This window comes from Lycium barbarum, chromosome 8, assembly GCF_019175385.1.
Source record: "Lycium barbarum isolate Lr01 chromosome 8, ASM1917538v2, whole genome shotgun sequence".
Taxonomy (NCBI): Eukaryota; Viridiplantae; Streptophyta; class Magnoliopsida; order Solanales; family Solanaceae; genus Lycium; species Lycium barbarum.
In genome coordinates this window covers 53,543,601-53,615,689 of record NC_083344.1, presented here as the reverse complement: position 1 = coordinate 53,615,689, position 72,089 = coordinate 53,543,601, and positions in this window count along the sequence as shown.

The following is a 72,089-nucleotide window of genomic DNA, read 5'->3' as shown; positions in this document are numbered from 1 at the left end:
AGAATATGGGAAAAGTAGTATAACCAAAGGAAGTGCCACCCAATTTTCCCTAGAAATAGTGAACCGGTCTTATAGACGATTCACTAATGTTAATGCGATTCCTTTCGAAGGTTGAAAACACGAGCATTGAAGGAGGACGAGCAAGCGATAGCTTAGTTAAACGACAAAGGTATGTGAGGCTGGACCCTTCTTTCTAATGGCATGAATCTCATAGCATAATTTTCCCTCCTCTTCATGGGTTCCTATATTCCGGAAAGCTAAAAGCCTACATCTATGAATGGTAACATAAGATAAGAAATATGATATGAGGATCCTAAAATGGCATGATGATATTTATTGCTCACACTCACCTTATATGTTACTTCCTTCAAGGTGAGGCAGGATGTCAATACTAGCTCCATAATGAAAACGGGGGATCACGACTTTGCGTCACCCCGATAAAGTAAAGTTATTCATAAGCCTTATGCGTGTATTATGATAAGTATGTTACGATGAGCATGTATGATGATGATATAACACCGCGCCTAGTTGGCCGGGCACTCACCGCTAAGGCGGGCAGCTATACGATACACCATGGCCAAATGGCATGGGCAGACACCACTAGTGGGCGGCATGAGATGACACCCCGGACGCGGGAGGCTTGGACGCAGGCTCATGTTATGATTATCACACAGATCCGATATGGACGGGCAGTTTATACATTATGCATATATGATATGATGATGAGCATGAGTAAGACAGTATGACTTATTTTTCTTATACTTGACAATTAGATTTTGATGTTCCATATTAGTATCTTCTTTACATCATTGTCCTATTTCCTTGTTTATGCCTCTCATACTCAGTACAATATTCGTACTGACGTCTGTTTTCTTTGGACGCTGTGATCATGCCCACAGGTAGACAGGGAGGAGAGCTCGACCCAGACCAGCAGTAGCCGTCAGCTGATTGAAAGCACTCCTTTGTTCGGAGGTGTTTATGACGATTCATTTGTGTACATTCATGTATATGTATTTTTGGGCATGACGGGGTCCTGTCCCGTCCTTATGCTTAGCACTCCAATAGAGGCTCGTAGATGCGCAGTGTGGGTTAGATGGTCTCACGAGGTACTATTATATGTATATATTATTTTGATGGCCGAGAGGCAAATGTATTTAAAAAGTATTTATGTTTCCATATAAAATATTATTTTCCTACAATTTGAGTATAAAGTTCATAAAAGACCATTAAATGAGCAAGATAAGTAGTAGCACGAGCGGTGCTCGGTGGCTAGCCCCGGGTACCCGTCATGGCCCCTAGCTGGGTCGTGACAAAAGTGGTATTAGAGCAGTTCGTCCTAGGAAGTGCCTACGAGCCGTGTCTAGCAGAGTCTTGTTTATGGTGTGATGCGCGCCACATCAATAAACAAGAGGCTACAGAGCATTTAGGAAAAATGACCATTCTTCTTCTCATGAGATCGTGCGATAGAGCCATGTTTAAGACTTTATCCTCCCTAATAGTGTGTTGTGATTTCAGAATGCCGCCAAAGGGAAAGGCTACAGCTGCCCAGAACGGCAAGACTACGACAAAGAGGCGGGTAGAAAGAGAGCCTCTGATGAACATAGAAGAAGGAAAATCACACAATGAGGCCTTGTCTAATACCTCTTCTACCCTGCCTAATGTGGCAGAGCAAGGAGGAGCTCCAGCTCAAATCCCTCCTCCAATTACTTCGGGACAACAAATGACTGAGGCCATTAATTTATTGACGCAATTGGTTGCCGCCCAGGCGCAACGACAAAGTGCGAGCTCAAGTGATCGGGCAGCAAGTACCAAAGCCCGTGATTTCATGAGTCTAAATCCTCTGGATTTTTTCGGGTCAAAGCCGGATGAAGACCCGCAAGGTTTCATAGATGAGGTACTGAGGACATTGAAGATTGTCCATGCCTCTGAAACTGAATCCGTGGAGTTAGCATCTTATAGACTCCGGGATGTGGCTGTTTTATGGTACAACATCTGGGTATTATCAAGAGGAGAGAATGTGCCTCCTCTGGTTTGGCAGGAATTCGTGGATGCATTTATTCGTCACTATTTACCACCTGAGGTCCGCCGAGCTAGAGTGGACAGGTTTCTAAATCTGAGGCAAGGAAATATGAGTGCCCGGGAGTATAGCATGCAATTTAATTCTTTGGCTAGATATGCCCTAGCTATTGTGGCCGACATGGGAGATCGGGTACATAGATTTGTAAGTGGCCTAGGGCCACATTTATTCAGAGATTGATTAACGGCTTCCTTGCAAGAGGGGATGGATATTTCGCGAATACAGGCCCATGCTCAGAATTTAGAGGGGCGACAACAACCACCAAGAAGTGACCGCGATAGTGAAAGAAGGCAAGGCAAGAGGGCTAGATCTATGGGAGCAGGCAGTGGTTATAGAGGGGGATCAAGGCAGACATATTCTGGTTACTCAGACCAGTCAGTGACCAGTGCACCTCCCCGATTTACAGGTAGGAGATTTGATTGCTCCTTCCGTTCAGGACAGGGCCAGAGTTCGAGGGCCTCAGATTCCCAGTTCAGGGAAGATTGTAGCCAGAGGAGACCCCAGTACCGCGATGCAGCCAGTGCGGTAGATTGCATTCCGGACAGTACCGCCAAGGTTCGAACGCTTGCTATACTTGCGGCCAAGTTGGGTACATGATGAGAGATTGCCCATCGATGAGTGGTAGAGTTGGAGTTCAGCCCACAAGTTCGGCAGCTGGTTCTTCCTCAGCACGCCCGGTAGGAAAGACTCCCCAGATGTCAGCAAGCTGAGGTAGAGGCAGAGTGGCAGCATCTACTTCAGGTGCCACTCAGCCCCGTGTATATGCTTTAGCCGGATGGCAAGATCTCGAGTCCTCCCCGGATGTGGTTACAGGTATATTATCTATATTCTCCCGTGATGTGTACGCATTGATAGATCCCGGTTCTACTTTTTCTTATATTACTCCATATGTTGCTGGTTGTATTGGGGTGAAGCCTGAGTCAATTAAACCTTTTGAGGTACTCACTCCGATTGGTGATCCCGTGATAGCAAGGCAAGTGTACAAAAATTGTGTCGTTGTGATATGTGATCGTCAGACCAAAGCTGATTTTGTTGAGCTGAAAATGGTAGATTTCGATGTAATCATGGGTATGGATTGGTTGGCCTAGTGTTATGCAAATGTTGATTGCCTCACAAAAGTGGTTCGATTTGAATTTCCGGGAGAGCCCATACTTAAATGGAAGGGTAATGCAACATCTCCAAAGGGTAGGTTTATTTCCTACCTTAAGGCAAGGACGATGATAGCCAAGGGTTATATTTATCATTTAGTTCGGGTTCATGACACCGAGTCAAAGCCACCAACTTTCAATCAGTTCTGGTCGGGAATGAATTCCCAGATGTGTTTCCAGACGAACTTCCAGGTCTTCCTCCAGAGAGAGAGATTGACTTCGCCATTGATGTGTTGCCGGACACCGAGTCTATATCTATTCCTCCTTATCGAATGGCTCCGGCAGAATTAAAAGAGCTAAAGTCAGAGTTGAAAGACTTGCTTGAAAAGGGGTTTATTAGGCCCAGTTCATCACCGTGGGGAGCACCGGTCTTGTTTGTAAGAAAGAATGACGGATCTCTACGAATGTGTATCGACTACAGGCAATTGAATAAAGTGACGATAAAGAACAAGTATCCTCTTCCAGGGATTGATGACTTATTCGATCAATTGCAAGGTGCTAAGTGGTTTTCAAAAATAGATTTGAGGTCGGGCTACCATCAGGTGAGAGTTAGAGAAGCGGATATTCCCAAGACGGCCTTCAGAACGAGATATGGCCACTATGAATTCCGAGTGATGTCGTTTGGGCTGACTAATGCTCCGGCCGTGTTTATGGATTTGATGAACAACGTATTCAGGCCTCTCTTGGATTTATTTGTGATAGTGTTTATTGATGATATTCTGGTGTATTATCGCACGGAATCGGAATATGCTGATCATTTGCGAATTGTTCTTGGCATTTTTCGAGCTCGAGAAATGTATACAAAATTTTCAAAGTGCGAGTTCTGGCTAAATTCTGTGACATTTTTTGGGCCATGTTATCTCAGATGATGGCATTCGAGTCGACACTCAGAAAATTGAAGTTGTGAAGACATGGCCAAGGCCTACGACGCCTACAGAAGTTCATAGTTTTCTGGGTTTGGAAGGATACTATAGAAGATTCGTAGAGGGCTTCTCATTTATTTTGGCCCCATTGACGAAGCTAACCCAGAAGTCAGCAAAATTTTAGTGGAATGATGCTTATGAACGCAGCTTCCAAGAGTTGAAAGACAGGTTGACCTCAGCTCCGATCTTAACATTTCCAGAAGGGTCAGATGGCTATGTGGTGTATTGTGACGCTTCCGGTGTCGAATTAGGGTGCGTATTGATGGACCATGGTAAAGTTATTGCATATGCTTTGAGACAATTACGGAAACATGAAAGGAATTATCCGACTCATGATCTCGAATTGGCTGCGGTTATTCATGCCTTAAAAATATAGAGGCATTATTTGTATGGTGTGCATGTTGATATCTATACGGATCACAAGAGTCTTCAGTATATTTTCAAGCAGAAAGAGTTAAACCTATGGCAACTATTAAAAGATTTTGATGTGAACATTTTGTACCACCCCGGAAAAGCGAATGTAGTAGCCGATGCGCTTAGCCGCCGATCAATGGGCAGTCTATGTGAAGTCCCTCCGAAAAAGAAAGAAATGGTTTGTGAGCTCCGCCAACTAGCTATTCTTGGGGTACGTGTAATAGATTCGGGTAATGTGGGGATTAGTATTAGCAATCCCACAACTTCATCCTTGAACATAGAAGTGAAAGAGCGACAATATGAAGACTCCCAATTGTGCCATTACAGAGACCTATCTAATGAAAAGGAGAAGTCTCCATTTGAAGTTTCTATTGATGGGATTCTTAGGTACCGAGGCAGATTATGTGTGCCGAATGTAGCAGAAATGCGCCGACGAATTCTAGACGAAGCACATTGTTCTCGGTATTCTATTCATCGAGGTGCAACTTGTCACGACCCATCCCCGTAGGCCGTGATTGGTTCCCGTACTGGACACCCGTACCTGAACCTGTTAAATATAACCAAACTGAAACTACGATAATACGGAAACTTATAAAGGAACTCCAAAGTTCGTAACATTGTCACACACATATATATATATATATATATATATATATATATATATATATATATATATATATATATATATTTCCAGATCAACTGTCTCCTGAGGAGTCACAACTAATCATATCATGAAATAATACGCAAGCCGACAAGGCTGCCATCACATATCAATATCATATGCAAGCCGACAAGGCTGCCACTATAGACGAACATCATACCACAGCACATCGTATAGACACAGCCGAACGGAACACATACACAACCCACACATATGTCTACAGACCGCTAAGAGTACGAATAGCGAAATATGACGGGACAGGGCCCCGTCGTACCCCTGGATAACATATATATATATATATATATATATATATATCCTACGATTCAAACCAAAATTCTAGACTCCGGAACAACAGAGCTCTCCATGACAGGGGAAAGGGAGTCCTAAGCTGGCCGATCACCAAAGCGAATATCTGCACCTGCGGGCATGAAACGCAGCCCCCCGAAGAAAGGGGGTCAGTACGGAATATGTACTCAGCATGTAAAGCATGAAAAACAATAAACAGGATCACAACTGAAACAAGAGTATAGAAAATAGGTACAATGTCCAGAATACCAAAACACTTGTCTTTGAAACATAAATCATGCATGTCAATATCATATATCATACATATATATATATACCGTACCCGGCCCTCTAGTGAGGGACTCGGTGAATAAAGTTATCATATGCCCTTCTGGCCGCCATAACATGTCATCATATCATCATATCATCATATATATGTATATATACTGTACCCGGCCGTCTATTGATGGACTCGGTGAATAATGCAGTGAAACTATGCACGATAACATACCCGGCCCGGGACTCGGTGAAAGACATATTGAGGCATGCATGAGCAGAGTAGTGAGAAACTATATACAATTTAAAAAACATTTTCAAAGACTCAATAGAATGATCAACACAAATTACCATTTGAAAATCAGGAAAATAGTCGTATTAAATACCTTTCGAATGTCACTCGGAACATATCAAACATCCCTTGAATGTCATCATAAGTATATCATAAAGCCTTAAGGATCATAGTCATATGTCACTATAGTATGAAACACCTTATAGAAGTCCAGTCACTAGTTATCATAGAGTTCCTAAGAATAGGAACGGATATATATCGACTATTAACCAACGTACAGAAAACTGAAGAGGGATGCTCAATCACTTGAGAAGTGTAACATCAAGAAGTGAATAAGAATCATAAATATCACTCAAAGATTATGAATGGAATTACCCCAAAGTTCATATCATTCATCACTTAAATCTAAGACATGCCAAAAGAAAGAAGGGACATCTTCACATACCTGTTAGCGACTATTCGTGAATCCTTTTCGCCTCGTCGCTCTTTTAGCCTATTTATATAAAAGTAATGTTATCGTTAGTAACTATATTTTCTATTTCACAAATTTATAGCCCGTTTCTTATAGAACCTATATTTCAAATTATATATATTCTCGTTTAGGGTTTTCTATTATCTAAAGACTTAACGAAAATCGGGCAGCACTTCCCCTATATATTCGCCCATCCCGAGTTTCCAAATGCTCTCCTGTTGACACAGAAATACCAACAACAACATATGGACATAATCATATCTTCAATTCTTTCAATTCAACAAGAATAACAACATGTTCATACCAACACAACTTCAACCTTAACTTTCTAATTCTTTCCATTCCTTCACTATTTAATCCATGACAACAACAACAACTATAATGCAACTTAAAATTAATTTACCACGCCTAATTAGAACAGCCCCTTACACGGCTCAATTTACAATTCAACACCCACATCTACAACTTCTCATATTCATCATACATCAACAAGTTTATACAAGCTTAAATTGTTTCCAAAATGTGTATAAAAAAAGATCAAATCTTACCTTAATCAACTTGACTTCAAGGATCAATTCACGTTGCAATTCTTGAATGTGTATAACACTTTGCAATTCCAATTTATCCTCCTCACCCTCTCAATTCTCGGCCAAAATCTCCATGGCCGAGAGCTTCATAGTGTGTTCCCTATTTTTTTTGTTCTTGGTTGATTAATTGATGAAGAAAATGGCTTATGAGTCATATAGCAACTATTTATATGACCCCCTAGGCTCTACACGTGTCCCCCCTAGGTGTCATCTAGTTGATGACTTTTTTTTAAAAATTAAAATCGGGTGGGGCCCACTCATATACTTAACTTTAATTAATTTAATTAATTACTAATTCCCACTTAATAATCTAATCACAATTAATTAATTCCTAATCTCCAATAATAATATTTTTACACTAAATAAAATTTATAAACAATTTATGTAATAATTAAAGTTGAAAATTAAAGGTTTCTATTTCTTGTCCGAAAATAATTCTGCCTTTACCTTGAGTCGGTTTGCTTGCGAATAATCCCACGTATAAATATACGGGGTATAACACAACTAAAATGTATCATGATCTCAAGATGATGTATTGGTTCGATGGCATGAAGTGAGACGTAGCGGAATTTGTAGCACAGTGCCCAAATTGCCAACAAGTAAAAGTTGAACATCAGAAGCCAGGAGGCTTATTGCAAGCAATGGAAATCCCTACTTGGAAATGGGAAGTGATCAACATGGATTTTATTGTAGGATTACCCCGTTCTCGAGGCAAGTATGATTCGATATGGGTGATTTTGGACAGGCTCACAAAAGTAGCCCATTTTCTTCCAGTTAGAACCACGTACACAACAGAAGACTATGCGGAGTTGTATCTCAAGGAAATTGTGCGACTTCATGGTATACCATTATCTATTATAATAGATAGAGGAGCACAGTTTACAGCCAAGTTTTGGAAGTCCTTCCAAGAAGGAGCCACTCAAGTGAAGCTTAGCACGACATTTCATCCGCAGACTGACGGACAGGCCGAGCGTACTATTCAGACCTTGAAAGATATGCTACGAGCATGTGTGATATATTTCGGTGGAAGTTGGGATGATCATTTACCGCTAATCGAATTTGCGTACAATAATAGTTACTATTCCAACATTCAAATGGCTCATTTTGAAGCTTTATATGGAAGGAAATGTAGATCCCCAATCGGATGGTTTGAAATAGGAGAAGCACAATTAATAGGCCCCGAATTGATTCAACAAGCGGTGGAAAAAGTTAAGGTGATCCGATATCGATTCTTGACAGCCCAAAGCCGTCAAAAGTCTTATGCAGACAACCACCGACGAGACTTGGAATTCCAGGTTGACGATTGGGTATTTTTGAAAGTATCGCCAATGAAAGGGGTGATGAGATTTGGTCAGAAAGGGAAACTAAGCCCTAGATACATTGGACCCTATAGAGTTATCAGCAAGGTTGGTCATGTAGCCTATGAATTGGACTTGCCTTCGGAGCTTGAATTAGTCCACCCAGTTTTCCACGTTTCGATGCTCCGTAAGTGTATTGGAGATCCTACAAAGATTGTCTCGATAGATGATGTACAAGTAATAGAAAAGCTAACCTATGAAGAAGTACCTATTTCTATTCTCGACAGGCAAGTGCGAAAACTCCGAAACAAAGAGGTGGTTTCAGTTAAAGTCTTATGGCGAAACAATAACCGGAAAGAAATGACTTGGGAAGAAGAAGAGAGTATGAAGTCTAAGTATCCGCATTTATTTCGACCCCCATAGGAGATTCAAGATGAAACGCCAACGATATGAGGTACGTATGCTTATTTTTCATGCTTTTGGTCGTGTGTGGCCATAGATATGTCGATGTTGTAATGTAGCCCTGTGAGACGATGATATTATGGGATGTTGTGACAGGTTGGTAGTGCCAAATTACAGGGAAAATGTTATATCCCGTATTTTTGTACATTGGGCTAGTCGCGATAAGTTAAGGACAAGACTATTTTTGGATACGAGGTAGAGACTTGTAACCTCCGATTTTGTTTTAATGCACAAGTTGCTTATAAAATTTATTTGGTATAGAAATATTAATAGAGATTAAAGATTAATTAACCATGATTAGATTATTAAGTGGGATTAAAAACTTAATTACTTCACTAATTGGCCATTAGTGGTCGTGTGGGCCCCACCCATGGCATGGCCAAATTTGATTAGCTCAAGCCATGAGTGGGACATGTGTCCAACACTTAGGCATCATATAAATATTAAATTGATGACTAAGAGAGCCATTTATCATCTTCAACCAAAATAGAAAAACCTAGAGATAGAAAGAGAGGCTCTCGGCCATGGATGAGCTTGGTAAGCTCACAAGTTCTTGATCCAAAATAATTTTCCAAGGTGTTCTAGCTAAATTGGAAGGGAAATTGTGACGTGAAAGTGTTCATTAAGGCAACAAGAACAAGTATTATTTCAATTCACAAATCCTAGCCAAGTTGAGAAGTCAAGTGTTAAGGTAAGGTTAATCTTCTTTTACATGTATTAAGGGTGGTTTAAACGTGTTGTAGTTTGTAGAAATAGATGAAATTCGTGGAATTATGTGTGTTGGTATTGAGGCCGTGTAGGGGCTGTTTTGTGTAGGAAATGGTGAACAAATTTTACTAAGTATTTGGTTGTTGTTGTTATGACTTTTATGATGAGAATAAAGGTATTTAGTGGTTCAGGTTGGAGTTGTAATTGTTTGTGGGCTGTTGTAGAAGTTAATATGGTGTTAATATAGTTTCTTGCGTTTATGTCAATAATGTTGTTAACGTGTGGTTGTTGGTATAGTTCATGAATTTGAATGAACAAAATGTGTTGTTGTTGTTCTTGCTAAGCTTGGAAGATCAATGGTAATTAATATTATATGTTGTATTGTATGTTGGATGGGATGTTTTGGAATGTTGTACGGACTGTCCGGAGCGTTCTCGAGTCTTGTTTGAATAGTCTCGGGTTAGTACTTGAACGTATGATTGTTGATGTTGGCTTGGTTGTATGTTGCTGGTTTGAATATAAGGGAAACGTCGTCTAATTATCTAGAAAGTAGTTACTAATATTAGAATACGTTTTGAATCTCCCCGTAGCTTAACTGTAGTTCTTGACGTCTTAATATAGGTTGAAATACTATTGGGCAGCGTATACGTGCTGTGTTGCGAGTAAACGCTAAAGGTATGTAAAGCTGTCCCTTCTTTCTTTTGGCATGTCCTAGATGTAAGTAATGTACGATATAAGCTTTGGGGTAATTCTATTCACAAGTTTCCAAGCATGATTTATGATTCTTATTCACTTCTTGATGTTAGAACTCTCAGGATAGTCAAGCTATTGCCCTCGAGTCTTTTATATGATTGGCTAGTAAATGATGTATAAAAGTTCCTATTCTTAAAGGATTCTATAATGAATAATGTCCTTAACTTTCATAAGCTGTCTCGTATTGATTTGATACATGTCTATGATCCCTGAGACTTTCCTTAATATAGTTCTTAATGACATTTAGAGAGAACTTAATATGGTTGTTTTACTGATACTCGAGAGCAGATTAGTCTACTTATCTATTGAGTCTCAAAAGATGATTTATGTGCATATGGTTACTTACTACTCTACTCGTGCATACTGTTGTTACATCTTTCACCGAGTCCCTGGCCGGGTATGTTATCGTGCACAGTGTCCCTGCATTATTCACCGAGTCCCTTACCAAAGGGCCGGGTACGATATATGATGATATGATGATATGATATATAATTATGGCACCGAGTCCCATGATGGGCCGGGTACGGTATACGTGTACATGACTTTATTCACCGAGTCCCTTACTAGCGGGCCGGGTACGGTATATGTATATGATGATATGACTATGACACCGAGTCCCAAAATGGGCCGGGTACGGTATATCATAATGATATGCATGATTTTGTTTCATAAGGCACAGGTACAGTGACTTCTTGATTATTATACTTATCTCCTGGAATCTCTACTTCAGTTATGATCTTTCTTATGGTATTTCATGCTTTATATACTCAGTATCCCTTGAACGTCATTATGAATTATGTCGAAAGGAACTTTAGGAATCATAGACACGTATCGAGACAATATGAAATAACTTACGGAAATCAAGAACATTAACCACCCTAGTGTCTCTAAGAATAGGAGCTTATACATTCGTCGTTTGTTCATTTCATGTAAATCATGCCAAAACGAAAGAAGGGTTAGCTTTACATACCTTGTCGCTTCTCAAGTTAACCATAACATAGGTCTCGGGTTTCACCAATCTACAAACAATACCAAATATGCCAATAATCAAATTAGGATACTTTTTCAAACAAATCCTTAATTACTTAGAAATCTAACGATATTCGGGTAGTATCTTCTTACTTAAAAACTTAATAATCCTTATGATTCCAATTTATCCAAAATATCAATCACAATACCAACAACGATATCAACAAACACATATCCAAATAGAATTATGTCCATTTCTTAAATCACCTCCAAAACAGCCCAATATACATTCCTACACCGATGCTTGTATACACTTCTTTATTTTCGTATATACATAGTATAATAACAACTACAACCAATCCGACAATATTCCAGCACACCAAACAATTTATAACAACCACCGAACTGTCCACATGATAGCAATAACAATTTATCCGATTCCCCGCAATTAATTTCGTAGTTCCCGTCTCTCCATTTAACTGTGACCTGGACGAATTTAAATATATCTAATAGAGGAGAATTCTTACCTCATATGCCAAGAAATAATCTTCTTCCACCTTATTTTACTTCGAAGAAATCTCCGATTTGCTATCATTCGAAGCAAACCAACGTGGCATAACCTCTATATCGTTCTTCATGATTTTACTTCAGCACAAAAGAATTTTTTTCCTACCTTCATCGTGGCTACAAGTTCCTCGTAAGAAATATTTTTGTTTAGATGAGACTAAAATATACGTATGGACCCTTTTTTTTGGTTGCTGCATAGTATGAGATATGTATATATATATCTCACTTATAATTGAGGTAGGAATTTTACTCCAATGAATTGACCACGGGTCCGTCCCACTTAATTAGTACCTCCACTTGCCTTCCTAATAATCCACCGATATCCATGATAAGTATGAGTCATATTTTTGCTGCCACTTTTCCCATGAACCCACGTGGACTTTTGTCCACATGCCACTAATCCACTTATCCCTTGATTTATTATTTTGTCCCACTCCAGTTCAACATTTAACCACTTACTCACATGAATAATTTTTTATCTCAATTCACTTAAATAGTAATCATTTTTAATATACTTTAAATAGTCATTATTGTAATCATGTGTTATAGCATTAGTCCATGGCTTCTTTTTCCATACATGAAATATTATTCTCAATCACCGTGGTCACACTTGTTAAGTCTTAAATTATTTCGGGACCTCAAACTCTTTGTACACCGAGCTCTCGATTTTCATCCTTGAATATGATCGAATTCTCCGGGCTCGGGTAATTTTGCTCATATTGGACAATTAAATTTTTCTAGTCCAAAAATACGGGATATTATAGCTTGGACCGTATTTCATCAAATAAACTTCGAACCTCGACAAAACTTATTTTCTTAGATTTGTTTAACTTCAATTATTTATAACACATGTATACCATCACTACAACCACCCATAAGCTTGGGAGCATAACCTCGTTTTCGTTACTAATATCATTTAACTCGCACGCTTTCCAACACATGAAAATACGGGATGTAACATCCTCCCCCCCTTTTAGAACATTCGTCCTCGAATGTTAAACTAGTCCTGTACTTCCAATACTTCCTTAAATGTTCCTTTATTGAATTATGTCGTTCACATGCCTCTTTTGTTGGTCGATTCCCTTCAATTTATTATAACGCATTCCAGCTCTCTAAGGTTAATTCCCGTAATATTTCTTCTTGCTCTTGCCTCTCGAGGTGATAATTCCACGTTGTTGCCTTTACTCTCCTCTTCATTTTGCAGCTGGTTGTCGGTTGTATTGTGAGCTCTTCCGCTGAAATCTTACTCTCTCCCTGGTGCACTTAGTCTTAACTCGACTCTTACTTCTTCTATAGTTACTCCTTTAAGATGTATCGCTCACTTCACCTTACCCCTTAATATTTAAATGAGATTTTATAACGCGCAGACATCCTTCGTCGATTTATTAGACTTTACAATCCTTGTAGTATTTCATGCCTCTGGTAACCTGTAGACCCTTCGCAGATTCTTACGAATAAAACGAATTTTTCCAAGGTGTTACATTATTTTACTTCAATAACCTTACATTGCTCTGCTATTCCAGCCCGTCTTCTGGAATCTTCGGCATTATGTATCGCTTCTCGACATTCACTGTCAATTTACTTTTTTTTGCTCTTATCTCGATCTTTAGAGTTGGCTATCAAGTAGCGTTGGGGCTCCGTCATATAATAACTTTACATAGCTGCTCTGTGGTCTGTCTATTATTAACTGGTATAATTCTGAAAGAGTTTTTGATTTTGACCTGTAAATTCACTGTCATCCAGTAACCAGCTTGTTCAGATCGTCTCGCTTAAACTATTTCGCAATTTCCCTTAATCCAACTTGTGACACTTTAGGCATAGTATCTCGTGTCATTTCTTTATTTTTAATTCAAACCCTTCTATTGCTTCTTTACTGAGATTTTGCTCTTAATTCTCCTATCACGCATCAGAATATGCGTAAGTGCTCAAATGAGCCCAGTAGATATCTTAGCGTCGTCTCAGTAGTCTTCATGCTTTACCTTGCCTTCTCCTCTTTTATCTTACAATCGATATCGGGATAAAATCTTTGGCTCAACCATGGCCATGTCCTACTTGCCCTTAGTATGAATTCTATCTTGGTAATTTGGCTTAAACCATCTTTACATCTTTCCATAATACGCCCGAAATATTGTAACCACATTGTTATTACTGCATCCTTACTCTTCTTATCAAGTACTCACTCGGTCTTATTCTTAGCATACAAATATTCATAGGTTGTATAACTATTCTTGTACAACTTGTATTGAGTACATCCAACCTTAGTCGTAGTCTTTCCTTCTCCTGGTTCATTCTGCTTTACATATTTCATCCGTACTAAAACGCGCTCGTAGTCTATCTTGTCATACTCCTTTCGCTTCCTTTATCCACCCCTTTGATTTTCTCATATCCTACTATTGGAGATTTTCTATCCCTTCTCTTTGCTACTTATAAGTCGCAATATCATTAGCGCACAACTCTACTGCCAAATCTTAGCCTCTAATCTAGTATAGCATTTCTCTTCGTACTCTTTCTTTTTATAAGACCCATTTTCTAGTGTATTATCATTCAAGGTCTTTACAAATAATCCTTAGCACTGTCTCAAATACCATTCTGATTTCTATCCATTTATTGCTGGCTTTCAGATCTTACTAACTTGTTTCCGCAAGGGATCTCAGTTGAAGTTTAAGCATCCATATCAAATATATTGCAGTGTCAATTGTTTCCATCTTACACTTGCTTTTCTCACACCCGCTTCCCCCCTTTAGGATGTAATTATACCATTATCTGTTTATATTCCGCTCTAAGTCCCTATTTCCAATCTCAAATTCATTTGATCTTTTGTTTTCCAACTCCCTTGGTATGTTGTACCATATCCATATATTCTCTTTATAATTTATGATTTTGATTATCCACGTACGAAACCTTAACAAAATCGTGCAGCGACGAGAACCTTTCTACATGGAGTATAAAACCTCATCTGACCATCTGTACTCGAGTAATTGCAACCCATGTAGCAACTCATCCAAGGCCACACTCTACTTACTCCAATCAGTAATTAATTAGTACTTATAGTCGTTCCAAATTCTCAATTAGGTAACACTTATATTCCGATGATAAGTGTCCAAAGTTCTCTTATAATATTATCTTTACCCCAAACTATACATAATCAGAAAGCACACTATACAAGCAGCTTTTCCATGTCCCTCGATACATTTCCTTCCACTCCATACTGTCCCATGATTTTATGCTCCTCCTCAATAGTTATTGTGCCCCAAGTCGTTAGATGGTAGTGGTCTCTTTCCTCTCCTTGTAAAGCTTAGAACCCTTTACCAGCAATAGCCACCTTCTATAATCGCTTAATTCGTATACCCTTCTGAACCATCCAGTCGTGAAGCTAGTCATGAAGATGTACAGGGTACATGAACTCCTGGACACCGCTCTTGGACTTCAGTTTTTGTGTTACAATGCCCGTCTGTCATAGTCCATCGCTGATTGCCCCAGGGTATAGAAGTACTGTGGTCATATGAGCTTACCTTAGACCAAGTGTTTCTACTCTCATCCTTTTCTTATAGTCAATTTCAAGCCTTATCCTTGGTGTCGACTTTATTGTTTCCAACTTGACAATTCCTTTATCTTAGACTTTTCTTGCACTATAGTTATAAATCCTTTGTCATGATCGTCACCTTGATTAACCCCTACGGTAATAATTTCATAACAACATGACTAATTCAACACGAATACACCATAGTCCATCATCTACAACAATACAATTACTTAGTTATAACTACACCTTTAAGTTTGTAGCTATATATTTTCCATTTATTTTACACTCGTACTCAGTTAATTATGTCTATCTTGGGTGCTTCCTTTAATATTCCTTTACCATTTCCCCAGTCTATGTCCATCCTTTATTCTGTACACGAGGAATCTCATGCTACCTCTGTACCTTTTAGAAAACACTACTTCTGCATAATCCCTTTCTCATTTTCAAAACGTATTCTGTTCATCCCTATTTGACCTTATCATCCTAGTCATTTTCTCGCACTCATTCTACTTCGTTGCTCATCTTTTAGTAGTTTGGTCTTTCATAATTCCGTCACTTATATTACTCGTGTTCTCGGCTATACGTGTCATAACCCGTTATTACACTGTTATCTCGCTTTCTTCTTATTCCCTTCTTTCAATTACTCCATCTTTTCTTGTGCTCGCTATCATTTCTGTTACCACATAATCTTTATTCTGAAATTTTCCATACATAACTTTATAAGTCTTTCTTATTCGTTCTACAACTCGCTTTTCCGTTTCACACTTGCCTTTGTACTCTAATCACATAGATCACGTCATATCTTTTAGTCACTTCCTCACTAGGCTTTACTCATTTTCATAACAATCCTTATTATATTCGCATTATATCCTGTTTGTAATGAATCTTATAATGTAGCGCTTCGTAACCTTATTCAGGATTCTTACTATGGTTTAACTACCCTCTGTGGAGTAGGTGTACTTAACCTTTTACCCTTTCGAGTCAATCTTATCCTTAATACCTCACAAGTTGCCAAATCAATACATCATATTAGACACAATTCTTCTTCCTCTATACTCTTGTCTCAATCATATTATTACTTCTTTTAACTATAAACTCGTCGTAATTTATCCCTGTTTATCAATTCAATTGATACCTCAATGTAACACTCTATTAAAATTTGCTAGCCTTTTCTAAATCATCTCTTATTATCACAAGCACTTTCGAATTATCCTAGCATTTCTTTTTACCATATCGACATCGACCTCATAATTACTATTACTTATCAATTCAACAGTTAACTTTATTTCTCGAAGTCAGACTTGCAACTTGGTCAAATCCTATCATTACTGTTGACATGACCTTTCAAGACGTATTACGAACTTATATCTCATTCTTTTTTTATTCCTAGGAAAATTTTGGCAGAGTTTCCTCTGTAGTTCTTACTACCCCATAAGCTGCACGCAGGAAATACCAACAGTGCCTCATAGGGCCAACATATATATGTATATATTATATCGTATCATAGCCGCACAGGGCTCCCCATATATTATAACAATATGAAAATGATGAACTTACCTCGTATGTCCAACTCGAACTGTACCTGTTACACTTTCCCTTTCAATCTTTAACTGCAGGTTTCAATCATAACTGCAACATTCATACCGTATCTGACATGTACCCTGCTTACCTATCTTTTTACTGATTCGTTCAGCTTCTTCTGTTCACACCTTATAACTGAACTTATCAACAATATATATACATTCAATCCATTTTCTTACTATACTTCAATAACTTACCTTGATGATGGCTAGTTTGCCATTCTATATATACTATTTCTGATAACGTAACCTCGATGAAATATCTTACCTCTGTAACTCCCAGTAGCATTATTTACCTTCTCTTGTCGACACCATTCTCCTGCTGAAATCAAAGGTCAGTATATAAGGGATATCATTTCCTATCTCTTGGCTCTATCGCACGATCTAGAGTAAGAAGGAAAGGTAACATCCTAAATGTCCTGTAGTTTCCTGTTTATAGATGTGGTGCACAACACACCGATAAACAAGACTCTACTAGACACGGTCTGTAGATACTCCGAGGATGAACCGCTCTGATACCACTTTTGTCACGACCCAACCCCATGGGCCTTGACTAGTGCCCAAACTGGACACTCGTATACATACCTGTTAAATATAATCACATTGAAACTACGACAATATGGAAATTTGCAAGAGCAAGCTATAGACTGAAAATGCCGTATATCATAATAAACCTGTTTCCTGAGGAGTCACAGCTAACCAATACATTGCACGATATGCAAGCCGACAAGGCTGCCACTATATACTGATACGATACCCAAGCTGACAAGGCTGCCACTACAGACGAACATATCCATAATAAATCACATAGACACAGCTGAACAAAACTTATACACAACCCACACATATGTCTACAGACCTCTAAGAGTATCGATAGGGAAATATGACGGGACAGGGCCCCGCCGTACCCCTGGATAAACATATATATATATATATATCAAAAGATCTGTACCAAAATTCTAGGCTCCGGAACAATGGAGCTATCCAAGACAGCTGAGTGGAAATCCTAAGCTGGAGGATCACCAAATCGAGTATCTGTACCTGCGGGCATGAAACGCCCCCTAGAAGAAAGGGGGTTAGTACGAGATATGTACTGAATATATAAAGCATGAAATACAATAAAGAGGATCATGACTGAAATAGAGGTTACATGAGACAAGTATGACATTCGAGATACCAATACACTTGCCTTATGAAATGTAAATCATGCATATCAATATCATATATCATACCCAGCCCATTATGGGACTCGGAGAACAAAGTCATCACATACCATCCATGGCGCCATAATCACATCATCATATCATCACATCATCATATCCTGGCCCGGGAATTCTCCTCTATTAGATATATTTAAACTCGGTGAAACTGTGCACGAAAACATACCCTTGCCCGGGACTCGGTGAAAGATATAATAACAGTATGCACGAGCAGAGTAATGATTAACCATATGCAAATCAAATCATCATCTGAGACTCGATAGAATAGGTAGAATGAACTAACACTTGAGTATCAATGGAGACAGTCATATCAAGTATCCCTCGAACGTCATTATGAATTAGGTCGAAAGGAACTTCAGGAATCATAGACAAGTATCGAGACAATATGAAATAACTTATGGAAATCAAGAACATTAGCCACCCTAGTGTCTCTAAGAATAGGAGCTTATACATTCGTCGTTTGTTCATTTCATGTAAATCATGCCAAAACGAAAGAAGGGTTAGCTTTACATACCTTGTCGCTTCTCAAGTTAACCATACCTTAGGTCTCGGGTTTCACCAATCTACAAACAATACCAAATATGCCAATAATAAAATTAGGATACTTTTTCAAACAAATCCTTAATTACTTAGAAATCTAACGATATTCGGGTAGTATCTTCCTTAAAACCTTAATAATCCTTATGATTCCAATTTATCCAAAATATCAATCACAATACAAATAACGATATCAACAAACACATATCCAAATAGAATCAAGTCCATTTCTTAAATCACCTCCAAAACAGCCCAATATACATTCCTACACCGATGCTTGTATACACTTCTTTATTTTCGTATATACATAGTATAATAACAACTAAAACCAATACCACAATATTCCAGCACACCAAACAATTTATAACAACCACCGAACTGTCCACATGATAACAATAACAATTTATCCGATTCCCCGCAATTAATTTCATAGTTCCCGTCTCTCCATTTAACTGTGACCTGGACGAATTTAAATATATCTAATAGAGGAGAATTCTTACCTCATATGCCAAGAAATAATCTTCTTCCACCTTATTTTACTTCGAAGAAATCTCCATTTTGCTATCATTCGGAGCAAACCAACGTGGCATAACCTCAATATCGTTCCTCATGATTTTACTTCAGTACAAAAGAATTTTTTTCCTACCTTCATCGTGGCTACAAGTTCCTCGTAAGAAATATTTTTGTTTAGATGAGACTAAAATATACGTATGGACCCTTTTTTTGGTTGTTGCATAGTATGAGATATGTATATGCATCTCACTTATAATTGAGGTAGGAATTTTACTCCAATGAATTGACCACGGGTCCGTCCCACTTAATTAGTACCTCCACTTGCCTTCCTAATATCCCACCTATATCCATGATAACTATGAGTCATTTTTTTGCTGCCACTTTTCCCATGAACCCACGTGGACTTTTGTCCACATGCCAATAATCCACTTATCCCTTGATTTATTATTTTGTCCCACTCCAATTCAACATTTAACCACTTACTCACATGAATAATTTTTTATCTCAATTTACTTTAATAGTAATCATTTTTAATATACTTTAAATACTCATTATTATAATCATGTGTTATAGCATTAATCCATGGCCTCTTTTTCCATACATGAAATATTATTCTCAATCACCGTGGTCACACTTGTTAAGTCTTAAATTATTTCGGGACCTCAAACTCTTTGTACACTGAGCTCTCGATTTTCATCCTTGAATATGATCGAATTCTTCGGGCTCGGGTAATTTTTCTCATATTGGACAATTAAATTTTTCTAGTCCAAAAATACGGGATATTATAGCTTGGACAGTATTTCATCAAATAAACTTTGAACCTCGACAAAACTTATTTTCTTAGATTTGTTTAACTTCAAATATTTATAACGCATCTGTACCATCACTACAACCACCCATAAGCTTGGGAGGATAACCTCGTTTTCGTTACTAATATCATTTAACTCGCACGCTTTCCAACACATGAAAATACGGGATGTAACACCCACTTTCTAATGTCATATCATTCAAGACTTTTATAAACGATTCTCAGCACTGTCTCAAATGCCATCCTGACTTCTATCCATTTATTGCTAGCTTTCAGTTCTTACTAACTTGTTTCTGTTATGTCCCGTATTTTCGTATAACGGGAAATCAAGAAATAAATAAGACTTGTGTGTGTTGAGGAAATAATTTGATTCAAGTTGCTATGCTCATGTTGATTATGGAATCATTGATGTCAAGACCTCGGGGAAGGCCGAGGGTAAATTTGGAATTTTAGAAATTAGTTCCGGGAATTACCAAAACGGGACGTTTAGTGAATTGGGCCAAGAAAAATGCAACACAAAAATTGAGGCCCAAAACATGGAAGTGGCCGGCCAAGAGGCAAGCCCAAGCCACTTTTAAAGAGTCATGTGCTATGCACATGACTCCTATTTGGATATATATCAAGTATACTTGAGAATTTTCAAGATAAACACAAAGCAATTGAAGAACACCAAGCAAAAGGTGCTCTCGGCCGAAGGAGAGAAAAAGGAAAAAAAAAAAAAATTCTTGGCTTTGTTTCTAATCCAAACACCTAGTCTCTTTTGGAATGATTGATGAGTTCGAGGTGCTCTTCGTTGTGGTACAATTAGTTTGACGAAAGGGCGACGTTTGCGGCGAATCGGAATCTTAAGAAAAAGGTAAGATCTTTATGTTTTAATGCTATGAAATGGATACATATGTGTTAGTGATTGAATTGGCATGAAGATTTTGGAATGGTGTTGTGTTTGTGCATGGCGTGTGTGTGCAAAAAGAGTGTGTTTGGCCGTGGGTTTTATAAGGTTTAAGACATAAGAATTTGATCTTATTTAGCTTGAATGATGTGTTGTTGTGGTCATTATGTTGTAAAGGATTGATTAAGGAATTGAGTTGGTGTTAGAAAATAATTTCGGACGTTATCGGAAAGTGTATACCTTTGGTATATTTGTGTATATCATAGTATATATATGATACTAAAGACTTTAAATATGATTTATGGTTGATGATAATGAGTTTGGAATGAAACGACGCAAGTTAGAACGTTCGTCGTAACTTTTGGTGTTTTGAATGAAAATTGGAAAGTAGTGAACTTTGGGGAGGTTTGTATGTGGTTTGGAACTTGTTTGTTATGTAATGGAATAATCTTGAATGAATGAATACAATAATGTGGATATGAGTTGAAATTGTGAAGTTTGGAAATAGGATTACCAACTTATGGAATAAGGTGCAATTGTGAAGTTAGTGTGTTTGATTGTGATTCGTATTGTGTATTGATGTTTGGGCTGTTGATGTTGTTATATTTTGAGCCGAGCTAAGTCTCGGGGGTGTTAGATTTATAGGAGAAGTGCTGCCGAAATTTCGGTAGCCAAATATAGCCCAAAGACTAAAATGTTAATTCTCATGAATAGTAACTGGTAAAAGTGACCATTTGCAGTTTCTGGACGAAACGGGAATTGCGATTTGAGGAGCGTAAGGCGCCAACCAGGTATGTAAAGCCTACCTATCATTCTTTTGGCATGTCCTAGACATACTAGGTTAAGATCGGCCCCTCGGGAATAACCCTGCTCTTGGAAATCGAAGTTCAAGTTTGAGCACTATTCATTCAGCGCGATTGAACCCTTTTTGTCGCATTTGGTTAAAAGAATGTTCGTACCTCCATAACTTGTGCTGTTGTGTCCGAAACTCCTCGAAACTTCCGTAGATGGCTCTATGGAGCCGAAAGTCTGTGATTTGTGTCCGCCGCCTCAATTTGACCCGAGGTGGGCCCGCGAGCCCCGAGGCTCCCCTTATTCGGTTTGTTTGATTCATTTGTGTCCGTTATGATCCGCAACCGTCTGTTTAGGACCCAAGGATGTGTTTGAAACTTTCTATGCCATTAATGTACGTTCTGTACTTTGAATGATGTGAGATTTTCGGAAAATGACTTATGAACAGTTTTCTTGCGAATTTGGCAGTTTGGAACTTCGTAACTTTTATACGCATACTTTGATCAGTCTGATTCCTACTCCGATCCTTCGGGCGTCAGTATATACCTCTACGTAAACTATATGTTAAGTCCGACAAATTATTTTTGATATGCATATGATTTCTGCACTACTCTGTTCGTGCTGCCTGCTATGACTTCGTTCGTCGGTACCCGGGCCGACTTTGTGATCGTGCGCACTATAATATATTCGGGAGTTATGATGTGTTACGGTTTCCGAGGCCTCGCCATAGGGCCGGTTACCGTTTATGGAGTTATGATGTGATATGGCATTTGATACGTTCTGATGATATGATGTGTGTGTGATATGATGTGTCTGGAGACTGTACGGAGATTTGAAAACTTCTGGAGTTATGATGTGTTGTGGCACCAGCGTCGGGGGGTGACCACGTTCCTAAACCCTATACATGATTTGATTTGCATTTGTACGTTCGCCTCCCGCACAGGTTTGCTTGTTTGCGATGTCGGTGCGTTTGTTCTTTCTGACTCCAGCTGTGTTTGTGATTTCTGTACCTTCTGCTTTACATACTCAGTACTTCTTCCGTACTGACCCCCGTTTCTTCGGGGGCTGTGTTTCATGCCCGCAGGTACAGAAGCTCGTTTGGGTGGTCCTCCAGTTTAGGCTACTCATTCTGCTGTGTTGGAGAGCTCCCCTTTGATCCGGAGCCTACTTTTGGTACATATCTCTTGTTGTGTCTGTATTCTGTATATTTGGATGAGTGGGTACGGCGGGGCCCTGTCCCGTCCTACGTTCTTATGTTCTGTTTTGTCTAGAGCCCTGTAGTCAGATTTGTGGGTCGTGGGTCCGGTGTGTTTGCATGTGAGTCTGTTTTACGATCTTAAGTGGCCCGTACGCTACTATGGCCAAGTCGGCCTCTGAGTTTGTATGTATGTGTATGCATTTGGGGGCGATGTGCATTCCGCCACCCTTCTGATGTGTGTGTGTGAAATTTGGCGATGTACATTCCGCCTTCCTTCTGATTGTGATTTGTCTGATCTGTACGGGCGACTGCTTAGAATAAGTGTTCGGTAGATATCTGATTGTGACGTTGAGTTCGAATAACGTATGCTGAGTTCGGTTGAGTTTGAATTGCAATGATCTGGGTGTGAGTTCGTTTGGGGTGTCCCAGAAGGGCACCAGTCGCGGCCCACGGGGCTGGGTCGTGACAAAAGTGGTATCAGAGCGGTTTGTCCTCGGAATGTCTACAGGCCGTGTCTAGTGGAGTCTTGTTTATCGATGTGTTGTGCACCACATCTATAAACAGGAAGCTACAGGACATCTAGGATGTTGTGTTACCCTTTCTTTGGAATCTTAGATCGTGCGATAAAGCTATACTGTTAGGATGGTTCCTCCCAACGAATTGCTGTGTTCACAGCAAGGCTCCGAAAAGAGTGTTAGCGTCAGTATTTTGGGAAATTATTTCTGACCCTCTCCGTGCAGGTGATTGTAGGTTGGTGAAGGATGAAGAGGACGGCTTCCGACGATGAGGATGGGGGTGCCAAGAAGGCCCCCAGGCTGTCACCGGGGCCGAGTAGGTAGGGCCCCAGTTACTCGATCGAGACGGATCCTTCGGAGGATTCCCCGGAGGATAGCTACGATACGGATCCGTCGGAGGACCCCTCTACGACTCCTCCAGAGCCCCCGATTCCTGGGGCGGAGGATCCCGTGGAGGATGGCTACGACACAGATATCTCAGAGGATCTGGCGATGACCCCTCCGGAGCTTCTTACCTCCGCGGAGGAGGATAGTGATGAGGCAGGCCTATCGGAGCATTCTTCTGGGATGACTCAGGAGGAGATTTTCAAATATGCGCCAGCTCTTATCGTTAGGGAGAACCCTGATAGCCCAGCCACCTCGGAGAGTGCTATGGATTTCTCCGGTTCTTGGCCCGGGTCGTCAGTGAGCCGGGATTTGTCTGATCGTCCGTATCCCTCCGATTCAGATGCGGGTGATAATGGAGACCGGATAGGCAGGGAGCAGACAGACGTGGATGATAGTGGACATACCTCTCACGGCAGCTCCCCAGGTCAGATCCGATATTGATTATTTATAAGTGTATGAGTTTTTAGAATTTTCTATATGTGTATGATATTCGCAAAACGTTGTCCTATGAAGACGATGGAAATTTAAAGGAATTAGAGACCGGGTGACCCAAGGCAAGGGCGACTAAATATCCCCACCGTCCGAGTGATGTTGGAAATCCTGGATGAAGGTAAACAGGAAAACGCCTCCGATGCCGTTCGAGTTGGGCACGTGTGGTAAGTGTCGACGATGTTATAATTCCTATTTGAAGTCATCAGCCCTGTGTGGCTGCGTTACGACGTGATATGATGTGTATGTGTGTACATATGTGTTGGCCCTGTGAGGCGTGGTTGGTATTTCTGGTGTACAGGTTTCGGATAGTAAGAAATACAGAGGAAACTCTGCCCAAATTTTTCCAGAAATATAGAAGTAAATATGTAGACTAAGTACAAAAGGCCCCGCGATACTTATCGGGCTTTAGTTTTCTTCTGTCGGTGGCCAGAGAACACCTTACGGTGGCATTTCTATCGGATCACATCGACTATTTGGAGGCTTAAATTCGTGGGTTAGTTGTGATCATATGTATATGTGTATGAAAGTGAATGTTGGAAATTCAGAAAGGCGACAAGGTAATGGTACGGCTTAGCCGAGAGTGGGACCCGCTACGAAAAATTTCCGAAAGATTTGCTAAGACCCCGTTTGGCCTAAAATTGCGTGACAAAGGTCGTGCAGGGCAATTGATGGGATTATATCAGCCCTAACGCATCAGAATGCGTGAAAGTTTCGGGGTTAAGCGTGCTCAAGCCAGAGCAATTCTGGGATGGGTGACCCCCTGGGAAGTAACGCAAAAGTTTGCACAAGTGTAAGTATGATTAACGTAAATGGGAATTTGGGGTAACCAAAGGTGAATAGAATGTGTGGAGAATAATTAGTGCCCTTTCGAGAGTCGCGCGGAACGAGGCGGACTAAATGGGCGAAAAGGAAAGGATACAACACCTCTTGGGAAATTGAACGAATTTGAATAACAGCCAGGGATGTTCGCCGGTAAGGTATGAGTAAACGTGTGTAGGTGTATATGTATGTGTATGTCTGTGTATGATTCTCATTTGGTGCCTAGGAGGGCTAAGAGCTGAGCCGGCGACTAATGTTGTGATAAAGAAAAGATAAGCAGTGTGAGTAATTGGAAATTTGAAGGAATCGATACGTAAGACGCAAGGTAAATTGTGTGACGACTTGGTGAATGAGTTTGCAAATCAAGGGGCATTCTCATGAATTATTGGAGCTTTAATATGAATGATTTGATTCTAAATTGACATCCCATCTGTGGTGCTTCTGCACTTCTGATTCCGATGAGGCTCTACCTAGTACACCTCTGTACTTCTGCGCTCGACTAGGTTCCCGTCCGATGAACCTTTTGTACGCTTTGATTCCGAATCCGTTTCTGTCTGGCGCACCTCTGTGGGTCTGACTCTGGATATAAATCCGTCTGATATGCTTCGATGCGTTTGATTTTGACCGCGTGTGTGTTTGATACCCTTTGGTTTGTCTGATCACGATTCGGTATGAAACCACTTTGTATGTTTGCTTCTGAATTCGGGTTTGTTCGATATGATTCCGTACGACTGGCTTTGATTGTGAATCTGTTTGGTATATCTTAGTGTGTCTGATTCTACCTACGAATTCGTTTGATACGCCTTTGTACGTCTGACTCCGATCTCAGATGTGTCTGATATGCTTCCGTACCTTTGATGTTGACTACGAATCCGACCGCCATAGTTGAGTATGTCTGCCTCCGATTATGAATCCGTCCGGTTTTAGTTCTGAATCTATTTGGCATGAAGTTTCTGATATGAAGTAAAGTGAGATTACGACGATGTGGTAAGGAAACTCAGGAGTGTGAAAAGAAGATGATATTGACGATGATGTCTGGAAAGTGTCCGTCCCTTACAAGAATATAGTGTAGAGTTCGGTGATTACGTAGAGTCTCAGTTCGGTAATATACTGAGACAAGTTCCTCTGTACTCTTGTCTCAGTCATACTATTACTTCTTTTAACTATAAACTCATCGTAATTTATCCCTGCTTATCAATTCAATCGGTACCTTAATATAACATTCTATTAAGATTTGCCGGCCTTTTCTAAATCATCTCTTAGTATCACAAGCCCTTTCCAAATTCTTTTTACCATATCAATAACAACCTCATAATTACCAATTACTATCAATTCAGCAGCTAACTTATTTCTCAAGGTCAACCGTACTCGCAACTTAGTCAAACCCTATCATTACTATTGACATGACCTTTCAAGACATATTACGAACCCATATCATCTCTTTTTATTCCTAGGAAAAGTTTGGCAGAGTTTCCTCTGTATTTCTTACTATCCTAAAACCTGCACGCAGGAAATACCAACAATGCCTCACAGGGCAAACTTATATATGTATATAGCATATCATAGCCACACAGGGCTTCCAATACCAACAACAGTATGAAAATGATGAACTTACCTCGTATGTCCAACTCAAACTGTACCTGTTATACTTTTCTGTTTACTTTCCCTTTTAATCTTTAGCTGCATTTCAATCATACCTGCAACATTCATACCATATCTAGCATATACCTTGCTTACCGTTACTTATCTTTTTACTGATTTCTTCAGCTCCTCCTGTTCACACTTTATAACTGAACTTATCATCAACACATACATCCAATCCACTTTCTTACTATACTTACAATAACTTACCTTGATAATGACCGGTTCGCCATTCTGTATATACGATTTCTGACAACGTAACCTCGATGAACTATCTTACCTCTGTAAGTCCCAGTAGCATTATTCACCATCTCTTGTCGACACCACTCTCCTGCTGAAATCAAAGGTCAATATATAAGGGATATCATTTCCTATCTTTTGGCTCTATCGCACGATCTAGAGTAAGAAGGAAAAGTAACATCCTAAACGTCCTGTAGCTTCCTGTTTATAGATGTGGTGCACAACACACCGATAAACAAGACTCTACTAGACACGGTCTGTAGACACTCTGAGGATGAACTGCTCTGATACCACTTTTGTCACGACCCAACCCCATGGGCCATGACTAGTGCCCGAGCTGGACACTCATATACGAACCTGTAAGATATAGTCAGACTGAACTAAGGACTGTATAAAAACTTTTAAAGGCAAGTAAAGATTCATAACATCGCATATCATAACCCTGTCTCCTGAGGAGTCACAGCTAACCAAAGCATAATACAATACACAAGCTGACAAGGCTGCCACTACATACGGGAATATCCAGAACAAATCATATCGACACAGCTGACCATAACCCATATATAACCCACATATGTCTACAGAACTTTAAGAGTATAAAAGTGAAATATGACGGGACAGGGCCCCGCCGTACCCCTGGATATATATAAGTCTATATCAAAAGATCAGTACCAAAATAGTCTAGGCTCCGGAACAATGGAGCTCTCCAAACAGCTGAGCAGAAGTCCTAAACTGGAGGACCACCAAACCGAGTGTCTGTACCGACGGGCATGAAACGCAGCCCCCCAAAGAAAGGGGGTCAGTACGAGATATGTACAGAGTATGTAAAGCATGAAATACAATAAGGAAACTCATAACTGAAAAAAAAAACTACAGGAGGCAAATATGATAATCAAATATACCAATGCACCTGTGCCTTACGAGATGAGAATCATGCATGTCTATATCATATACCATACCTGGCCCATTCTGGGACTCGGTGAATAAAGTAATCATATACCATACTCGACGCCATAATCACATAATCATATATATATATATATATATATATATATATATATATATAGATATATATATATACCGTACCCGGTTCTCTAGTGAGGGACTCGGTGAACAATGCATTTAAACTGTGCACGAAAACATACCTGGCCCGGGACTCGGTGAAAGATATATTAACAGCATGCACGAGCAGAGTAGTGAGCAACCATATACAAACTAAATCATCATCTGGTACTCAATAGAATAGGTATAATGAACTAATTCTTGAGCATCAAAGATAACAATCATATCAAGTACCCCTCGAATGTCACTATGGATTATATCAAATAGATGTCACGACCTAACTAGGGGGCCGCGAGGAGCACCCGGTGCTATCCCACCGGGCACCCCTTGACATACTTTCACATAACATCTAGGTGAGCCACATAGTAAAACATACATTTCTATCCATCAATCATACTAGTCTCTTTGGACAACAACCTCTTTATATCGCCATAGTAGTCTATACCACATCAATGTACATGGGCCGACGAGGGCAACAAAATGGTATACAAAAATATAGGCCGACAAGGCCAAACACATCTAACCACATACACATGTCTACGAGCCTCTAAGAAGCGTATAACATATCACATAAGCGGGACAGGACCCTGCTATGCCCATAATTATGTACATAAAAGAATAAGTACCCAAAAGCTATGGCTCCGAAGGAAATGGAGCTTTGCTGTGTAGTCTCTGAGAATGCAGCTATGGATCAAGCATGTCTCCCTGTGCACCTGCGGGCATGACGCAGTGTCCACAAACAAAATGACGTCAGTACGAAGAATGTACTGAGTATGCAAAGCATGATCAATATCAATATAGAAGCATAAATAGCAACATACGAAATAGCATAGAATGGGAGATAGCCATATCATCGTCATGGGCCCTTACTTGCCTTTCATAGGAACTTTCCATTTCTAATACGTATTTGTGTACCTACATCATTATCCGTGTTCCATAATAGTACCCGTACCATGTTTGTGCTCGTATTCGCATACATGCCCTTATTCACATTCATATACATAGTCATATCATATTCATATTCGCATCATATACACAATCATATCATATACATAGCATTCACATAGCATACCCGACCACGTAGGATCGGTGTTTCATACATACTTGGCCAACCAAGGCTCAAGGTTGCTCATACCTGGCCCTACCAAGGCTTCAGGGTTACATCTACCTGGCCCTACTAAGGCGTCAGGGTTACATCTACCTGGCCCTTCCAAGGCGTCAGGGTTATCCGTACCATCTGCGGAGGTGTGCGCGCGTTACGTAATCATATACATACTTATTTACTTATTTGTGTACCTACATCATTATCTGTGTTCCATAGTAGTACCCGTACCATGTTTGTGCTGGTATTCGCATACATGCCCTTATTCACATTCATATACATAGTCATATCATATTCATATTCGCGTCATATACATAGCATTTACTGTCACACCCTAACCTTATTAGGGTGTGATGGGCACTCGACCCCACATACAGAGCCGAGCGAACCCGCAGACCTTGATTACACACCTAATTTTTTTTTTGAATTCTGAAAGTCAATTACAAATAAAATACATGTTGAGCTTTCAAAATTTTCTGCTTACTATTTCCAGAATTTAACAAATCTGTAATTATATAAAATTCACTATATAACACAAAATGACATATCGGCTGATGGAGCCGCATACAGACTGACTATCATTACCCACGACGTTGTCTGCAAAGTCTCTATTACTGATCAGACATCACAGCATACATACTCTGACTCGGCAGCACTACTGGAGGAAATGGAGTCCGCCAATCCACTGGATCATCTTCAGCTAATCTCGTCTATCCATTTGTGGGTACCTGCGCGGCATGAAACGCAGCCCCCGAAGAAGAGGGGGTCAGTACGGAATATGTACTGAGTATGTAAGGCTTGAGTACAGAAACGAAACCATGACTGAGACAGATAGAACAACATACAAATAGCTTATCCAGAATACCAAACACTTATTATTTTTCTTTTCCAGACACGAATCATACTTACTCATCTCGTATGCCAGACGGATTACAGAACGTACAAATTACTCAAATGATGTCATATAGCAAACGGAATACAGAATATACGGAAGGTCAGAATGCTTACTCTCCAACACAAGTCATGCATATCGGAGTCGGATATCATATCACATACGCGGTAATCCCCGGGGACATATACCACACCGGGACAAATACCATATCATACATACGGTAACCTCGGGGACAAATATCACGCCGAGGGACCGGTCACAGCCTATCATATACATGGTAAATTCGGGGACAGATAACACGCCGAGGAACCGGTGAACAATGCCAAGGGATGCGCACGATAACATAGGAACGTGGTCGCCACTCCTACCTTTGGCGCCACAACACATCATATTTCAGAAAATTTGCTCCGATCTCCGTCACACATCATAACATAACCACGGTACCCGGGGGCGGACAGATAACACATCACCCCGAACCCGGACACATCATACTTCATAATATATCCTCGGTAACCGGGGACGGACATATAACACAGTACCCCGGAACTGGACACATCATACTTCGGAATTCATATATGGAACCCGGCCCTCAATAGAGGACTCGGCGAACCATCCGCACGATACATACCGGCCCGGGACTCGGTGAAGAAAATCATAACATATGCACGAGCAGAATAGTGAGAAACCGAATGCACATAATGCAGACTCAATAAATTAATCAAACATATTCTCAGAATATCCATAACAGATTACTTATTACAGAATACTTATGTCAAATTACTTTTATCAGAATATTTCTATCAAAGTACTTATATCACTTTTACTCAATCAGGATACATATTCCAAATTACTTGTAGCATAATCTCTCATATCAGAACACTTATACCAAATACTCTCATCAGGATATTTATATCAGAATGTTCAGACCAACATACTTATGTTAGAATACGGATGTCAGATTTGCTTAAGTCAGGATTCACCTATCCAGGCTATTAGTTGCCTATATTAGGGAGAACATACGGATCACAAATAGACTCGGGATCATAGAATAGAATAACCCAAAGTTTATATCAATGTCATACCCTACTTAGCTCTAGGACATGCCAAAAGAATGAAAGGGTAAGCCTTACATACCTGCGCTGCGACCAACTAGTTACGCTTGTGCCTCCAACTTGTTAATCTACATTCAAGAGGATTCATCCATTCATTAGATTCGTTGTCACATACTTGCCCTAATCTTTCAAACACATTCACTTATATTCTGTCGGAATTTCGGCAGTATCTCCCCTGTAAATGTACCAACCCCGAGAATATGGCTCGGCCCAATTCAACAACAACCCAACCAACAACCAAGCTATGGCATCAATAATCAATTCAAGAATACATTCTAACATTAAACGTTGTTTTTACATAATCCAACAACGTCCACAATATTCCTACTAATATCAACGTTTATGCATTCGATTACTAATCCAAGACCATTCAAACAATATTCACGAATGCTTTAAACAATTGACACAATTTTTCAAACAACCCAACAATGCACCATGGAACCCGAAATCTTCCAACTTCCATAGGAACCATCACAACACATTTCTTTCATCAAACTTCACAAACTACACTAACAAACCACACTTTAATAACATTATTATCATGATTACAAGAAACTATATTTGATTCAAATTGGCTTCCAAAAACATCCCGCAACAATTACGACACCATCTTAGATCATTAAACTCTCATTTACATCACATAATCCACAACACAACAACCCAAACATACTAAATAAAATTAGTTCATTCTTTGACATGCAAAACAGTCCATTTTCGGCCAGCCCTTCAACACACACATTCCATAATTTTCATCCATTTTTTGCACATCACAACAACACATAATCATGCTAAATACACTTAATTCATCATTTCTACACACCACACACACACACGGCTACACACACTAATCTCAACTCCAACTTGAATCATCAAGTTCTCATTTTCATCATAGGATACTTATCAACAACAATCAAATTACCATATAAAAATTATTCCATTTTTTTCCTACACAACATGTACACACACGGCCAAGCTTCCAACATGCATGTTTTCATGCTTCTCTTCCATTTCCACATACCACAACATACACAAACCATTTATAACATATAAAAGAGGATTAATTCTTACCGTTTCCTCCCAACTTCTTTACTCAACCAAAGTGCGGAAAACAATGAAACGAATGGCCTATATTCCGAAACAATTACACCACGTTGTAGGGGGCCCTTGAATTAGTAGGAATACCACAAGAAAATAATTTTTGGGGCAAGATTTCATGGAGCCAATTTTCCATGGCTAGGGCCGAATATGGCCCCTTTTTTTTTCCTTCATCTTTCTTGTTTTATTTCTTGAATCCTCTAGAGACAAATAATGAATTGTCTTGTTTTTTTCAAGACTTATACATATATACATATATAGTGGCATGTGAGGGGCACATGCCCCTCTCTAGATTTTTCCTTTTTTCCCATTTGTAGAATTTTCTTCTCTTTTCCTCTTCTTTTTATTTTCTAGATTTTTCTTCAAATTTCCAATACTTGTGAAATGACCATTTTGCCCCTAGCCATTTCCAATATTTCCATGGGCCATTTTGCAAATTTTCCGTTTTCGCCCTCAACCTCTCACAATACTTCCATACTAATAATAGTCATAAACAATGTCTTCAACCACTCGTACATTGAAATAATTTTGAAAATCATCTCGCCCCTAATTTTCCACGACGGCTTTGGAATTTCCAAACGTTCAAAACACGGGCTATAACATTTACATAGCATACCCGACCACGTAGGATCGGTGTTTCATACATACTTGGCCAACCAAGGCTCAAGGTTGCTCATACTTGGCCCTACCAAGGCTTCAGGGTTACATCTACCTGGCCCTACCAAGGCGTCAGGGTTACATCTACCTGGCCCTACCAAGGCGTCAGGGTTATCCGTACCATCTGCGGAGGTGTGCGCGCGTTACGTAATCATATACATACTTATTTACTTATCTTACCCGGCCTCATAAGCTCGGGGTTCCATAATAGTCTACATAGATACATATACATCATGGCTCATAAGCCTCTTTACTATTAACATCATTATCATCATCGTCATCATTATCGTCATCGATATCATTATCACTATTATCATCATTCGTCACATCTATCTTTATAGGCTTACTCGTTATACGAGGAACTAGTACAATCGTAGCATATCGAGAATAATAAGCTCAGTAGCTTTGAAGATAAAAGCATTTGGAGAATATCATAAACTCGTAGAAGATTTAGATGTTTGGCCAAAGAACCATGCCTTATGAAAGAAGAGTTAGAGCCCTACATACCTTTTTGTTCGACTATTTACCACTTGCACGTTCTCTTTCAACGGTTGCGTTTATACTTTCATTAAAGTCATACTATCGTTAGAATCGACAACTAGCACACATGGCTAAAGCTAGAGAAAATCGGACAGCATCTCCTTTATTTTTACGACATTCCTCTATAGCGTATATCAACTCCCAAACGTCAATAATGCATTCACAATACCATAACAATAATCATTATTCATCCACATTTCTAGACTTACTTTCAATTACTCATATCCATGGCTATAACACACAACTATGTACATTCATGTACATTGCTCATCTCATGTTCTCAACATAATTTATAACACATTTACATCACAGTACATGAAGACTCATAACTCAATTCAAACTATTTCTCAAAATGTCACTATTCATCATTCATGACCCATTTTTCTATACTCATCTAATGTCCAAGCATTTTAACTCTCAAATACCTTAAACAACATATATATATACCATAAATCTTACCTTAGATGTTGTAGGAATGAGCCTTGGTCAAAATACTCCACTTGAGCAAAAACCCTAGTTTTCCTTCAATAAGATTTTCTTGACTTGAATGATCTTAATGGGTTTACTTACACTTGATTCACTTGATTTGTGTTGTTGATGACTAATAATCCTTGAAATCTTGTGGAATAAATGTAGAGAGATGTTTTATAGAGAAGGGATGAAAGGTGGAAGTGAAATAATAAACTTGGATCCCTTATTTAATAACCCAAAATCTGATCTTAAATGAACAGCACAGTGGTCGTAAACTTGGTTTACGGTCTGTATTCCAGTTTACGGACCGTCCTTCGCGGTCGTGTTTAATCATATCAGAACCAGAAACTCAGGCTGAGACGTGGTGATTTATGGACACAGTTTACGGGCCGTAAACCACTTTACGGTTCGTATTTTGGGTCATATTTAACCATTTGCACATTTGGTAGAAAGTTGAAGTTTTGGAAGCCAAAATACGACATGGCAGTTTATGGACCGTATACCACTTTACGGTTCGTGTTTCATTTTACGACCAACTGGCCAAAATGCAAACCTGCAACTTTCACATTTCCAAAACCTTTAATTAGTCATTGTGGAGCATAACCTCTCTCTTATTGCAATTGCCTTCAGAATCTTACTTAGGATCGTCAAATGTTATTTCTTACTCATGGAAACATCGGATACTCGTACTCCTCGCGGGCCTATTCACTTGGACAACAATGGAGGATTTTTCCGAGGTGTAACAATAGAACTTCAAGAATCATAGTCACGTATCAAGATAATGTGAAATTGGTTTTGGATATCAAGAACTTTATCCATCCTAGTGTCTCTAAGAATAGGAGCTTCTTTGGAGTTATATGCTCGTCGTCTATTTGTTTCATAAAGATCATGCCAAAAGAAAGAAGGGTTAGCTTTACATACCTTATCCGCTTCTTAAACTAATCCAAACTTAAGTCTCGGGCTTCGCCAATCTACAAACAATACCAAATACGCCAATAATCAAATTAGGATACTCTTTCAAACCAATCCTTAATTACTTAGAAATCTAACGATATTCGGGCATCATCTTCCCTAAAAACAAAATAATCCTCGTGATTCCAACTTAGCCAAAATATCAATCACCATACCAACAAAAATATCAATAAATACATATCCAAATAGAATCAAATCCATTCTTAAATCACCTCCAAAATAGCCCAATATGCATTCCTATACCGATACTTGTATACACTTCTTTATTTTCGTATATACATAGTATAACAACAAACACAACAATAAAAACTACAGCCAATCCCATGATATTCTAGCACACCAAACAATTTATAACAACCACCAAATAGTCCACATGATAACAATAACAATTTATACGATTTCCCGCAATTAATTTCGTAGTTCCCGTCTCTTAATTTAACTATGACCTGGACGAATTTAAATATATCTAGTAGAGGAGAAATCTTACCATATATTCCAAGAACTAATCTTCCTCCACCTTACTTCACTTTGAAGAAAGCCAAGATTCAACAACACGACAAAATGGAACAACGAGATCGAAGCGGTGAGCGGAACTCGTAACGAAATTAACTAATGTTGCTGCTCCGATATCTTGCCAAAGAAGTTCTCCTCCATTTAAGTTGCTAGAATGATTTGATGAATAAAAGAATAATTAAAGTGAAAGTATAAATCTTTTTTTTTAAAGCAAGAAAGCATTTCCCAAAAAGGAAAATGTTGCTGGATATATTTTTGCTCGGTTCGTTGTTGCCTTAATGAATTTGCTTAGAACGTTAGAGCATATAGTAAGGTTCTATATCTGGTATGTTGCTGAATTGATATGCAGTACGTTTTCATGTTTTCCATAATACAACTTTGTGAAAATAGTTACAATGTTCAATAATTAATAAGCTAACTTGCTTTACACGTGTCCCATATGAAAATTCATATACTTTGACTCATCAATCACTTATGACACCTAATGGCCTCCTTTGGTCCACCCACTGCCACTTGGCAAAACCCTCCACATAATATTTATCCAATGATCTTAATTAATTCCTTGTCCTTCACTATAATTTTTCATTGGACCAATTACACACATAATTAATTTCTTGATCTCAATTCACTTAAACATGGACCACTTTTAACACACTTCATATACTCCTTATCATAATGATGTGGTAGAACTCTAGTCCATAGCCTCTTTATACATACACCAAATATTATTCTCAATCACTGTCTTAACACTTGTTAAGTCCTAAATTATTTCGGGACCAAATCATTTTGAGACTTCATTCCTTGTATACACCATGTTGTTGATTTTCATGCTTGAATATGAAAAAATCCTCCGGGCTTGGGAAAATTTGCTCATGTTGGATGGTTTAATTTCCTAGTGGAAAAAATACGGTGCATTATAGCTTGGACCGTATTTCATTCAAATGAATTTCAAACTTCGATGAAACTTATTTTCTTCGATTTGTTTAACTTCTAATCCTTACGATACATCTGTACCACCACTGTAACCACCTATACGGCTGGGGGATAACCTCATTTCTATTACTAATGTTATTTAACTCGCGCGCTTTCCAATGCATGAAAACACGGGATGTAACACGGTTAATCTATAACAGGTATGTAAAGCTAACCCTTCCTTCTTTTTGGAATGATCTTTATGAAACAAACAGACGACGTGTACATGACTCCAAAGAAGCTCCTATTCTTAGAGACACTAGGATGGCTAATTTTCTTGATTCCCAGAACTTATTTCATTATGTCTTGATACGTGTCTATGATTTCAGGCGTCCTATTTTGATATAATCCATAGTGACATTCGAATGGTACTTGATATGGCTATTGTCTTGATTTTCAAATGATAGTTCATTTAGATTATTCTATTGAGTCTTAGATATGACTTAGTTTGCATATGGTTGCTCACTACTCTGCTCGTACATGCCTCAATATATCTTTCACCAAGTCCCGAGCCGGGTATGTTTTCGTGCACCGTTTTATTGCATTGTTCACCGAGTCCCTCACTAGAGGAATATATATATATATGATGATGATGTGATTATAGCACCGAAGATTGTATATGATGACTTTATTCACCGAGTCCCATAATGGGCCGGGTATGATATACGATATTGATATGCATGATCTATATTTCATAAGGCAAGAGTATTGGTATTTTGAATGTCATACTTGTCTCCTGTGATCTTTACTTCAGTCATGATTCTCTTTATTGTATTTCATGCTTTATATACTCAGTACATATCTCGTACTGACCCCCTTTCTTCGGGGGGCTGCGTTTCATGCCCGCAGGTACAGATACTCGATTTGGTGATCCTCCAGCTTAGGACTTCTGCTCAGCTGTTTGGAGAGCTCCACTGTTTCGGAGCCCAGATATTTTGGGGCAGATCTTCTATATAGACTTATATATATATATCAAGGGGTACGGCGGGGCCCTGTCCCGTCATATTTCACTCTTGTACTCTTAGAGGTCTGTAGACATATGTGTGGGTTGTGTATAAGTTTTGTTCAGCTGTATCTATGTGATTTGTTATGGATATTCCCGTGTGTATTGGCAGCCTTTTCGGCTTGCGTATCGTATTGGTATGTGGTGGCAGCCTTGTTGGCTTGCATATCGTTTTACATTTTGATTAGTTGTGACTCCTCAGGAGACAGGTTAACTTGATATATATGACGTTATGAATCCTTAGTTGCTATTATAGGTCCCATACAGTTCCTAGTTTCAGTCTGATTATATTTAACAGGTACGTATACGAGTGTCCAGCTCGGGCACTAGTCACGGCCCATGGGGTTGGGTCGTGACACTTTGATTATCATATTTGCCTCCTGTAATCTTTTATTCAGTTATGATTTTCTTTATTGTATTTCATGCTTTATATACTCAGTACATATCTCGTACTGACCCCCTGATACAATAATCACAACGAAAATGAAGAAAGAAGGACAAGAAAATAAAGGATAGATAATTTGACACAACTAAAGACCCAAATTAGCGACCAAAGTTCTTAGATTAGCTTGTCCTCTAATTTAGGAACTAAAGAGCACCAAACTCTTAGGATGACCAATAGGGATTCGACACCCTAATAACCAATCCTCTCACAAGTTCACAATCTCAAGCTTAGCAAGCTCTCAACACTCAAAAGAGTTTTACAATCTCAAAATATGAATAATCAAAATAGTCTAAGTCTTCCATGAAGAAGAAGAGAACTATTTATACTATGCTAGAAATAAAAGATAGCAAAATGACATAAATACCCTTAATGAGACAAGGGCCTTGTTTGGCTATTCTTCTTTCTTCAAAATCTTGAAATATCCTTTGCAAGAATAGCCAACTCTTCACCTTTTAGCCATTGTGGTAACTTCCCATTTCCTCTTCTTCTCCCCAATCAATCTTCATCAACAAATGGACTTGGGATCCAAGGTGGTCATCAAAAGTATACTGAAGAGCCTCCCACTTCATAAATAGGCTTTGCAAGTGTTGTAGTTCCCGGGCTTAGCTCCTTGTAAATGGCCTTGAGGCAAGTGGGCTTGCATCATTCTCCCCATCTTGAAGAGAATTTGTCCTCAAATTTGATGGCTCATCACTTTCCATTACAATGGGTGATAGGTCACAAATGTTGAAGGTCTTATGAACTTGATATTCCGGAGGGAGATCAATTTTGTAGGCATTATCATTAAGCTTCTCAAGGACTTCAAAGGGACCATCCCCACGCGGCATCAACTTTTTCTTCCTCTTGTTTGGGAATCTTTCTTTTCGGAAGTGCACCCACACCCAATCTCCCGGTTCAAGGACCACCTTCTTGAGTTGTTCTTTCCTGTAGCGTTCGGTGACATACTTACGCCGCATGGCCTCCTTCAACTCATCCAAAGTAGGTGTGGGCGGGAGTCCAATAATTCTTCTTGGTTTCACTTGAGTTTCCCACCACGTGGAGGCATACCCTTCAAATTGAGAAATGGCGTAAGATGCCTTTTTCACCTCGGACATGTCATTCGTCAAGAAGATTCTATCACAATGCATCGCCCAATCAAGGAATGTATCGGGATCACAACTTCCCTTGAAGGTTGGGAGAGTAACCTTGATGGAATTGAGACTCGTGTCTCGCCCTCCTCTATAACCGTGATTCCCATTGAAATCTCCATCGTCGTCATAACCTTGATGGTCACGGCCTTGGTACCCTTCACGAGCTTGGTACCCTCTTTGCCTACCCATGTGAGGGTTAGGACCATGCCTTCTACCCCTCTTTCAATAACCTCCTTGTGCTTGCCCTCGTTGCCTCCAACCTTGGTCACTATATCGTTCGTGCTCGAGTATAGCTTCTTCTATCTCATCGTCATTTGGTTGTTGGATGTTCGAATGGTGGTGGGGTAGCATAGGTACATTTAGGTGTGGATCATTTGGGGGTGGATCGTTTGGATGTGGGTCATTTGGAGTTTGATCTTGTGGGGGTGGGTTGTTCCGTTGGCCTATGGGAATGTTGTTTGGTAGGGTGAGAGTGGTGTTTTGAGAGGTGTTTTGTAGAGTGTTTTGGGGAGTGGGGTTATATAGATGATGGAAGGTGTCGGGTGACAATGTAAGTGAAGTGCTTCGAGTAGCTCCACTTGTGCCTCCTTGGTATTGTACTCGGGGCAAATACGAGACCTCCCTACTACCTCCTTCAATTGCTTTCACCCTACTTCCCATGTTTTCCATTCTACCATCCAGGGTTTCCATTCGACCACTCATACTACCAACCTTATCATTCAAGGCTTGCAAGGCCCTCATTACATCAACTAGTGTGAGTTCCCCGGTGGGGACTCGTGTTTCATCCTTCATAGCCATGGTACCTACTCAAGACACTCAACAAAACAAGCAAACACGTTAGATTAGTAAAATCAACTCACAATCGCTCAAGTATGCGCACCTTTAATTGCCTCACAAATTGCTTCCGCCAAAGATTGTGTGCTTGTTAATGTCGACTAGTCACAAGGGTTCAAATTATACTCTTGGTTGGAATAGATTCTTGTTAGACTAAGAAAGACGGACGACTCAATTCAATCTAGCGGACTTGAACCAAGAAATTAACAACGAAGCAAAAACGAAGAAAAGCACGAAAGAAATGCAGACACAAGAACTAGCAACCCCAAGTAGGAACAACTACTAAATGGCTACTTGTTGAGAGACACAAGAAAATTGAAATGCTAAAATCGGGAAATAAATTGAATTTCGGGCCCGGGTAGGTGATAACTTGAAAACATGGTCTCGAAGTCCCAAATGATCCAAGGTATCAATTTGAAATAATGAAAAATTTAAAATTTCTATACTCGTTTTTTTTTGGTTCCCTACCAAGGACTAGGGACACAAGACCATCAACTAAGGATCAAGAATTTTTGAGAAATAGAAGTGGGTTGAAATGAAATTTGGAATTGAAAAAGGTACCTGGAGTATACGGTTTGAGCTTGACAAAATATGGTCTGTATTGTGGTTTACGGTCCGTATACCGTGTCATTATTTAATGATGCCCAAAACAGAATGCTCCTTGCCTTTTACGACCCACAAGATACGGGCCGTATTGTGGTTTACGGTCCGTATTTTGCTTTAAGGTCCGTATTTAACGATGTCTTTCCGAGGCAGAATGCTCCAATCCTTGGTCCCTTTATACGGTTACGGAATACGGTCCGTATTGTGATTTACTGTCCGTATAGTGGTTTACGGTCCGTATTTAACGATTTGCCAAATTCCAGTGAGCTACTGTTTCCAGATCCAAGTTTACGACCCCAAATTATGGTCCATAAAGTGAATTACGGTCCGTAATTTGCAATGCTCCCAGCTTCAGCGATTTTTGGTGTTGAACTCGAACTTCTCAAATTTTGGACCAAATTTCATGGATCTGATGACGTTCCTGGGCCCACTCAGCCTCGTGTTTACCATTTTGGGGGTAGAAAAACACTTTTCTCAAATCTTGACTTGAAAACTTTGGATTAAATGCCCTTGTGGAGAGTCTTCTTCCCTATGAAGATTTGAAGATCTTCAAGAACACCAACAATTTCAAATTTTCAACTACCTTCAAATCAACTTGTTTTTCCTTCAAATTTCAGATTTAGACTCCCTACGACTTGTAGAACAAAGCCCAATATGTTTCAAGTCCCAATTTCACCCAAATCAACAAGACCCACTTCAAGTTCTTCAACTCAACAATGGTGAAAAGCTCAAAACAACTTTGAATGACTCAAAACTTCGGATTTGAAACCCTAAAACTCTAAGGAACTCAATTCTAACACTAGATTCAACAAAATCAACAAGAAAATTTGAGTTTTTTTTTTTGAATTTTGATTTTTTTTGTTGAATCAAAACCCAAGACTAGATTCGTTGGAACAAACCTAAGCTAAGCTCTGATACCAATTGATACAATAATCAAAACGAAAATTAAGAAAGCAGGACAAGAAAATAAAGGATAGATAATTTGACACAACTAAAGACCCAAATTAGCAACCAAAGATCATAGATTAACTTGACCTATAATTTATGAACTAAAGAGCACCAAACTCTTAGGATGACCAATAGGGATTTGACACCCTAATAACCAATCCTCCCACAAGTTCACAATCTCAAGCTTAGCAAGCTCTCAACACTCAAAAGAGTTTTACAATCTCAAAATATGAATAATCAAAATACTGTAAGTCTTCCATGAAGAAGAAGAGAACTATTTATACTATGCTAGAAATAAAAGCTAGCAAAATAACATAAACACCCTTAATGAGACAAGGGCCTTGTTTGGCTATTCTTCTTTCTTCAAAATCTTGAAATCTCCTTTGCAAGAATAGCCAACTCTTCATCTTTTAGCCATTGTGGTAACTTCCCATTTCCTCTTCTCTCCCCAATCAATCTTCATCAACAAATGGACTTGGGATCCAAGGTGGTCATCAAAAGTATACTCAAGAGCCTCCCACTTCATAAATAGGCTTTTCAAGTGTTGTAGTTCCCGGGCTTGGCTCCTTGTAAATGGCCTTGCGGCAAGTGGGCTTGCATCACCCCCTTTCTTCGGGGGGCTGGATTTCATGCCCGCAGGTACAGATACTCGGTTTGGTGACCCTCCAGCTTAGGACTTCTGCTCAGCTATTTTGGTGAGCTCCATTATTCCAGAGCCTGGATTATTTGGTATAGATCTTTTGATATAGACTTATGTATATGTCCAGGGGTACGGCGGGGCCCTGTCCCATCGTATTTCGCTTTTACACTCTTAGAGGTCTTTAGACATATGTGGGTTGTGAGCAGGTTTTGGCCAGCTGTGTCAATATGTTTTGTTTTGGATATTCCCGTGTATAATGGCAGCCTCGTCGGCTTGCGTATTGTGTTATGCTTTGATCAGCTATGATTCCTCAGGAGACAGTTTTATGATGATACGGCATTGTGAATCTTTGATTGATTTTACAAGTTTCCATTTCGTCCTTAATTTTAGTTTGACTATATCTAACAGGTTCGTATCGAGTGTCCAGTTCGGGCACTAGTCATGGCCCATGGGGTTGGGTCGTGACAAAAGTGGTATCAGAGCCAGGTTTTGATATCCCTTATATACTGACCTTTGATTTCAGCAGGAGAGTGGTGTCGACAAGAGAAGGTAAATAATGCTACTGGGAGTTACAGAGGCTAATATTTCATTTAGGTTACGTTATTATAATTTGTATATACAAAATGGCGATCGGTCATCATCAAGGTTAGTAATTTTAAATATAGTAAGAAAAGGGATTGAATGTATATATATTGATGATAAGTTCAGCTATAAAGTGTAAACAGAAGAAGCTGAAGGAATCAGTAAAAAGATAGGTAAGCAGGGTATATGTCAGATACGGTATGAATGTTGCAGGTATGATTGAAACCTGCAGTTAAAGATGGAAAGGGAAATTAAATAGGAAAGTATAACAGGTATAGTTTGAGTTGGACATACGAGGTAAGTTCATCATTTTCATACGGTTGTTGATATTGGGAGCCCTGTGTGGCTATCATATGATATATATGTACATATATATGTTGGCCCTGTGAGGCATGGTTGGTATTTCCTACGTGCAGGTTTTGGGATAGTAAGAAATACAGAGGAAACTCTGCCAAAATTTTCATAGAAATAAAAAGAGAATGAGATATAAGTTCGTAATATTCTCTAGTCCTGTATAAGTATACTGGTTATGGTGATCTTATAACGAATCAATTCTGACTAGAACTCGTCTATCATGTTGTGCCTCTCTTTTCTTAACTTAATACCATTCTCCACTTGACATCAGTTATTATTGAACTCCAAAGAAAGTAGTCAAAATTTAGCTAATTTCGTAAATGACTGCGACTTGCTATATCCATCTACACTTGAAGCTTAAGTCACGTTTTTCTTGTTTTGGAGTTATCTTTCCAGTAACATTGTAGAATAGGAGATGTCTTTCCCTTGGGTAGGTTTACCATCGCATATTGGTTCCTCTTCTTTGACTAAGTGGTGAGTACAGCTGACTTAGGGAAATAAGTTAACCGTTGAATTGATGGTAATAGTAGTTATGAGGTCGATATCAATATGGTAAAAAGGGAATGCTAGGACAATTTGGAAGGGCTTGTGATAATAAAAGATGATTTAGAAAAGGATGGCAAATTCTAATATAGTGTTATATTAAGGTATCAACTGAATTGACAAGCCCATAAATTACGACGAGTTTATAGTTAGAAGAAGTAATAGTATGATTGAGACAAGAGTACAGACGAAGAAGAATTGTGACTAATATGAATGTATTGATAAGACAGTTTGTGAGGTATTAAGGATAAGATTGACCAGATAGGGTAAAAGGTTAAGAAGTTGTCACGACCCAACCCCGTAGGCCGTGACTAGTGCCCGAGCTGGGCACTCGTATACACACCTGTTAGCTATAATCAGTCCACAACTAGCTTGATAAGGAACTTATATATAAAAAGACAAGACATCGTCTCAAAGCTGTCGTACATATATATATATATCAAGGCAACCTGTCTCCTGTAGAGTCACAACTACCAACAGATAACATCGTACGTGACCCGGCAAGGCTATCACAACATATGGGAACGTCCCAACCATACTAAACGCAAGCCGACAAGGCTGCCACTACGAATGGGAACGTCCCAAAACATAAGTCATACTAACACAGCTGAACAACATATATATAACCCACACACATGTCTACAGACCTCTAAGAGTAACAACAGTAACACATGACAGGACAGGGCCCCGCCGTACCCCTGGACAAAACATATATATACAACAAAAGGTTCTGCACCAAAATCTAGGCTCCGGGACAAGGGAGCACTCCAAGATAGCTGAATAGGAATCCTAAGTTGGCGGATCACCAAAGCGAACGTCTGTACCTGCGGGCATGAAACGCAGCACCCCGAAGAAAGGGGGTCAGTACGAGAAATGTACTGGGTATATAAAACATGAAATACAGTAAGAAAGATCATAACTGAAGTAGAGATTCCAGGAGACAAGTATAATAGCCAAGAAGTCAATGTACCTGTGCCTTACAATGAAATCATGCATATCATTGTCATATACCGTACCCAGCCCATTATGCGACTCGGTGAGTAAAGTCATATTATCATATCATCATATTATCATATCATCATATACATATACCGTACCCGGCCCATTATGGGACTCGGTGAATAAAGTCGTGTACACGTATACCATACCCGGCCCATCATGGGACTCGGTGCCATAGTCATATCATCATATCATCATATACCGTACCCGGCCCCTTAGTGAGGGACTCGGTGGATAATGTAGTAAAATGTACGTGATAACATACCCGGCCCGGGACTCGGTGAAAGATGTAATAACAGTATGCACGATCAGAGTAGCGAGTAACCATATGCAACTAAATCATCATCTGAGACTCAATAGATAAGTTGACTAACTAACACTCGAATATCAAAACGATAGTCATGTTAAGTTCTCTCTAAATGTCATTATGGACTATATTAAGTAAAGTCTCTGGGATCACAGACATGTGTCAAATTAATAAAAGAAAGCTTATGAAAGGTAAAGACATTAGTCGTTATAGAGTCCTTTAAGAATAGGAACTTTTATGTATCATTTACTGTCCAATCATATAGGAAACTCGAGGGCAGTAGCTCGACTACTTTAAGAGTTCTAACATCAAGAAGTGAATAAGAATCACAAATCATGCTCGGAACTTGTGAATAGAATTACCCTAAGGCTCTTATCATACAGTACTTACATCTAGGACATGCCAAAAGAAAGAAAGGATAGCTTTACAAACCTTTAGCGCTTATTCGCCACACAGCACTTATGCTGCCCAATAGTATCTCAACCTATATTAAGACGTCAAGAACTACGGTTAAGCTACGGGGAGATTCAAAACGTATTCTAACATTAGTAACTCCTTTCTAGATAATTAGATGATGTTCCTTACATTCAAACCAACTACACAATAGTCAAGCCAATACCAATAACTATACGTTCAAGTATTATACCGAAGCTATTCAAGGCAGATTCGAGAACACTCCGAACAGTCCAGACAACATTCCAAACAGCCCACATTCACAACATTCGATAACAATCCGCATACGACTACTCCATTTTCAAGTTATCCCTAATAATCCGTAGTCTTAACGTTTTCATCTAATCAACCCTATAACAGCCCAACAAACATACAACACAACACCTAATCTTAATTATCATTAATCTTTCAAGCTCAATAAGAACAACAATAGCATATCAAGACAGCCCCTAACTAACAACGTAAAGAGATGCCCGATAATCTCACGGGCACCTACGAACATGCCAAACAAACCATCCACTTTTATTATAAATTACTTAACACATTCTTTTCCTCCAAATTCACGAGTTACACCAGCAACTATATGGCAACACCATCATCTATAAAACTATATTAACATCACTATAATCCTTACAACAGCCCACAAACAAATTTAACTTAAACTTTAACCATTAAATACCTTCATTCTCTTCATAAAATCCATAACAACAACAATCAAAACACTAAGAAAAATCAGTTCACTATCTTCCACACCAAACAGCCCCCTACGGCTTCAACCATGCTTCAACATCAACACACATAATTTCATGGATTCAATTTATATTTACACATTTACAACACGTCTAAATCCTTACTAAAACGTGTAAAAAGATGATCAACCCTCACCTTAACAAATTGACTCCTAAACTTGGCTGAAATTTGCGAATTGAAAGAATAAATATTTTTGGTTGCTCCAATGGCTACTTCACGTTACTATAGACCTTCCAATTGGTTGGAATACTTGAAGAAAACTAATTTTTGATCACCAAGTTTGGAGCTCTCCATGGTAATTTTTGATCACCAAGTTTGGAGCTCTCCATGGTCAGCCATGGCCGAGAGCTCCTCTCTCTATCTCTATAATTTTTTTTTTGGTTGAAGTATGATGAAATGGTTTCATTAGTCATCAACTTTGCTTAAGTATGTTGCCTACAAGCTGGACACGTGTCCCACTCATGGCTTAAGCCATTCAAATTTGGCCATGCCATGGGTGGGGTCCACACGGCCACTAATGCATAATTAGTAAATAATTAATTCTTAATCCCCACTTAATAATCTAATCATGGTTAATTAATTCCTAATCTCCATTAATATTTCCATACCAATTAAAATTTATAAGCAATTTGTGCATTAATAAAAATCAGAGATTAGAAGTCTCTACCTCGTATCCCAAAATAGTTTTGCCCTTAAACTTATCGCGATTAGCTTAAAAATATTCCAATGTACAAAAGTACGGGATACAACATCCTTCCCCCCTTTAGAACATTCGTCCTCGAATGTTAAACTAGTCTCATAAGGTCTTATAAAGAGTTCGGGGGAGTCTCTGTAATAGTTATCACATATAGTTCACTCATTAATCAATATAACCAATTTAGGGGTTTAGATTACCTGTGGGTATAGGGAACAAGTAAGGATACTTATTCTTAATCTCTTCTTCGGCTTCCCAAGTCATCTCCTCCCTGTTATTATTCCGCCACAATACTTTAACAGAAGCCACGTCTTTGGTACGCAACCTTCTCACCTGGCTATCCAGTATAGCCACAGGGTTTTCCTCATACGATAGCTCCTCTGTTACCTGGACATCATCCACGAGGAATACCCTAGAAGGGTCAACAATACATTTGTGAAGCATAGACACATGAAACACTGGGTATACTGCTTCCAATTCAGATGGTAGGTCTAGCTCATAGGCAACCTTGCCTACCTTACGAACAATCCGATAAGGCCCAATGTACCTCGGGCTAAGCTTCCCCCTCTTGCCGAATATCATCACGCCCTTCATGGGTGACACCTTCAAGAATACCCAATCGCCAACCTGGAACTCTAAATGTCGACGTCGATTATCTGCATACGAATTCTGCCGACTCTGAGCAGCTAATAACCTTTCCTGAATAAGCTTCACTTTATCAACTGCTTGCTGAATCATATCTGGGCCAATTAACCTAGTCTTACCAACATCAAACCAGCCTATAGGTGACCTGCACTTCCTGCCATATAGAGCCTCATACGGTGCCATCTGGATGCTAGAATGGTAGCTATTATTATAAGCAAACTCAATAAGTGGCAAATGATCATCCCAGCTACCTCTAAAATCAATAATACAGGCCCGTAACATATCTTGTAGCGTCTGAATAGTACGCTCGGCCTGTCCGTCAGTTTGAGGGTGGAACGCTGTGCTAAGACTCACCTGTGTCCCTAATCCCTCCTGGAATGATCTCCAAAAATTAGCTGTAAATTGAGCTCCTCTATCGGAGATGATTTTTGTGGGAACCCCGTGAAGTCTCACTATCTCCTTAAGGTATAACCTCGCATAGTCCCCAGCTGAATAAGTAGTCCTGACTGGAAGAAAATGGGCTAATTTTGTCATCCTATCCACGATAACCCAAATAGAGTCATATCTTCGCGGAGTGCGAGGTAAACCTGTAACGAAGTCCGTATTAATCACCTCCTATTTCAAAGTTGGAATCTCTATCTCTTGTAATAATCCACCGGGATTTTAATGCTCGACCTTAACCTGTTGACAATTCGGGCACTGAGCGACAAACTCCGCTATATCCTTTTTCATGGCATCCCACCAATACAAACATCTGAGGTCATGATACATCTTCGTTGGTCCTGGATGAACAGAATAACGGGCATAGTGTGCCTCTTCCATAACCTGTCGTCGTAACCCTGCAACCTCAGGTACACATAATCTGCCTCTGTATCGTAGTACTCCGTCAAGTGCAATCTCGAATAGGGTCTCCTCCTTTTGAAGAGCTGCATCTCTATAATGTACAAGAACAGGGTCCTCGTACTGGTGCCTCTTCACCTCCTCTATGATAGAGGATTCAGCGACTCCTCGAACAGAAACTCCACCATCATCAGGATCGGCCAAACGGACTCCAAGGTTAGCTAACTGGCAAATCTCACGGACTATCTGTCACGACCCGACTAGGGGCCGTGACGAGTACCCCATACTTGTACCGAGCACCCCTTGTCTATCGTTTTACTTTTACCTCTTAGCAGGCCGTATGAACTGTGCCATATGTTTATTATATTTTATTTTTTTTGAACATTAACATTAGCAGCGTCATTATGAACATAGACTAGTAAACTTCGCTATCACTTTACATAGCAGCATTAAGATGCCAAAATACCACATATCTAACTGTACATAACTGACTGTGCATATCTGTCTACGAGCCTCTAGACATAGTACATTTATACATAGAAAGAGCCAAGTACTGTCGTGCCCGAGAATACCTACACAAAAATAGTACCACTGAAGTGAGGCTCCGGAACAACTGGAGCGCTGTGGGGTACCGCTGGTAGAGCTCCTAAGGATCAAGTCCACCTGTCTGCTGACCTGCGCGACATGAAACGCAGCGTCCACAAGAAGGGACGTCAGTACGAATAGTGTACCGAGTATGTAAGGCATGGAAGATAACCCAAGCAATAACATAGTGTATGATTAATAATGTCATGGAGTCATAGGACATAGAAAATAGAACTTAAATCATGTCATGTATTATCATATCGTATCATATCTTATCTTGTCTTGTCGTAGCATATCGCGTCATAGTATATCGTGTCATAGTATGTCAGGCTATAGTATATCATATCATAGCATAGCATGTTATAGCGTGTCGTGTCATAGCATAGCGTGTCATAGCATGTCTTACCATAGCATAGCATGTCATAGCGTATCATATCATAGCGTAGCTTGTCACATCATGTCCTGTCGTGGCAGATCATAGCATATCATTTCATAGTATAGCTCACCATAGCATATCTTATCATAGCATGTCTGGTCATGACATGGTAGGTTATATCATAGCACTGAACAATGTCGGCTCACCCACATAGCGCCGATATACACCGGCTCACCCATATATCCCGCGTCCGGGATGATAAGCCAGCTGATCAGGTGGCAGTGAAACATATTTCCCTTCCCATTCCCCCATGTATCCTTTCCCCCCAGCCCAGGTTCATATACATAGCTTGCATATATGTATTTGTATGCATATACACATCTTATATACGTACACATATTTTTGTATTCATATACATAGCTTGTATACATATACATGTCTTATATACATTTACTTGTCTTATATACATATACATATATTATATACTTATACATATCTTATATACATATACATGTTTTATATATATATATTATATAAATATACATGTTTTATATATATATATATATATATCATATAAGCACACAAGGGAGCCCAAGGAAAAATCATGTAGCCATCGGAGTGACGTAAGGTCGATGACCTCCGATTACATTATGGAATACTCGTGATCGCTTTTGGTCTCACCTCGAAGGGACGAATATTTTAAGGTGAGATGGTCAACGGAGAATAGTATTAAAGTAAACGTAGAATGAAATCGTGGGCGCCATAGATGACAGTTCATAGGCTTGGGAGTCTGTAGAAAGTAAAGTCATAGCTAGGGGATATAAATAAGATTCAAGAATTAGTTTATCACTTTCGTATTCACATAGAATACTTAGCTCAGGAATCTTAGTCATAGAATCGTTCCGATAGTACTTATCATAGGCATATCCTCTTGTCTAACATCATTGTCATCATTATCATCATGGAAGTCTCCTCGTTAGAGTACTTGTAGTACTTATCATTTGGTAACGAAATCGGGATCAAAGGATTCCCTTGGATTCAACTTCTAGTAGGTCCAACAAGGCTGTAAGGAAAATCCGAGAGTAACGGGCCCACCTCGGCCGGATGAGGTAGCGTATACTATTTGCATATGTTACATGTCATGGCGTTACTTGTGGGGGTTCTAGGGTAATCGAGTCCCATTTATGCAAGTTCTAGGAGTTTAAGGGGTCTTTCCATCATTTTGCACACTTTCTAGTTCAATTCTATTGAACAAAAAGGAGAAAATTTTAGGTGCGGATTCCGGGGAAGAGAGTTGTCCCTGAGGCTCGTACCCAACTTATTATATCTAAGACATGCCATAGAAAGAAGGGTGAAGCCTTACATACCTCTTTCTGCTCCGTTTGCTGTTCTAAATTCACGTTGCAATCTCGTCAAAATCTGCGAATTGGGCATGTTTACCAAAACTCTTATTAGTATACTTAGAGTTAGAATCTTAAGGAAACACTGGCTACCGAAATTTTGGAAGCATTTCCTCTGTAAATATACCATCCTCAACACTCAACACAACCAAATTCTCATCAATCACAATCCGGGAATTCAAACCCGGCCAAACTATTAACATAATTCAACAACTACACTAGCGATTCACATATTTCATTCAAGATGCATGATCTCAATTTACCACTTTCTTCAAAGCCTTCCAACTTCAATGAACACAATAGCAACCTTATAATATATATTCCAACAACATCATACTAATACCATTACATGATATCCATGCAAGAACATTGTCTTTCAATATACATAATCTTCCAATTATCAATACTTCACCAAACTTATCAAGCCTTTATTTGCAATATAAAATCTACAACACAACAACCAAAACATTAATTATAACTTGCTCATTATTCTTTCACAACTCACCAATAGACACGACCATACATCACGTACACACAGCCACATATACATGCCACAACTCACGGCCACAACATGCATGCACATCTACATTCTCTCCAAATTCATTGAACTTCCATTTTCCACATATCATTCACAATCATAACAACCAAACACTAGACAAAATAATTAAAATATGATTCCTACACATATATACACATGCTACACCTCACGGCTACAACACAACATCAATATTTCCATGAATTTCATCCACTTTCACATACTACAACATGCATAAATATTCATAACATCTAAAAAAAAGTGAATTCTTACCTTCTTCCTTAATTCTTCACTTGGCTAGAATTTGCAACCATATGAATATAGGTTTTCTTGCTCCACCAATCACCCCACTTTGCTTAGGATCCTTCAAGGGATTGTTTGGCTAGAAAAGAAAGATTTTTGGGTGAAACATTTCCAAGGTTCTTGTGGGCATAGGGGTGGCCGAATGGCCCTTCAAATTTTTCTCCTTGTTCTCTTGTTCTTGCTTGTCTTGAAATTTCTAGAAAATTGTGGAATAAGATGACTTAGTCATCCTTTAAATGGATGAAATTAAAATACCATGTGGGCTTAAGCCCACCAAGAGGTGGACGGCAAACATGGCCCAACCCTAGCCCACTTCTTTTTTTTTTCTCTTTTTTTTTTTGAGTTCTAGAATTCATGAAAAATTATTTCCCAAATTCCAAATTTGCCCTTCGTCTTCCTCCACGTTTCCACGAGTCATATTGTGAATTTCCTTTTTATGCCCTTGACCTTCCTCATCATTTCCACTTCTAATTTTCTTTTTATAAGCAACTCATATGCCAAACAAAATAAAATATGGCCTTGCTTGTCGTCCTCCCGCGATTGTCTTGAATTATCCGATTATACAAAATGCGGGATATAACATCCTCCCCCCCTTTAGAACATTCGTCCTCGAATGTTAAACTAGCCTCATAGCTTAGTATAATACTTTGGGGAGGTTTCTTTCATAAATACCTTACAGGTCGCTTAGCATATCCATTTTAGGAGCTTAGGTTGCCTTTATGTCGTAGGTCATTTAAGTTAGTTCCGAACGCTGGCCCTGCGTTAATAAGTCTCCTTTATTGGATCTTGAATCATCATAGTCCACTTTAGGTCCAACATGCTCTCCCCCCCTTTCATTAAGGGGCCTACGCACACCTCTGCCCTTTAGATGATCGTCGCCTCTTGCTATCCTTACAGTTGTAATTCCTTCTCCGTATAGTCTGCCGCATCCATCCCCTCACTAGACATGTTCCCGTATATCGCCATATCGTGGATTCCTTGCATTAGCTAGTGTGGAATCAATATCGGTCTCACCATGTGACATCTATACCCTTTTTCCTTCGTCACGTCCTTTGAGTTTCATTCAACTAACATGTTCCATGCATCGCGACACTGGTTGTTAGGGTTCTATGGTCACAGATAAGATGTCATGTGCTTATATACATTTCCACCACCATGTTACTTCCAGAAGCTAATCGAACTTCCTTTAGTCCTGAAGCTCTGTCATGCTTCCTCTCATTCCACTAGTCCAGTCCATCTCGGCCTGCATGACTCCCATGGGGTTTCTAACCACTCTACGTACTCCAATTTACTTTGGGCCGCCTAATTTTACCCTCGTCTCTTGTTCCCGCATTCATGAAATTTTCAGCATATTTCCCAGGGGGTCACCCATTCTGAGACTGCTCCCACCTAAGCACGCTTAACCTTGAAACTCTGGTGCATTTTAATACGCGAACGCTGGTGTAATTTTACCGTCTGCCCCGTACCGCCTTTGTCACATTATTTAAAGTAAGTCGGGGTCCTAACAGCTCCCAAAACGTCCTCACGGCGGGTCCCGCTCCTATTTTCACTTTCCTAACCATACAACTACCATATTGCCTCTGCTTAAATCTTCGCTATTTACTCCTATCCATTCATATAACTATCTTTTACCGGGGTTTCTAAATTCACACTGGTGGCGGGGACATCTCAGTCGCCATTACTTATAACCGCTAAACCTTTGACCCCTTTTTGAATTTCTACCTGCCGTTATTAATTAGTGTTCCTGCAGAGGTTACGTATACATAGAAAGTTTTAAAGAAAATCTCATATACTTGTAGCCGATCAATCTCGAGCCTGGCCCGGGGAGCTACCATGTGAAGTATGTTCTTCATTCTCGTCTGTCTGCTCATCGCTCGCCCGACCCTCGTCATTTCTCGCGTCCGAATCCGAAGAGAATAGCGGTGATTCCTGGTTCTCTGATGGCCGGAACAAGGGACAGAAGAAATCCGTAGCACTCTCCGAGGTGGCCGGACTGGCACGGTCCTCCATCACGAAGGTAACTGCGTGCCCCCGGAAGTCTCCTCATCCGTCGTCCCAGAAGAGTGCTCTGACGGGTCTGTGCCATGACTATCCTCCTCCCTGGAGGTAAGAAGCTCTGGTGGAGTCATCGTCGAATCCTCTGAGGGATCTGTATCATAGCCACTGTCTGTGGAGTCCCCTACCCTAGGGGTCAGAATCTCTGGAGGAATCGTCGCTGGGTCCTCCGACGGATCCGTATCATAGCTGTCCTCCGCGGGGTCCTCCGCTCTGGGAGTCAGAAAATCTGGAGGAGTTGTGGCTGGGTCCTCTGACAGGTCTGACTCAATCGAATAGCCGAGGCTCCCCCTACTCGGCTCTGGAGATACTCTAGGGGCCTTACTGGTGCCCCCATCATCTGAAGCTGATCTCTTCATCGACAGTACTGAAACCATAGCATAGGATTAGGAAAGGAATGTGGAAACCTAGTAGCATATCTCTATCGCACAATCTTAGAATACAAGGAAGGTCATATTTCCTAAATGTCCTGTAGCCTCATGTTTATAAGTGTGGCGCGCTACACACCCATAAACAAGACTCTACTGGACACGGCTCGTAGACAAACCCCTAGGACCGAACTGCTCTGATACCACTTCTGTCACGACCCGACTAGGAGCCGTGACGAGTACCCGATACTTGTACCGAGCACCCCTTGTCTATCGTTTTACTTTTACCTCTTAGCAGGCCGTATGAACTGTGCCATATGTTTATTATATATTTTTTTTTTGAACATTAACATTAGCAGCGTCATTATGAACATAGACTAGTAAACTTCGCTATCACTTTACATAGCAGCATTAAGATGCCAAAATACCACATATCTAACTGTACATAACTGACTGTGCATATCTGTCTACGAGCCTCTAGACATAGTACATTTATACATAGAAAGGGCCAAGTACTGTCGTGCCCGAGAATACCTACACAAAAATAGTACCACTAAAGTGAGGCTCCGGAACAACTGGAGCGCTGTGGGGTACCGCTGGTAGAGCTCCTAAGGATCAAGTCCACCTGTCTGCTGACCTGCGCGACATGAAACGCAGCGTCCACAAGAAGGGACGTCAGTACCAATAGTGTACCGAGTATGTAAGGCATGGAAGATAACACAAGCAATAACATAGTGTATGATTAATAATGTCATGGAGTCATAGGACATAGAAAATAGAACTTATATCATGTCATGTATTATCATATCGTATCATATCGTATCATATCTTATCTTGTCTTGTCGTAGCATATCGCGTCATAGTATATCGTGTCATAGTATGTCAGGCTATAGTATATCATATCATAGCATAGCATGTTATAGCGTGTCATGTCATAGCATAGCGTGTCATAGCATGTCTTACCATAGCATAGCATGTCATAGCGTATCATATCATAGCGTAGCTTGTCACATCATGTCCTGTCGTGGCAGATCATAGCATATCATGTCATAGTATAGCTCACCATAGCATATCTTATCATAGCATGTCTGGTCATGACATGGTAGATCATATCATAGCACCGAACAATGTCGGCTCACCCACATAGCGCGGATATACACCGGCTCACCCATATATCCCGCGTCCCGGCACCCCGCGTCCGGGATGATAAGCTAGCTGATCAGGTGGCAGTGAAACATATTTCCCTTCCCATTCCCCCATGTATCCTTTCCCCCCAGCCCAGGTTCATATACATAGCTTGCATATATGTACTTTGTATGCATATACACATCTTATATACATACACATATTTTTGTATTCATATACATAGCTTGTATACATATACATGTCTTATATACATTTACTTATCTTATATACATATACATATTTTATGTACTTATACATATCTTATATACATATACATGTTATATATATATATATATTGTCACGACCCAACCCCGTAGGCCGCGACTTGTGCCCTAGTTGGGCACTCTTACGTACCCTTACCCCAAATTCGCATAATAACAGAATGAACAGCTATAATAATTAAATGACATCGCTAGATAGCGTATAAGAGTGGATATAACGCACGATGGCCGATAAGGCCGTCACAGAATGTATAAACAACCCCAACGTATGCAAAACACACAGAATATATACAAACCCACATCACATGTCTACAGACCTCTACAAAACGAAAACATAATCATAAGACGGGATAGGGCCCCGTCGTACCCCTGAATGATCATATACATATGCAACAGAAGAGTCGGTACCAAAATATGGCTCCGGACAAAGGAGCACTTCAAAACAGCAGAGCAGATATCCTAAGCGGGCGGATCTCTGAAGCGGGTATCTGTACCTGCGCGGCATGAAAACGCAGCCCCCGAAGAAAGGGGGTCAGTACGAAATATGTACTGAATATGTAAAGCGGAATGAACAATAATCAGAATCATAATCGGAACAGAAGGTACAGAAAGTAAGTGTAATGTCCAGAGTATCAAAATGTAGATTTATCAAAACATAAGTAGTGCATGCAGAAACATATGCTAGATCCGGCCCCGCTAAGGGACATCGGTGAACAGAATATTGGCGCCCCCGTCTCCGGCGCCATAACACATCATACTTCAGAATAGGGAAAAGCTCCGTAACATAGCATATCATACCATATCATATCAGGTGGCCACAACATATCATAGCTCCACATATCAGAACATAGATGTACATGGAACATCATACTTCGGACCCATGTACATGTCATACCTGCCCCCTCACATCGAGGCACGGCGAACAATGCAGAGGAATACGCTTGATAACATATCCTGGTCCGGGCTCAGTGAAAGATGCATTGAGGCATCCACGAGTGGAGTAGTGAGAAACTAAATGCAATAAAAATAACATATATATTTCCAGAGACTCAATGAGGCATATCGAATAACAAATCAAATCAATGAAATCGGACGAAGTCATAGTAAGTGAATTTCGGATGTCACGATGAGTTACGGAAGCATAAATCTTTTTGAGATCGTTTCCAAGATCCAAAACAATTTATAAGACTTATCGGAATATTTAAAACAATTTTCAAATAATAGATAGGGGAGTAGTTAAAACATTCCCTTTTAAAGCCACTCGAAGACAAGTCATAAACACAAAAGGATAAAATCGGAAATAATGGGCCCACCTCGGGTCAACCGAGGTGGTGGTTACAGATTATGTCTAATAGACTTTATGAAGTCGCTTATGAAGGTTGTTAAGGTAATCGGATTTTACTTGCACAAGTTCTAGGGTTTAGACACTTCCCTAACTATTTGCAACTTAACTAATTAAATTCTACTGAAAGAAAATGGAGCAATTTCAAACGTGGATTCCGAAGAGTAGAGGTGTTCCCCGAGATCCAAATTTAAACCTAGAACATCTAAGACATGCCAAGAGAAAGAATGGGAGAGCTTTACATACCTTTCTTGCCTTTTACGGTTTCCAAAACTCCGATCCCGTTTCGTCAAAAATCTGCAAATGGTCACCTTTACCATTTACTATTCATGAGGTTCAAAATTCCAACTTTGGTTTAGTATTTGCCTACCGAAATTTCGGCAGCATCTCCCCTATAAATATGACACCCCGAGAATTTAACTTGGCTCAGATGTCAACAACAACCAAACCAACAACATTAATCCACAACGAGAATCGCATACTAACACGAATAGACATCTTTATGTCTAAGCGACGACTTGCAACTAACTTCACATTTTCAATCTAACATGGATGTTTTCATACTCATTTACTCATCAACGTCATTCCAACATCATTTAGAGGCATTACACATGGTTTTTCATATTATTCGCAAAATATACAAACTTTCCACCGGAACCATAATTCAACCAAAACTTCCATTCTACGACAAACATATTCATAACATATTATTGTCGTCTAACTTCATCAACGACAATCATAACTAGCACCTAAGTAATTCATTCTCATATTTACATCACAACTATATTAGAATACAAGCCTACCCAGAACACATATATGTAATTCTAATGCCAAACTTGAAGCGTTAAGTCTCTATTTACATTGTAACGATCGCGACGACGCAACTAACATGTTAAACAAAATAAATTCAACATATTTCCTCCTACCATATACCACACGGCCATAGGTCAAATTCCAATCTTATCAAATTTTCATCCACCTTTCACTTCCAATACAAATTCCACAATAACCACAACTATAATACAACACAAAATTCAACATAACCACACTACATGTATTCGGCCACATGCACACATGCACTTCCGCCACTCAAAATTCCATATTTCTATATTTCCTACTCATTTACATATACTACAACGCAAACAAACCTTCATAACATAATTAGAAGGGATGAATTCTTACCTTCCTCTTCAAGCTTCTTCACTCCACCAAATTATCCAAACGACGAAACCAATGGGCTATCTTCCGAAATAATTATACCAAGTTGTAGAGGGACCTTGAATTAGTAGGAATATAACAAGAAAACAATTTTTGAAATCAAAATTTGGAGGGTTGGTTTTTCTTGGTTATGGCCGAATGGCCCTTTTGTTTGCTCCCAATTTTTTTTGTTGTTTTCTCCTTCTTGCCTTGTCTTGAGTATTCTAGAAAATTAACAAGTCTTGCCTCTTTTATTAATTAGTTGGTCACATGATTGATCACATGACCAACTTATTGGACTTGGGCCAAGGCAAGGCCATGGCCGGCCACCCTTCATGGGTTGGGCTTGGCCTCCTAATTTTTTTCCAAGCCCAAAACCCTTAGCCCACATTGTTGGTAATTCATGAAACCACTTGTCGAAATTCCAATTTTGCCCTTAGTCTTTTCCAATTTTTCCACTTCTAAAACTTTTGTAACCAACTTATATATCTCAAATAAGACCAAAACATAGCATTGTCCTTAACTTACTACAATTATCTCAAAATGTCCAAATATTCAAAATACGGGTTATAACATATATATTATATAAATATACATGTTATATATATATATATATATATATATATATATATATATATATATCATATAAGCACACAAGGGAGCCCAAGGAAAAATCATGTAGCCATCGGAGTGACGTAAGGTCGGTGACCTCCGATTACATTATGGAATACTCGTGATCGCTTTTGGTCTCACCTCGAAGGGACGAATATTTTAAGGTGAGATGGTCAACGGAGAATAGTATTAAAGTAAACGTAGAATGAAATCGTGGGCGCCATAGATGACAGTTCATAGGCTTGGGAGTCTTTAGAAAGTAAAGTCATAGCTAGGGGATATAAATAAGATTCAAGAATTAGTTTATCACTTTCGTATTCACATAGAATACTTAGCTCAGGAATCTTAGTCATAGAATCTTTCCGGTAGTACTTATCATAGGCATATCATCTTGCCTACATCATTGTCATCATTATCATTATGGAAGTCTCCTCGTTAGAGTACTTATAGTACTTATCATTTGGTAACGAAATAGGGATCAAAGGATTCCCTTGGATTCAACTTCTAGTAAGTCCAACAAGGCTGTAAGGAAAATCCGAGAGTAACGGGCCTACCTCGGCCGGATGAGGTAGCGTATACTATTTGCATATGTTACATGTCATGGCGTTACTTGTGGGGGTTCTAGGGTAATCGAGTCCCATTTATGCAAGTTCTAGGAGTTTAAGGGGTCTTTCCATCATTTTGCACACTTTCTAGTTCAATTCTATTGAACAAAAAGGAGAAAACTTTAGGTGCGGATTCCGGGGAAGAGAGTTGTCCCTGAGGCTCGTACCCAACTTATTATATCTAAGACATGCCATAGAAAGAAGGGTGAAGCCTTACATACCTCTTTCTGCTCCGTTTGCTGTTCTAAATTCACGTTGCAATCTCGTCAAAATCTGCGAATTGGGCATGTTTACCAAAACTCTTATTAGGATACTTAGAGTTAGAATCTTAAGGAAACACTTGGCTACCGAAATTTTGGAAGAATTTCCTCTGTAAATATACCATCCTCAACACTCAACACAACCAAATTCTCATCAATCACAATCCGGGAATTCAAACCCGGCCAAAATATTAACATAATTCAACAACTACACTAGCGATTCACATATTTCATTCAAGATGCATGATCTCAATTTACCACTTTCTTCAAAGCCTTCCAACTTCAATGAACACAATAGCAACCTTATAATATATATTCCAACAACATCATACTAATACCATTACATGATATCCATGCAAGAACATTGTCTTTCAATATACATAATCTTCCAATTATCAATACTTCACCAAACTTATCAAGCCTTTATTTGCAATATAAAATCTACAACACAACAACCAAAACATTAATTATAACTTGCTCATTATTCTTTCACAACTCACCAATATACACGGCCATACATCACGTACACACGGCCACATATACATGCCACAACTCACGGCCACAACATGCATGCACATCTACATTCTCTCCAAATTCATTGAACTTCCATTTTCCACATATCATTCACAATCATAACAACCAAACACTAGACAAAATAATTAAAATATGATTCCTACACATATATACACATGCTACACCTCACGGCTACAACACAACATCAATATTTCCATGAATTTCATCCACTTTCACATACTACAACATGCATAAATATTCATAACATCTAAAAAAAAGTGAATTCTTACCTTCTTCCTTAATTCTTCACTTGGCTAGAATTTGCAACCATATGAATATAGGTTTTCTTGCTCCACCAATCACCCCACTTTGCTTAGGATCCTTCAAGGGATTGTTTGGCTAGAAAAGAAAGATTTTTGGATGAAACATTTCCAAGGTTCTTGTGGGCATAGGGGTGGCCGAATGGCCCTTCAAATTTTTCTCCTTGTTCTCTTGTTCTTGCTTGTCTTGAAATTTCTAGAAAATTGTGGAATAAGATGACTTAGTCATCCTTTAAATGGATGAAATTAAAATACCATGTGGGCTTTAGCCCACCAAGAGGTGGACGGCCAACATGGCCCAACCCTAGCCCACTTCTTTTTTTTTTCTCTTTTTTTTGAGTTCTAGAATTCATGAAAAATTATTTCCCAAATTCCAAATTTGCCCTTCGTCTTCCTCCACGTTTCCACGAGTCATATTGCGAATTTCCTTTTTATGCCCTTGACTTTCCTCATCATTTCCACTTCTAAATTTTTTTTTTATAAGCAACTCATATGCCAAACAAAATAAAATATGGCCTTGCTTGTCGTCCTCCCGCGATTGTCTTGAATTATCCGATTATACAAAATGCGGGATATAACATCCTCCCCCCCTTTAGAACATTCGTCCTCGAATGTTAAACTGGCCTCATAGCTTAGTATAATACTTCGGGGAGGTTTCTTTCATAAATACCTTACAGGTCGCTTAGCATAATCATTTTAGAAGCTTAGGTTGCCTTTATGTCGTAGGTCATTTAAGTTAGTTCCGAACGCTGGCCCTGCGTTAATAAGTCTCCTTTATTGGATCTTGAATCATCATAGTCCACTTTAGGTCCAACATGCTCTCCCCCCCTTTATTAAGGGGCCTACGCACGCCTCTACCCTTTATGTCACACCCTATCCTTATTAGGGTGTGATGGGCACCCGAGCCCACCTACGGAGCCGAGCGAACCCGCAGACTCTGATCACACGAAACGTACAATAGGACTTATAACAGAAACAGAGAACCGACATCGTCTTAAGCGGCCACGTGTATCAAACACATCAAACATATCATATCAAATGCCGTAAGCAGGCGGAATGTACATCGCCTGAACATACATACATATACGAACGTATAGGCCGTTTAGGCCATCATAGCAAACAGGGTCGCCTAGGTCACCGATCTCAGACCAGACCAAACAGAATCTGTAGACATATGAAGCTGCTTACGGACTGACTCTCAGTACCCACGACTCTGTCTGCAAAGTCTCTAACACAAATCAACAAGCACAACTTGTATATATACTCATACCCGGCGACACTCCGGAGAGAGGTGGAGCTCACCAATCCCGCTGAAACCTCCTAGCCAAGTCTTCTGACCATCTGGGTGTACCTGCGTGGCATGAAACGCAGCCCCCGAAGAAAAGGGATCAGTACGGAATATGTACTGAGTATGTAAGGCAAGAATACAGTAAATAGAATCATAATCAAAATCAAAAGTACAGAAGTATAATAGACGGAAACATAATCAGACTCAGATATACAGAGCATATATGCGATAAGCAGAATAACAGAAACAACTTACTGGGATACAGACCATGCATGCCAAGAACGGTATCCGGTCCTTTACAGGACCCGGGGAAAACATGGTCGCCTCCCGACCTTAGGCGCCACACACATCACACTTCAGAAGATTTGCTCCTGTCTCCGACACACATCATAATATCCGAATGTACATATACATATAGGCGGTTCAGCGAACCAAACACATCATACTTCGTAACACATCATACTTTGGAATTCATATACGGCGCCCGACCCTCAAGCGAGGAACTCGGGAACCGTGCGCACGATATAAACCGGCCCGGGACTCGGTGAAGGAAGCAGACTCTATGCACGAGCAGAAAATGAGAAACTAAATGCACATAATCAAGACTCAAGGGATTAACCTAACGTATTATCCGAATATCCGTAACAGATTACTTATACCAGAATTCTTATATCAGATTGCTTATGTCAGAATACATACTTGTATCAAAAAATTTCATATCGGGACACTTATGCCAAGTACTTTCATCAGAATATCCATGTCAAAATGCTCAGACCAACATACTTATATCAGAATGGTTATGTCAGAATACTTATCTCAGCATACTTATGTCAGAATACTTACTTCGGAATACTTATTTATAGCAGAGCTTTTCATATCAGAACGCTTATGCCTCAACTTCAACTTGATTTCTATCACGAATTTCTTCCATCTTAGCATACCACAGCACATATAAACCATTCATAACACATAAAACAAAATTAAAACTCACCCTTTTTCTTCAACTTCTTAACTAGCCTCAAGTTGGCCACGGATGAAAACGAATAATCTAACGCTTCCAATAACACTTCCACGTTAATGAGCACCTTTCAATTAGTAGGAGAGCTTGAAGAAAAGAATTTTCCATGATCATGTTGAGGGGCAAGTTTCGGCCAGCCATGGCTTTTTTTTCTCCTTTTTTTTTTTCTTCATTTCTCTTGAAATCTCTAGAGTTGTAAAATGGTGAATTGGTCCTCATTTTCAAGACTTAGTCACATTTATATATTCAAAGGGGCACATGGCCGGTCACGTGCCCTTTATTTTCTCCAATTTTCTAGATTCTTCTTTAGGTGTGAAAAGATGACAAATATGTATTACATATGTACATATGTATATTTCATCCAAGTAGGTTATGGCCCACACCTCACATGCATGTCACATGGTCTCCTTATTAATTTTCTAGAGAATTTATTTCAAGACATCCATTTATTTATTCTTCTTTCCTAATTCCCGGTTTGCCCCTCGACTTTCTTCAATATTACCATTGGTCATTTTGCGAACCTCTCTTTTGCACTTAACCTCTCACAATACTTTCATACTAATAATAGTCGTAAATAATATTTGTGACAACTCGTACATTAAAATAATTTTGAGAATGGTCTTGCCTTAACTATTCACGACAACTTTGGAAATTTCCAAACGTACGAAATACGGGCCATAACATCCTCCCCCCTTTAGAACATTCGTCCTCGAATGTTCAACTGACCTTATCGGGTCTTGTAGCACTTCGGGAGGGGGTTCCTTTATAGTTGGCCTTTTCTCCTTGCCCATTCCATATCTGTTATCCTACTTTCCTCATTATCAAACCCTTGAATCCTTACACGAGTCCTCATTCCATGTCATGGGTTTCTTTTTCTAGTACTTGAAAATATTGCGACCCCTCGCTGTCCTAAGATATTATGGTCTCCCCCCCTCTTTAAGGGGTTCCTCATATGCCAACAGTCCTCTCATGAAGTCTTCATTTATACATTATCCCTTACCTTCTTCCAACTTTGTACCTACATATCGAAAGCTTCTTATCGCACATTCTGCCTCTGCCTTCTGTCTATGCCGTCATTTTGTCCACATTTTCTATACTTTTCCATCCACAACTCGTACTTTTACTTGCTTGGCCCACCTGCTCGTGATTCTTCCTTAACTGCGCGTTGGTGATGTGACTGTACATCCATATTCCTTCAGCGTTCCGCTATTCTTGTCCTCAGCACAGGATCTTTACTCTCCTTATCCTTGCTCATACGTTATCATAGCTACATACTTATTCTTTTATGAATCTCCCCTCGTAACGTTATTACAGACCTAAGCATTCTTTCTTTCACTTTGTATCCCCTTATTCTAGCCACTATTCCTTTAGCCTCACTTATCAACATCGGTTCTCGAACCTCCTTCCGATATTCCGATCTCTCTGTTTCCTATCTGCTCATTCTCTTTCTCCTTCAAACACCATTACACTAGAGCTTCCAATCTCAACCTATAGTAAATTATTAACAACTTACTCTACAACCCTTGTACCATTTGTTCTTGTTGTCCCTCGAACTTCGGTACCCTTACGCGATCAATGCCTTTTTTTACCATAGCTCCGGTTGCTAGGGCACACACGCCATCGATGTTATCATATATGGAATATCCCACACATTCACGTATACCTATATATATTTTTACTATCAACTAGCCCACAAAATATCTCCGAACGCTATTCAAGCCTATCTTGATTCCTGAGCTGTGGCGCACTCTTTGTCTCTTTACCGAGTTAATCTGCCTCGTTCTACGCGTCTTCTTAAGGTCTCCAACCATCCTATATACTCTAGTTTCACTTAGGCTATTCTGTTTTTTTTCATTTGTCTTTACGTCAGAATATGTAGAATTCCTTGTGAACTTCCCAGGGGGTCACCCATCCCAGGATTGCTCCCACCTGAGCACGCTTAACCTCGAATCTTTGCTGGATTCCGATGCCTTAATGCTGATATTTTCGCGTCCACTTCCACACATGACCTTTACCACATGATTCGGGACTAGTCGAGGTCTTACAGATCCCGGGACACCCTCGTGGCACGTCTTTTCTTCCACAATTACCATTTTACCCTTTTCGGCCCTCGGTGCTCACCTTTTACTTTCGTGTGTAACTACTTTTCATCCTAGGTTCCCAGACCCCTGATGATAACAGATACACCTTCGTTGCCGTTATTTTATGGATGCCCTGATATCAGTCCGTTCGAATTTCCTACTTACCGCTTTTACATAACAATCTGTAGCAAAGTTAATTGTCAACTTCCTGAATCCTCCATCAGTCCTTGTCTCTCTTATGCCACCCCCATGTACACAGCGAATATCAATAATGTCTTACAGAACATACAACTACATCAAATTCTGGCCATCCGGAACTGCCAATTCTAGGTAGCAGGTCAAATACGTCAATACTTACCCCTGTGACTTTCCGTGTCACCACTTACCTCTTCCGTCGTATGTAAGGCTTACATATGGATTTCAGTTCTTACGGCTTGGCGCTATCGCACGATCTAGGACAGAAGGAAGGTCGACAATCCCTAAATGCCCTGTACCCTCCTGTTTATTAATGTGGCCGGCTTCACACCATAAACAGGACTCTACTGGACACGACTTTGCAGACAACCCCACGGACAGACCTCGCTCTGATACCACTTTGTCACACCCTATCCTCACTAGGGTGTGATGGGCACCCGACCCCACCTACGGAGCCGAGCGAACCCGCAGACTCTGATCACACGGAACGTACAATAGGACTTATAACAGAAACAGAGAACCGACATCGTCTTAAGCGGCCACGTGTATCAAACACATCAAACATATCATATCAAATGCCGTAAGCAGGCGGAATGTACATCGCCTGAACATACATACATATACGAACGTATAGGCCGTTTAGGCTATCATAGCAAACAGGGCCGCCTAGGACACCGATCTCAGACCAGACCAAACAGAATCTGTAGACATATGAGGCTGCTTACGGACTGACTCTCAGTACCCACGACTCTGTCTGCAAAGTCTCTAACACAAATCAACAAGCACAACTTGTATATATACTCATACCCGGCGACACTCCGGAGAGAGGTGGAGCTCGCCAATCCCGCTGAAACCTCCTAGCCAAGTCTTCTGACCATCTGGGTGTACCTGCGTGGCATGAAACGCAGCCCCCGAAGAAAAGGGGTCAGTACGGAATATGTACTGAGTATGTAAGGCAAGAATACAGTAAATAGAATCATAATCAAAATCAAAAGTACAGAAGTATAACAGACGGAAACATAATCAGACTCAGATATACAGAGCATATATGCGATAAGCAGAATAACAGAAACAACTTACTCGGATACAGACCATGCATGCCAAGAACGGTATCCGGTCCTTTACAGGACCCGGGGAAAACATGGTCGCCTCCCGACCTTAGGCGCCACACACATCACACTTCAGAAGATTTGCCCCTGTCTCCGACACACATCATAATATCCGAATGTACATATACATATAGGCGGTTCAGCGAACCAAACACATCATACTTCGTAACACATCATACTTTGGAATTCATATACGGCGCCCGGCCCTCAAGCGAGGAACTCGGGAACCGTGCGCACGATATAAACCGGCCCGGGACTCGGTGAAGGAAGCAGACTCTATGCACGAGCAGAAAATGAGAAACTAAATGCACATAATCAAGACTCAAGGGATTAACCTAACGTATTATCCGAATATCCGTAACAGATTACTTATACCAGAATTCTTATATCAGATTGCTTATATCAGAATACATACTTGTATCAAAAAATTTCATATCGGGACACTTATGCCAAGTACTTTCATCAGAATATCCATGTCAAAATGCTCAGACCAACATACTTATATCAGAATGATTATGTCAGAATACTTATCTCAGCATACTTATGTCAGAATACTTACTTCGGAATACTTATTTATAGCAGAGCTTTTCATATCAGAACGCTTATGCCATATACTTACATCAGACTATTTATATCAGAATTTTTCAGACCAGAATACTTATGTCAAATTACGGATGTCAGAATACTTAAGTCAGGATCCGCCTATCAGGATTATTAGATACTTAAACTAGGGAGGACATACAAATCATAAACAGACTCGGAATCACAGAATGGAATAGTCCCAATATATCAATATCATACCTTACTTGGCTCTAAGACAGGCCAAAAGAAAGAAAGGGTAAGCCTCACATACCTGTGCCGCGCCTTACCAGTTACAATTATGCATCCAACTTATTTGTCTACATGCAAGAGAATTCATCCATTCATTAGTTTCATTATCATATACTTTCCTTAACCTTTCAAACACATTCACTTATATTTTGCCGGAATTTCGGCAGCACCTCCCCTGTAAATATACCAACCCCGAGAATATGGCTCGGCCCCAAATCAACAACAACAAACCCGAGAATTCAACTCGGCCAAACCAACAACAATACCAACAATTATTCTAGCAACACTTCAATATCAAATTCAATCCACACAATATTTCAAACAACTCAAACAAGGCACCAACTCACCCGAAATTGCCTCCAAACCCGAGAACTACACCAAACACATTCTTCTCTTCCAAATTCATAACTTATACCGTTACACCACACATTAACAATACAATTCTCCTAAATACAAAAATTTCATAAAATTCACATAAATTTCCAAATCATTCCAAAACCAACATAACATTATTTTGAGTCATTAAACTTACACTTCTTATCATAGAATCCATAACGACGGCAACTAAAATGCTAACGACAATTTGTTCATTTTTCAACACACACCTAAGGATGATTTTCATTCTTTTCTTCACACTACAATATTCAAAACATACTAATTAACATTAATTCATAACTTTCATCACAACATACACACACGACCCAACACCACTTACACGGCCCAACACCACTTACACGGCCTCAACTTCAACTTGATTTCTATCACGAATTTCTTCCATCTTAGCATACCACAACACATATAAACCATTCATAACACATAAAACAAAATTAAAACTCACCCTTTTTCTTCAACTTCTTAACTTGCCTCAAGTTGGCCACGGATGAAAACGAATAATCTAACGCTTCCAATAACACTTCCACGTTAATGAGCACCTTTCAATTAGTAGGAGAGCTTGAAGAAAAGAATTTTCCATGATCATGTTGAGGGGCAAGTTTCGGCCAGCCATGGCTTTTTTTTCTCCTTTTTGTTTTTCTTCATTTCTCTTGAAATCTCTAGAGTTGTAAAATGGTGAATTGGTCCTCATTTTCAAGACTTAGTCACATTTATATATTCAAAGGGGCACATGGCCGGTCACGTGCCCTTTATTTTCTCCAATTTTCTAGATTCTTCTTTAGGTGTGAAAAGATGACAAATATGTATTACATATGTACATATGTATATTTCATCCAAGTAGGTTATGGCCCACACCTCACATGCATGTCACATGGTCTCCTTATTAATTTTCTAGAGAATTTATTTCAAGACATCCATTGATTTATTCTTCTTTCCTAATTCCCGGTTTGCCCCTCGACTTTCTTCAATATTACCATTGGTCATTTTGCGAACCTCTCTTTTGCACTTAACCTCTCACAATACTTTCATACTAATAATAGTCGTAAATAATATTTGTGACAACTCGTACATTAAAATAATTTTGAGAATGGTCTTGCCTTAACTTTTCACGACAACTTTGGAAATTTCCAAACGTACGAAATATGGGCCATAACACTTTAGATGATCGTCGCCTCTTGCAATCCTTACAGTTGTAATTCCTTCTCCGTATAGTCTGCCGCATCCATCCCCTCACTAGACATGTTCCCGTATATCGCCATTTCGTGGATTCCTTGCATTAGCAAGTGTGGAATCAATATCGGTCTCACCCTGTGTATCTGGCAATAAATCTATAGCGAACTCTATCTCCCGCTCAGGAGGAAGACCTAGAAGTTCATCTGGGAATTCGTTAACCGCCGGAACTGACTGAAGAGTCGGTACTTCTGCTGTCAAGTCATGCACACGGCCCAGATGATAAATATAACCCTTTCTAACCATCTTCCTTCCCTTGAGGTATGAAATTAACTTACCCCTCGGCGATGCCGTATTCCCTAACCATTCTATAGCTGGCTCTCCTGGGAACTGAAACCGAACTATCTTTTCTCTACAATCAACTTTAGCATAACAAGAAGCTAACCAGTTCATGCCCATAATAACATCAAACTCAGTCATATCTAACTCTATCAGGTCTGCTTTGGTGCAACGACTATTTATAATCACCGAACAATCTCTATATACATGCCTTGCTATAACAGAATCTCCTACCGGTGTAGCCACCTCAAATGGTTCTATCACTTCGGGTTTTATCCCGATTCTACTAGCAACAAAGGGGGAAATATACGATAAGGTGGAACCTGGATCTATCAATGCATATACGTCCCAAGAGAAAATTGATAGTGTACCTGTAACCACATTTGGTGACGCCTCCAGGTCCTGTCTACTAGCCAAAGCATATATGCGGTTCGAAGGACCGTTGGAACTGGAAGCTCCACCACGACCCCTACGAAGGCCTGCCGGCATCTGAATACCCTGCCTCATATGGCACATAGCCACAGAAGAAGATGAACCAACAACTAACCCAGTAGGCTGAGCTGCACTACCTGGACTACCCCCGAATGGACACTCCCTCATAATATGGCCTTGACGGCCGAAAGTAAAGTAAGCACCTATAGCAAATTGACATTCCCCAAAATGAGTCCTACCACAACGAGAACATCGAGGCAAAGGTGTCCTTGACTGGCGCGAACCCCTGTTCATGTGTGAACCTGAAACCCTGGAGCTCTGACCGGCTCTTGAATACCCTGTGCTATCGAATCTCCTACCTGCGAACTGTGGGGGTGCACTCCGGGCTGGCTGAGAAGGACATCTAATATACTGCTGAGGCTGCCCGCCTCGAAACTCACCAGAATAACCAGCCGATCTAGCTCTCTTATGCTGGCCTCTATCATGATCTCTATCGGGCTGACGCCCTCTGTGTCGATCCTCTACCCCCTGTGCGTATGCCTGTACCCGAGCAATATCCATACCTGGCTGAGAAGCCATTGCCATACAACTATCAATCAAATAACGATCCAGCCCCATCACATAACGATACACCCTATCAGCCATATCAGCTACAATAGTAGGCGCATATCTGGCCAACGAATCAAACTCAAGACTATAATCTCGAACGCTCCTGCCATTCTGCCTCAGATGTAAGAATCTATCAACTCCAGCTCATCTCATCTCTGGGGGCAAAAAGTGGCCAAGGAAGGCCTCCACGAACTCATCACATACTGCTGGAGGAGCACCCTCGGCCCTAGACAACTCCCAGGACTCATACCAATTAACAGCTACATCACGCAACCGATATGAAGCTAACTCAACAGACTCAGTCTCAGAAGCTCTAATTATCCTCAACGTACGCTGCATCTGCCGAATAAACTCCTGTGGATCCTCCGCGGGCTTTGACCCGTAGAACTCTGGGGGATTAGAAATCAAGAAATCACGAGCCCTCAAACTATCATGTCTATCCGCATAGTCAACCCCTAATCCATGCCTGCGAGCCTGCCCTACCGCTAATCTGGTCAGTAACTGAACTGCATCTGTCATGGCCCTATCCACCGCCCCTGACTGAGGAGCGGGAGGCTCGGGTACTGGAGCCTCGAGAGCTGGCGGTGGAGCCGCCCCCTGATCTGCAGCTATTGCTGCTGCTGCTCTAAGCTCCTCTGGTGGTGGCGGTGTAGTAGAGCTCGCTGACTGAAGCACAACCTCAGTCATAGACTGGGCACGGGCCCTAATAACTCTCCGGGTCTGCCTAGCCTCTCCCGCTACTGATTTGCCCTTCTGGGTAGCTGTCGCTTTCTTTGTAGGCATCGCTGTAAACATAATAATCCGTTAGGGAGGAATTATCCTGATAATACAGCTCTATCGCACGATCTAGAGTAAGAAGGAAAAATAACATCCTAAATGTCCTGTAGCCTCCTGTTTATAGATGTGGTGCACAACACACCGATAAACAAGACTCTACTAGACACGGTTTGTCACGACCCAACCCCATAGGCCGTGACTAGTGCCCGAGCTGGGCACTCGTATACACACCTGTTAGCTATAATCAGTCCACAACTAGCTTGATAAGGAACTTATATATAAAAAGACAAGACATCGTCTCAAAGCTGTCGCATATATATATATCAAGGCAACCTGTCTCCTGTGGAGTCACAACTACCAACAGATAACATCGTATGTGAGCCGGCAAGGCTATCACAACATATGGGAACGTCCCAACCATACACATAGGCAAGCCGACAAGGCTGCCACTACATACAACATCCCAGAATATATATACGTACGCAAGTCGACAAGGCTGCCACTACGAATGGGAACGTCCCAAAACATAAGTCATACTAACACAGCTGGACAACATATATATATAACCCACACACATGTCTACAAACCTCTAAGAGTGACAACAGTAACACATGATGGGACAGGGCCCCGCCATACCCCTTGACAAAACTCATATATACAAAAAAAGGTTCTGTACCAAAATCTAGGCTCCAGGACAAGGGAGCACTCCAAGATAGCTGAATAGGAATCCTAAGTTGGCGGATCACCAAAGCGAGCGTCTGTACCTACGGGCATGAAACGCAGCCCCCCCCCCCCCCCCCCGAAAAAAGGGGGTCAGTACGAGAAATGTACTGAGTATATAAAACATGAAATACAGTAATAAAGATTATAACTGAAGTAGAGATTCCAGGAGACAAGTATAATAGCCAAGAAGTCATTCTACCTGTGCCTTACAATGAAATCATGCATATCATTATCATATACCGTAGCCGGCCCATTATGGGACTCGGTGAATAAAGTCATATTATTATATAATCATATTAGCATATCATCATATACATATACCGTACCCGGCCCATTATGGTACTCGGTGAATAAAGTCGTATACACGTATACCATACCCGGCCCATCATGGGACTTGGTGCCATAGTCATATCATCATATCATCAGATACCGTACCCGGCCCCCTAGTGAGGGACTCGGTGGAGAATGTAGTAAAATGTACGTGATAACATACCCGGCCCGGGACTCGGTGAAAGATGTAACAACAGTATGCACGAGCAGAGTAGTGAGTAACCATATGAAACTAAATCATCATCTGAGACTCAATAGATAAGTGGACTAGCTAACACTCGAATATCAAAACGATAGTCATGTTAAGTTCTCTCTAAATGTCATTATGGACTATATTAAGTAAAGTCTCAGGGATCACAGACATGTGTCAAATTAATACAAGACAACTTATGAAAGTTAAAGACATTAGTCGTTATAGAGTCCTTTAAGAATAGGAACTTTTATGTATCATTTACTGTCCAATCATATAGGAAACTCGAGGGCACTAGCTCGACTACTTTAAGAGTTCTAACATCAAGAAGTGAATAAGAATCATAAATCATGCTCGGAACTTGTGAATAGAATTACCCTAAGGCTCTTACCATACAGTACTTACATCTAGGACATGCCAAAAGAAAGAAAGGATAGCTTTACATACCTTTAGAGCTTATTCGCCACACAGCATGTATGCTGCCCAATAGTATCTCAACCTATATTAAGACGTCAAGAACTAG